The sequence below is a fragment of the Mirounga angustirostris genome, unplaced genomic scaffold (genome assembly GCF_029215605.1).
Source record: "Mirounga angustirostris isolate CCGP_5_RB_7025 unplaced genomic scaffold, mMirAng1.0.hap1 SCAF_6, whole genome shotgun sequence".
Lineage (NCBI taxonomy): Eukaryota > Metazoa > Chordata > Mammalia > Carnivora > Phocidae > Mirounga > Mirounga angustirostris.
In genome coordinates this window covers 35,341,514-35,401,709 of record NW_026991714.1, presented here as the reverse complement: position 1 = coordinate 35,401,709, position 60,196 = coordinate 35,341,514, and the positions used below count along the sequence as shown (strand labels likewise).

Genomic DNA, 60,196 nt, shown 5'->3' with positions numbered 1-60,196 from the left:
CTTAATCCTACTCCATAAACACAAATTAGTTTCATATTTTTCACATTCCCTTCTAGTTTTTGTCTATATGCACTCTTTTTTTTATTTACATATTTCAAGTGTAGTGAACCTACAATTATGTGTTTGTTTTTCCACTTACTACCATAATTTTTTTTCAGATTTTTACTTTTTCTCGTATTTTTACCTTTTAGTGTTGTCATGACTTTTCATAATGTTAATGTACCACAATCTGTTTAATAATTTCCTTATTATTGAATAGTAGCCATGTCTAGCCTGACATTGCTCAGGATAATTATTAACCCCTGGTAGATACAATTTAATAGCCGTAAGAAAAATGAGTCTGACTTATCATAATTCTCTCTAGTTGCAATCATTAATTCAGAGCTGTGATAACTTTCAACCTTATACCAGGATTACTTTGTATATCACATCTGTCGCCTGCTCTGAAGCATACTGCCTGAGCTGCAGCCTGGGGTGGTAGATCAGCAGGAGCACTCAGAAGGAGGGCGGCCTGGATTGGAAGCCTGGCTTTACCATTCACTTCCTGTTTCAGTTTCGTGAATTACTTAATGTCTTTGCATCTCTGGTTCCTCCTCTGTAAGGCGGCAATGATGATCATACCTACTCGACGTGATTATTTTAGGATTCGTGGCATAACACTCGTGACGTGCTCGAAAATTCTAGCTGTACTACTGTCATAGTAACATCTGCAATTTGGAGCATCTGCCCTTGTGACTTATTAGTGGTTATAACCAAACAGACCCTCGATCGGACCTACTGTTGCATGAAAATGAAGTAGTTTCGGTGCAACAGTGTGTTTTATCCGATACCATTTCATAAGTATATCCAGAGGCCAAAAAACATTTAAAATCATCACTTTGAAAAATTAATAAACATAAGGAACTTCCCCATGCATGGAATGATGGGAAAAGTTAAAATATGTAAGTTTTTAAACTCACCCAACTCAAGTCAACTGACCATGCTCTTTTACAAATAGGTATCACACAACTGTATATGGGAGAAAAACATTTGACATGGTTTTCCTTCAAATAAGTGTCTTATAGGCCATTTAACTTTTATTTTATGTCAGACCGAAGCAAGTGTGTTCTGAAATAAATAATGGGAACACACAATAGCACCTACCTCGTAGGGCTGTCTTGGGGATATAAATGAGTTCATATTCATGCAATAGAATAGTGCCTGAACATAGTAAGTCCTATGTTTGCTGATAAAGTGAAGTGAAAAAACAAATTGTCACAATGTGGTGAGACTCTTCTTAGTTTCTGCATGATGTAATTGATTATTTGATTCATATGGAGATTATAGGGAGGGATTTATTTTTATTTATATGGAGATTTTTGTCATTTCTGATTTTTATACATTTACAAATAATACTGCAAATGAGCATCTTCAGGCAGGCAATTCTGTGTTTTTCTTCCTTTCAACTATTTCCTTGAGGATAAAATCCAGGTGTGGGTATGCTGGAGTAGTTTATGAAGAAGCAGTCTAGTTCTGATGAGGACGTTTTGCAGGAAGTGGGCAGGAAGGAACAGAGCTGGGGTTTAGGGCAATGCTGGAGATGGCAAGGTCCAGGGAACTGCTGGGAGGTGAGGGGCTCTCCCACCTGCTGCAGAGCTGCGGGCTGTTTGTAGACAGGCAAAAACAGGGTGGTGTGGGGAAAGGAATAATGGGCTGGAATCTGATGAAATGACTTTTAGATCCATCTACACCTTTTCCTTGAAATGAAGTTGTTTTGTCCCCATATTAAGCCTTTTCCAGTATCAGGGTCTAGGAGTCCTTTATTTCTCAAACATTAATCAAATACCTTATAGATACTAAGATCTGTGTTCAGTATTAGGGATACAACACTGAGTAAAAGAAAATAAATACCTTCAAGTAATTACATAAGACGATTTTAAAGGTAAATTTAAAGCCTAGTGAACTAAAGTGATTGACGGATACAGAAAATTATGGAGGCATGGGGTAGGGGTGGGAGAGCACCCATCCCAGCATTGAGGATAGGCCTTGGTGGAAGGGAAGACACTTGTCCCAGAGGAGGTCATGGTGGAGCTGAGTCTTAAAGGACAGGTAGGAGTTAAGCAGACAATAGGAGAGTGAAGAGCATTCAGGGCAGAGGAGATAGCATGGGCAAAGGCCCAATGGGAACAGAAGGGTGCCTTCAGAGGACCAGCAGTTCCTTGTCCTTGGGGAATCAAAAGCAGGACTGGTGGCCTGAGATGTGGCTATGGAGGTAGCCAAGGTCCTTGGACATCATTTTAAAAAATTTGGGTTTTCTTTGTACTATTTCCTCAGGGATGGCTTTGGATATATGCTAGCCTCCAGTGGCAGACAAGAATCTGCCTTGATTTCCCCATTTCACCTTGACAGTTCTTTCTCTGGGAGGCTCACAACACCTTGCTTTTAAGGGTGACCACTAGCTGTCGCTATTGAGCAGATCTAGCTAAAAACCAATGGTTTAGGGCCTAGCCTGCCTGCTAGGACCAGGCGGCCCCACCAGATGCCTGAGTCCCGCCCCGCCTCCAGTAAGGTCTGTTCATCCGCCCTAATTGGTGACTCATGAGAAGGCGCTCAGTGCCGAGCTGGTGGTAGCTCTCGCAGGATGTGGGCGCGACCGGGGCCGGTGGGAAGAAATTGTGAAGTGCCGTACACCACCAACAGTCAGCCACTGGGTGGCGCTGCCCCCCTCGACGGCAAAAACGGAGGCTTGTGAAAAGCAGTCTTTGGTTAGGATGGCCTGGCTCTCTGGTCTTGGGGTGGGGTAGCTTTTTGTGCCCTCCGTTACCCGGAGTTCAGGGTGCCACAGGACTGTTCGAGGACAGTGTGAGGTCCCGAAGCACGCCAACCCAACAGTCCCAGGGCAGCCAATCACAGCACAGAGAGAGACCCTGACACCACTGACCTCAGCTCTCACCCGTGTGGGTCTTTTGAAACCCTCTGGTTCCGGGTCATGCGACATGCCAGTGTGCCCTCCCCTTTGGCTGCTGTTTCTTTATCCTCCTCCCAGAAACTCCAATCTCCAAAGCCTCCGCAACTCAAGCTGGTTGTTTATCTGGCGCTTTCCTATTTTTTAAAGAATTCATTTCCCAGCCCCCACCCCCCCTCCTGTGGCTTTACCTTTTGCTCTAGGTTCCTGTCCTTACCCCATGTGTTCTTGATCTCTGCAGACTTAATTCTGCTTCTCCTGGCTTTTATGCCTGTGGGCATTGGCATCCTCAGTCCTGTTGGACCTTTTTTGAAAATTCTCTTTTCTCATCTGCCTTTTCTTTTCACATTGGCTCAGTTCCCATCCCTGTTCCCCCTCCCTCTCCTTAAAAACTAGAGAATTTAGACACATTCTAACTAGAAAACTTCTAAATCTAACAACTAAGAGAAGTTAGGTTGAGAATTGCTGAGGGGGGAGGATCTAGCATGTACGGGATATCCTGATTTTCCTGAACATTCTCCATGACCTGGTGACCCTCTGGCGTGGGATGGAGATCTAAGAGTGCTGAGATGCTGACAGCGAAGCAGAGTTGCTGGAGACATCGTGAGACAGTATGAGCCCTGTATCAAGGCGGGCAATGTGTTTTTTCTGTTCCCTTAATACTGCAAATTAGTTTGGTTTACATACTTCCCTGGAGAAATTAAGGGATGCGTCTGGGACTTGATTAGCATATGTTCCCTAGTGCTGGAGACTAGGCACTAATGGAGAAGACTGTGGGTCCTTGGCAAATTCCTTGGACAGAGGCAATGCGGGGCGGGGGAGGGGGGAGAACGTTATCCTACATGTGGCGCCCCTAGAGAGGGCAATGGGGGCTCACCCTGAACCCCTGGGTGCCTGCTGACGCTCTCACCAAGGGCTGGCTGGAAGCATCACACGTGCTGACTTCTTCCTCTGACACAGCTTCAGAGCTGTGCTTGGTGCTTGGCGGCATGTCAGAGGAACCACTGGATGTGGGCAGAAGATGTTGCAATTTCTATTTATCTTATCTTCTGTTTTTGTCTATGCTTTATGTTAGTAAGTATTACGTGCATATATTATATAAATAGTAACTGTATATCTGTTAGAAATCTATACGCCTAATCATTTTTTTTAATAATGAAGTATGTGATCCAAAGTTTTGGCAGCCACTACTCTAGAGAATCTTTGAAGCTTGCCATGGACTCTGGGGGTGGGTTTGCGACACTGTCCTAGCACAGTCCAGCCAAGGAGAAGGGCCCAACCTGTGTGAACAGATGTGGTGGCGAGGTGAGAATTAACTGTCCCTGAGAGGGGCCTCTCCAGGAACAGCAGGTGGGGGGAGTCACTGCTGCTGAGGACACCTCGGGGCTTCCTGCTACCTCTTATCTAGGGTCTCCCATTACACTCTTAACTGAGGAGAGGGAATCATAATTTCTCAGAGGGAAGTTTGGAGAGGCGGGAGCCTTGGATGTTCTTCAGCATGGGCGGGAGCTGGGACTAAATTAGACCTTGCAGATGGTCAGTGGGACTGGATTCTGTCACCTTGGTCAGGAAGCTGGCATCTTAGGAACGGAGTCCTTCTGCTCTGACTGTGTATTTCTTTGTTTCTGTCGTGATTTACATTTGTGACAAACACTTCTGGTCGCCTGGGGTTAGCATGGGCTCAGCTGAAATCTCCATTTCTCAACCTCTCTTGAAGGGAGGGGTGGTCACACAACATGACTCTAGCCCTCAGGATGTGAGCTGAAGTCCTTGGATGGGGCTTCCCAGTTTGCTCTTTATCAGGGGGCAGATTCAGCTGGTGTGCATCCTTTGCCCTTCACCTTCCCCTTTGCCTTCCCTGAAACGCAGGACGATGCTGAGTTAGAGCCACTATCTTGTGACTCCACAGTGACATGGAGGAGGATGGGTAGTTGAGTGGAAAAACAGAAGGAGCCTGGCTTCCTGAGGCCCCGGTCTGCCCCTCCTAGACTTTTTGTTAGGGGAGGAAAAGTAATTTCTACTTGATTGAGCCACCGTCAGTGGATTTTTCTGTTACTCCCAGGGGAATACAGTACTAGTGAACATGAAGGTCAATTTCGGGACTCGCACACAGTTAAGGCTGTTGACTTCATGCAAAATACTGATGCCCTGAGAGTCCAAGAATGTGAGCACCCTGTCTTTGGGAGCCCTTGTTCCCCCAACCTCCCCAGTAGAAAGAAGCTCTTACTTTCAAGTCCTTGGAGGAGGGGAGAGGCATTGAGCTGGGCCTTTAAGAATAACTAATTCTGTCAAGAATGTGGAATGGGAAAGTCAGGGCGGTGTGCTGGAGCAGGCTATACAGGTTTGAGAGAGCTGATGGTGCATTTCTCTTCTATTACACATTCAGCAATGTGACCCGGTGGCCTGAAATCAACCAGGGTGAGAGTATTTACACCATGTAATACTAAATTTACATTTACAAATGGGGGCATGTTTCTTTTTCTCTCTCTCTCTTTTTTCCGGAGAGCCAGTTGTTAAACATTTACCAACACACCCTTGGAAAGACCAAAGGTTTAGTTTATTAGTTACATAAAAATTGTTACATACCCTCTCTTGCTTTCCCCTGGAAGTGAACAGAATCAGGGAGCAGCTGATTTATACTAAACATAGGCTGAAGTCTTAATGTGTCTTTAAGCCTAAAGAAAACCCTAAAAGTTCAGGTTGAAGGCAAAACTAATTTGAAGCTGACTCTGACTGTAAATTTGTCATCTGATCATGCTCCTCTCTTAGCATTTACCTCCTTTCCTCCTGGTCAGCCTCATGCCCTCATCCTGTTGCAAACCTGGCTTCTTGCCCCATTTGTGATGCATGCACACAGACTAGCACAACAGTTTATCACCTGCACCCAGACACTTAGTGATCTTCTCTGATTTTGCACTGGTGTGCCTGTGTGTTGTGCTGTATGGTCAGAAATCTGACTTCACATCTCGGATCTATTTTCTTGCACACAGGTGCAGTCAGATCTTTCCCGCTCCCTTGCACTGAGCAGGCTGGGAAGAATCTCTTTCTAAGAAAAGCCCAGTCATAGTCACCCTCAGATCTAGCTCCTTGTCTGGGTGGTCGGCAGGCTCAATGGATTCCAGTCTGTTCTGCTGCCTGGTCACTTAGATTAAGTGATGGGAAAAGGAAATTTCCCTTGTGTGTCCAAGCCCATGTCTCGTGTCCTAGTATCTCTTACCATGAAAGCCCTGCATTTGGGGATGTTGAGTTCATGCTGGATATATCCCATCTGTCCCTCCAGAACACTCTCCATTCTTTCCTATGCTTCTGTCCATGAGGAAGCTGACGTGTGTGGTTTATATCAGTCTGCTCCCCTGCCCCTCTGGTTAGCTAATATAAAATATTAGCAAGAAGTTGGAGGGAGGGAAGAGAGTGAGGCTGGGGTGTTTATTTCCCCAGATCCCTCCTGCATGGTCCTAGCTGGGCTGGTGGCATCCCATAACTGAATGTCATAGTTCCTGTTCTGTGATGCTCTCCAAACAGTTTCTATCTCTGGATTCTCATAATCGTTCTTTTTGTCCCTAAGGTGGGACTAGCCCCAAGATACTTCCTTACCCCTTGTGATTGCCCTATGACCTTGTCCACACTTTTGTAAACAACCCCCTTTTTATTAAAGCCTAACCTGTTGGGGACCTAACCAATACAGGGCTTTGCTGAGTTGTTAATATAGCTGATTTCTGTTTCCTGTTTGGTTGTAGTCAGGTGATGCCTGGCAACTGTTTGATAAATGTTTGTTGAATGAATAAATGACAGAATGTGTAAGTGGCAGGATGGAACTCCATTCCCTTCTCTCCAGGCTTCTAACACACAGTTGAGAGTTCACACATAAAGTGGAGACACCTGATGCAGTCTGAGGGTGATAAACATGTGTCCATTCTGTGGCTCAAGTTCCCAGGGACTTCCACGTACATGGTGATTTATACCCACCCAGGTATCCTCCTTCCCAGAGGAGCAATATAAAATAATATAAAGAGTATCTGAAATATACAATATGGTATGGACATGATGACCATTAAATGAAGAGTAGGGTGATTTCTTCAACTCAAGAAGAGAGAAAAGGTTCAGACCACAAAATACGAAATGAACACTGAAAATTTTCACTCATATAGGTTATGGTTTTAAAGGACCATACTGAATGAACTGAACTTAGAGCTACTAACCATGAATTTACAACATTGATATGACCTTTATTATAATTAATATTGTATTACTCATAATATTATATATGAGGTAAATTTGATAGAACTACCTTTTAATTATACCTATGGTTACTATCAATTTCACAACTGCAGGTTGCAGTGGTTCATGACATTCATTATAATTACGTTTCCACTGTGCAAGTGTTAGAGGAACTCCTTCAAATTGTGAGATGTGATGTGTGACTTAAAACTCTCTGGGGACACCCATTTGTCTCTCCTTGGAGATGCCTTCAGGGATGGAGCTCAGATAAATATCAGGAAGAACAGTCCCAAAGCTCCCTTACCATGCCCCACCTTAAGGAAGTGCTTAGTTGTTTATAAATTTGTCCAAACTATAACTTCTTAAGGACAAGAATTCCAGGATCTTCCTCCCTGGATTTCCCAGCAGGAGATCTGTCCAGACTGAGTTGTCATAGTACACTTCCTCTTGACGCAGAGCTCCCCCTTTGATGATCTCCAGGGCACATTCTTCCTTCGGAGATGCATCGATGTTGAGTATCCCAGAAACGGCCTTAATGGCTGTGTCTGTAGAATCATAAGAGAAAAAGAGTGGGGTTATCCAAGACCAGTAGAGTCTACAAGGTGGAAAGTCTGCAGACAGTAACAGCTTAGCTGTTAGGGGCTGTTTTCCAGTGCTTGCTCTACAAGGCCCATGGGCTCTCTCAGAAGACTGGGTACATTTAGGGCTTGCTGTGCAAAGAGAGGCTTAGAGTTCATGTGGGCCCTGTCTTCCTGGATGAAGATTTGGGGCTGGGGGGAGGCAGTTAGAGGTGATTGAGAGATTTAAATCATGCTTCTCTCTTGAGTATTTTGGTGGGGGTGAGGGAGTCATATGGGGGAGCAGAATGAGGATAGAAGTTATATCAAGACCCAGTAGCTAATGGAAAGTGTCAGTGGGCAAAGCCAAATGCTGTATGATAACAATTTACTAATTTGTAAAGGAAGAAATGGACAAGAATCCAGGCCTTTGCTGTCAACACGAACCACTTTGATTTTGGAAGGGAAGTTACTTTATCTCTTCCAAATTTCCACGTCCTTCTGGCACAGCTTCTTTTTCTCTTTCTGTCTTTCTTTCTCTCTTGTTCTGTAACTACTACTCAATTTACTCAATTACTCTCTCAATAAAGTTTTCTTCTTGTACCTATTCTAGATAAACTTGCATTTGGACTTACAGAAAAGTCGTAAAACTTGTGCAGAATATTCCCTTATAGCCTTCACCCTGCTTCCCCTAATTATAACATCACATATAACCACTGTACAATTGTCAAGGTACACTATAATTAGGGCAATTTTACTAACTAAAACACAGACCTTATTTTTTTCACTAACATCCTTTTTATGTTCCAGGATCTTAGCCAGGATTATACTTAGCAGTCATTTCTTCTTATTTTCTCTCCAATCTGTGACAGTTCTTCGTTCTTTCCTTGTCCCTCATGGCCTTAACACTTTTGAAGAGTATTGATCAACTGTTTTGTAGAATGTCAGTTTGGGTTTGTCCATTTTTCTCTCTTTTTAAAAAAAAAAAAAAGATTTTATTTTTAAGTAATGTCTGCACCCAATGTGGGACTCAAACTTACAACCCCAAGATCAAGAGTCTTCATGCTCTACTGACTGAGCCAGCCAGGTGCCCCCGTCCATTTTTTTTCTGATGGTTGGAGTGAGGTCTTGCATTTTTGGCAAGAATATCACAAAAATGATGTTGTGTCCTCAGTGCATCATATCAAAGAGTTTATGAGGGGCACCTGACTGGCTCAGTCAATAGAGCGTGCAACCCTTTTTTTTTTTTTTTTAAAGATTTTATTTATTTATTTGACAGAGAGAGAGACAGCTAGAGAGGGAACACAAGCAGGGGGAGTGGGAGAGGGAGAAGCAGGCTTTCCGCCGAGCAGGGAGCCCGATGCGGGCTCGATCCCAGGACCCTGGGGTCGTGACCTGAGCCGAAGGCAGACGTATAACAACTGAGCCACCCAGGTGCCCCAGAGCACGCAACTCTTGATCTTGGGGTTGTACATTTGAACCCCATATTGGATATGGAGATTACTTATGAAAAAAAAGAAGGTTCATGAGATCAATAGTTCTTATTACTGGTGATGGTATTAAGAGTAACAAACTTGTACTTGATAAGCCTCAAAGAGGAAAGTAATGGCCATTGAGTGTTCCTGAGGATGTGAAGGGTTCAGAATAGGGTTAAGTGATGAGTCTGGTGTCACTCGGCACCGTTGGTGGTCAGAATAAAAAGAAGTGTCAAAGGATAGTCAGAGGCTCTCCTAGTGACAGAAGTGCTTCATTAAGTGGAGACTGGTGTTCTCACTGGCTTTTAGTGCATTGCACATGAGTCAAGGAGTTCAACGCCTTCTTTACCCACAATGGTAAGGCAGGCAATCATCTGCAGGCTGTTTATTCCACTCTCTCCACCTTACCTGTGTTTATGAGGCCGAGGATACAGAGAGTGATCGAGACATTGACCTTGGTCACTGAATGTTCCATCCTGATAGAGGAGAAAAACCCATCCAGAGCAAACTTGCTTGCAGAATAGGGTGCAACAAGTGGACTAGCCATTTTCCCTAAATAATAAAGAAATGGGTTAAGAAGGTGACCCATTTTAGCTTCTACAGAGATGATCTTTGCTTTATCTGTAGTAGGATTTGTAACCCCTTTTACCCTTTGAGGCATAGTTTCTCTTTACTCTTACAGAGATTATCATGCTATGTTGAATTTCTGAAAGAAAAAAAGACTATTAAGGTATCAAAGAAATTTTCCTTGAAGAGACTGGGGTGGGAGGTGCGGTGGGCTGCAGGAAAGGCTTCACTGAGGAAAGATTAGTTAGATTTTAGTAAGGGTGGTAAATAAGTGGGACTACAAAAGAGCCATGTAATCCCACAGCTGCTAACTCTGTTACCTCTGACCCAAGACAGCGGAGAGCTGAGGGTTTGGCAAGAGCTCTCTGCCAACACAGCAACCTATTATTGATTGTCTTTCTATACAAGGGAAATGAAAATCCTTGTCTTTGCTTTTCTGCTTAAAACTGCTTTTCTTACTTTTATCATTCTGGTTAATTCTCAGCCAGTTTGGGGGAGGACATGTGGACATATGCCTAATAGGGTGACCTATTCATTATAACCTTTCCAAGACGAGGGATTAGAATGGGCCTGAGACCTTAGACTCTTTGCTGAGCAAAGAGTTATAATAGCTACTTTAAAATTCTTTTTTTTTTTTTTTTAAGATTTTATTTATTTATTTATTTGAGAGTGAGAGAGAGAGAAAGAAACAACATGAGAGGGGAGAGAGTCAGAGAGAGAAGCAGGCTCCCTGCTGAGCTGGGAGCATGATGTGGGACTTGATCCCAGGACTCTGGGATCATGACCTGAGCCGAAGGCAGTCACTTAACCAACTGAGCCACCCAGGTGCCCGCTACTTTAAAATTCTTGTCAGCTAATTCTAAAATATGGGTCATTTAAAGATTGATCTCCATTGATTGCCTTTCCTCCTGAGTATCAGTCATATTTCCTATTCTTGTATGTGGAATAATTTTGCAATGTATTCTTGATATTGTGAATGATACATTGTAGAGTCTCTGGATTCTGTCATATTCCTCCAAAGAGTATTGATTTTTGTTTTTGTTTTTGTTTTTGTTTTTCAGGTGAGCATTTAACTTGGCTAAAACACTGTGTCTTCGCAGTAGGTTCCAGCTAAAATCACTGTTGAATTATTTAATCCTAATTGACTTCTTGGTATCTACATTACCCATGAGTAATTCGAGGGAAAAACAGATTCTGGAAGAGTTTATATATAAAATTTGGTACTCTTCCATTGTGGCTCTTGCCTTTCCAGGATGTTCCCCCTCCACTTTCTGGCTGCTACAGAAACCTAAACTCTTCTTTCTGGTTCTTTAAGTTAGTAAGACGGCAGATGTCTATCCCAGATATGGTGTTGATTGTGGACTGCCCCTAGGCATAAGCTATAAAACTGGGAAACTCACCTAGTGTCAGTTCCCCTTTTCCCCTTTTCAAGTGTCAACAACTCTCCAGTTTTTGTCAGCTTTTGCTTTTTCTCTCCAGTGCTTTCAATGGTTTCTTTCTATATTTTGTCCAAAGTTTGATCTGGGGCAGGCTGATCTGTTAGGTGCCACTCTGCCATTAATGGAATTGGAAACTCTGTAAGTTCTTAAATGAAGTTGCTTGCCAAATCAATGAAAAAAAATGACTTATTCAATAAAGATGCTGGGAAAGTTGGTTAACTCATTGGAAAAAATTATTAGCTCCTTGTTCTATATCATATATCCAAAAAATTCTAGATGGAAAGTATGGCAGATGTTATTGTCTACCCAATATCCATTTCCCACTTTTTAATAATAGAATATGATTTTTTTCTCAGGACATCAGCGTGTTCAGATAAAAATATTTATTTCCTCAAGATTCCCTCGCTCTTTTGTGTGGCCAAGTGATCTAGTTCCAGCTAATGAGAAATCTAACAGAGGGGGTCTCCAGGAAAGTTATTAATTTCCTGATGAAATAGGTGGATTCAGGTGGCATGCAGTTTTTACATTTTGCCTCTCTTCTTTCATCCTAAATGTACTCCAGATGTGATGCCTAGAATTGCAGTGGTCATTTGTGAACTGGAGGAAAAGCTACATATTAAGGATTATAGCACAGAAATGTGGAATGAGCTTGGATTCTTGAAGATATAATAAGTCCACCAAACCAACCCTGAACTTATTCCCTGAGAAAAAGGAAGCCCTATTTAATGTTAAGCGATTTTAAGTGGAGTTTTTGTTATATGTGCAGCAGAATGCATCTTCTGACTGATAAAAAATAATTCAACAGGAAAGAAGATAATACAGGTGAATATTTATCAGATCCTTGGTTATGAAAGATCATTCTAACAGAAAAGTAAAAAAAAAAATATGTCAAGGCACAGAATATTTGATGATATAAAATGTAAAACTTCTGTATGTGAAAGCAATAGCTATAATAATATCACTATAAAGGTGTAGAGGGTATGGGGTGCCTGGGTGGCTCAGTCGTTAAGCGTCTGCCTTCGGCTCAGGTTGTGATCCCAGGGTCCTGGGATCGAGCCCTGCATCAGGCTCCCTGCTCCGCGGGAGGCCTGCTTCTCCCTCTCCCACTCCCCCTGCTTGTGTTCCCTCTCTTGCTGTGTGTCTCTCTGTCAAATAAATAAATAAAATCTTTAAAAAAATAAAAAATAGGGCGCCTGGGTGGATCAGTTGGTTAAGCGACTGCCTTCGGCTCAGGTCATGAGCCTGGACTCCCTGGATCGAGTCCCGCATCGGGCTCTGTGCTCGGCAGGGAGTCTGCTTCTCCCTCTGACCCTCCCCCCTCTCATGTGCTCTCTCTCTCTCATTCTCTGTCTCAAATAAATAAATAAAATCTTTAAAAAAATAAAATAAAATAATTTAAAATTAAAAAAAAGGTAAAGGGTAAATGATAAACTAGAAAACAATTTGTATCTTTTTTTTTTTTTTAAGATTTTATTTATTTATTTGAGAGAGAGAGTACAAGAAGGGGGAGCGGGAGAGGGAGAAGCAGGCTCCCTGCCAAGCAGGGAGCCTGATGCGGGACTCGATCCAGGGACTCCAGGATCATGACCTGAGCCGAAGGCAATCGCTTAACCAACTGAGCCACCCAGGCGCCCTTTTTTTTTTTTTAAAGATTTTATTTATTTGACAGGAAGAGACACAGCAAGAGAGGGAACACAAGCAGAGGGAGTGGGAGAGGGAGAAGCAGGCTTCCCGCCAAGCAGGGAGCCCGATGCGGGGCTCGATCCCAGGACCCTGGGACCGTGACCCGAGCCGAAGGCAGACGCCTAACGACTGAGCCACCTAGGCGCCCCTAGAAAACAATTTGTAACAAAAGCTTAATATCTTCAATCTGAACTTCAATTCTTAATGTATTAACTCTTCAAGAAAAATACAAACAAATCTCTTTAGGGAACCACTCCAACTCCATTCTCAATCATGAGTTTTGGCTTGGAATGACTCTACAGTCGTTGAGCGTCTGCCTTCGGCTCAGGTCATGATCCCAGGGTCCTGGGATCGAGCCCCACATCGGGCTCCCTGCTCAGTGGGGAGCCTGCTTCTCCCTCTCCCACTCCCCGCTTGTGTTCCCTCTCTCGCTGTGTCTCTCTCTGTCAAATGAATAAATAAAATTAAAAAAAAAAAAAAAAGTATGAGTTCTACAATTAGATGACCTGAGTGTGAATCCCAAGTGTGCCATTTCTTAGCTGTCATATGTGGATAGTAATACTACTAAGCTGAAATAATCCATGTAATACACTTAGTGCAAACTCTGGCACATAGAAAGTATTTAGTAAGTGCAATCGTTATTAGTATTCATGTTTCTAATTGGTGAGAATAGTATGAGCTATTCAAAAGGTTATGTTGGGACAAAGAGGCTACTTGGAGAAAAGTGCCCTTCTAATAAGAAAATTCAAATTAGGGACGCCTGGGTGGCTCAGTCGATTAAGCGTCTGCCTTCGGCTCAGGTCATGATCCCAGGGTCCTGGGATCGAGTCCCGCATCGGGCTCCCTGCTCAGCGGGGAGTCTGCTTCTCCCTCTCTCTCTGCCTGCCACTCTCCCTGCTTGTGCTCTCTCCCTCTCTCTCTCTGACAAATAAATAAATAAAATCTTAAAAAAAAATTCAGATTATATTAGATAGTATATGTGGAAAGTAAAGTAAAAAAATGAGGGTCAACATATGATCTCAAGGTAAGAGATACTTTTTAAAGCATGAAATCAAAGGCATAGATTATGAAAGAATATGTAAGTAGGTTCAAATATATAAAATTTAAAAGGCTTCAGAGTTCTGGAAATGCTCACCATTGCCTTCCTACACACATACCCTTCAAAAAGATTTTGCCTTCCCAGCCATAGAAGGTCAGGCTAGTGATAGCTAATATGCACAATGGCTTGAACATACATCGTGGTCTCTCTCAAGATATTGAAATAAGTGATGCAAGGATTCTAATTAGCTGCTGTTGGATTTTGAACTAAAAAGTCATGTAAGGTTGGGACTGGGGTAGACATTTCCAGCCATGGAAAAGGATAAGAAACAGAAAAGCAGCCATATGGAGCAAACAAAATAATCACAAAAATTGGAGCTAAATAGGAGCTAACATTTACTTAGCTCTGATGTGCTAGTCTCAAGGCTAAGTAATTGCCTAAAGTTGCATAGTTAATGAGTAGGAGAACCAGGAGTCAAATCAGGATTCAAATTTAACTCTAGTGGCCCACAATTTCAAACAGTAGGGGTATTTTCTCAATAGAAGCTACTGTTTGTTTGTTTTTTTAAAGATTTTATTTATTTATTTGACAGAGAGAGACAGTGAGAGAGGGAACACAAGCAGGGGGAGTGGGAGAGGGAGAAGCAGGCTCCCCGCTGAGCAGGGAGCCTGATGCAGGACTCGATCCCAGGACCCTGGGATCATGAACTGAGCCGAAGGCAGACGCTTAACGACTGAGCCACTCAGGCGCCCCAGAAGCCACTGTTCTTTATTTTATTTTATTTTATTTTAATTCTAGTATAGCTAACGTACAGTGTTATATTAGTTTCAGGTGTCCAATATAGTGATTCAACAATTGTATACATCACTCAGTCAGAAGCCACTCTTCTTTGAGTATTTTTCAGAAGCCATGTATTAAATCCAGCCATTCCTGAGTTGGTGAAGATTCTCTCTGCTTGACAATTAAGCCCCCAAATAGGCAAAACTTATGAATAGTGTTATTATTTTCACTTCTAAGCTGACAGATGAGGCTACCCATAGGGCTACTCACTACTAGTCCCTTTGTGTTAGTTTCCTAGGGCTGCCATACAAAATTACCATAAACTTGGTGGCTTGAGGAGACAAAAATTTATTGTCTCGTAGTTCTGGAGACTATAAGTTCAAAACCAAGGTATCAGCAGGACCATGTTCTCTCCAAAGGCTCAAGTGGAGAATCCTTCCTTGTTTCTGCAAGCTTCTGATGGCTGCTCCCAGTCTTAGGCATTCCTTGGCTTATCGATGCATCACTCCAATCTCTGCCTCCATCTTCACATGGCCTTCTCCAATTTTGTCTGTGTCTTACTTTTCTTATTAGGATGCTTGCCATTGGATTTAGGCCCACCTATATAACCTGGGATGATCTCATCTTGAGATCCTTACCTTTATTACATCTGTAAAGACCTTTTTTCATATAAGGTCATATTCACAGGTTCCATGTTGACATATCAGCTCACTATGCCCTTCCAGATGATAATAAAGATATTGTTTGTGGTATTTTATGTATCTGTCCAGGTAGCAACAGGGATGCAGAAGCAAGAGACCATGTTAACCTATAGTCTGAATGTTTGTCCCACTATGGGAACTTAGTGTATCCCACTTTCTGTCTTTAATTATGCCTTAGGTTATCTCAAAGCACAAAAAAGATCTTGAATTGTTTTGCACAAGAAGAGGAGAGATTTTTGTTGGTGGTGGTGTTTTGTTTGTTTTTTGTTCCAGAGAGGAGGGTGAGAGAAGAGGGAAAGGGAAAGAGGAAGAGAGGAGAGAGGTAGAGAAACAGCAGGACATGGCAGAAAATTTCCTGAAAAATTCACCAGATAGATGCATGGTTTAAAAAAATATTTTTTAAAGATTTTATTTATTTATTTGAGAGAGAGAGAGAAAGAGAGAGAGAGAGCACGAGTGGGTAGAGGGGCAAAGGGAGAGGGAGAAGCAGACTCCCTACTGAGCAGAGAGCCTGATGCAGGGCTCCATCCCAGGACTCCAGGATCATGACCTGAGCTGAAGGTAGACACTGAACCGACTGAGCCACCCAGGCGCCCCTAAAAAAATATTTTTAAATGGTGAAGAAAAATACTGAATTATTGGACAAGGGTCAAGACTGGACAAAGACTGTTGAAAACTCTTTAACCTTTACTATGAAAACTATGCATGAGGTACACTGCAACTGTCATTGACATTCATTATAACCAAATTTTATCTCTTAGATTTTGTGACCTGCCACTGATCTGCAAACCTTTAAACCAGTAATTCTCATATTTAAATATGGAGAGATGGGGCACCTGGCCTGCTCAGTTGGTAGAGCACGCAATTCTTGATCTCAGGGTTGTAAGTTCAAGCTCCAGGCTGGGTATAGAGATTACTTAAAAATAATAAAATCTTAAAAAACCCAAACAAACCCAAATATGGAAAGAACCTGCAGATTTGAGTCTATTCCCCTCCCCGAGTCTTCTAGTCTGTATTCTGGGGTGAGGACTGCGTTGAAGGTCTTTATCCATAAAGCATATTTATGGTGGGCTTTGAGGGTGGATGTGGGAGCAGGAGATGCATGGTGACATAAACTCATTGAACCTGATCTAGGAACTTCCAGAGGAAAGGGGGAGGGAAGGTCTTTGGAAGGGGCTGAAGTCTTGTGATAGCAGCTGGGTGAGCTATCATTAAATTATGAGTTATTGTGTCTCTTTAAAGCCCAAACTAGTGTGACCTGGGAAACCATGTGTCCCAAATCTAAACTGGATATTTAGGTGAAGAAAGATATTGGACTAGCCAGGAAACTTCAGACTTCACCTTCAGGAGGTAGGTTGTGAACTCTGCTTTGACGACAGAAGGTACAGAAGGGCCAGGGAAGTGGGGATGGCTTGTACAAAGACTAGAGGTGGGGATGAGTTAGTTCCAATGAGAAGCTAGTAGAACAATAAAGATAATAACACAGTTCATTATATTTTCTCCTCTTTGAAAGTATAGGCTAATAAGCACTTGTCCAAAAGCCATAGGGCCTGATTTGTTAAGGAATTCAGAATTATTTTTGGATTTTAGGAGGTGATATGGGGTTTATACAGTATATTACATAACACTCCTAGTAGAGTCTGGGGAGGCATGCTGTAAGCAAACACATTATTATTTCTGCACTAAAATATTTGAAAGTTCACACTGAGATAAAAGCTTTAAGTAGCTTCCCTTCAGTTCAAGTTAAATTAACTATAGAGAATTAATTATGGGTAAAAAATCCTTAGTGTTCCGAGCTCCCTCCGCCACCAACCCTGACCCCCAGCCCATAGCTTTTTGGATTTTGGAGTTGCAGATAAAGGATTTTGCAAACCAGTCTAGGCTCACTAAAGAAAAGCTGAAACATATCAAAAAGTAGAAAAAAGAGATAAGAAGGGAGAAACACTCCTAGGTGCTTGCTCTTCCAAAAACAACCCTGGCGCATTTCATTCAAGTCTGTTTTCTATTCACGGAGCTGTTCTTAAACATTTCCCCACATTATGCTGATTCGCTTGTGTGAGGGAACCTCTGCATTCTGCTATATGTAAAATATAATTAGAAGTTTCAGAAAACAGAAAAGGGCAAGGCCCCTCTAAAAACCCAGATTTTTATTTTTTGGAAAGGTTCTGTGAGTTAAGGGGCCCTGGCCAAGATGGAATAAATAACATGTAACAGGATGTTAAAAATTGACTTCTCCTGCTCTAGTTTTAGCAGACGTTCAAAGGCTGAGAGCAAACTGGCAAATGCCTCCATCTTCTGGAGGGAGCTTCCAGACTGCCTGCGCACTTACACAGTAGGTGGTAACACAGAGAAGCAAAAACCTGAAAAACCCCAAAACCAAAAATGTGTTTGCAGCATGTAGACCCTCAACCACCCCAAGGGAAGAAAGGGCCTGAAGGCGCAGAGGCCAGAGGGAATGGAGTAGGGAGAGGAAATGAGCCGCGTCTCAGTGACCTTCCAAGGAGAAAGGGTGGGCCTTCCCCTCCTGTCCATGCCTGTGAGAGAAGCTCCAAGGGCACCTCATGGAGAGCTTGTCCCGAGGAGTTTGAGGGGCACCAAGGACTGGGGTTTGACCCAACCCGAGAGGCAAGGCCACTACAGAGCGGGTGCCAAACGGTGTCATACAGAAGGGAAGGAAGGCTTCCACCGGGCCCATGACTCGGCTTGCCACCACCCTAGGGGCTTTGTCCTAGCGCTCGTCCCTTCTTCCCCAGAGTCATTTCCAATCCTGTCCCAAAGGACAGCCCCAAATGGTGAGTGTATCCCCCTGTATTCCCACTGAACTCCCAGGGCCTCTGAGGGAAAGATATCACATAAGCACCTGCTGCCCAAATCACAAGAGGACTAGCAGTGTTCCAGCAGAGGGTTCCCTAAAGAACCCACAAAAACACCCCATGCAAGAGTTGGGTTCAGAGAGCGTGAGCTTTGGACATTTGCTGTGGTCAGAGCTCAGTGGTAGATGAGCCGGGTGCCAGCCAAGTAAGGCCTTACCTATCCTGAACCTCCCTTCTTCCCTGTGCCCCCCTCTTTTCTTTCAAACAAGAGGGGCTAGAGGGAGCTTGGTAAGTGAGGAGGAGATAGGGAACGGGAGGAAAAGCTGAACCCATCTCTTTCCTAGAGGCAGGCTCAAGCTTGATCAGGGGAGAAGCTTTAGTGAAATTACTTGTGACTGGACATTTTAATTACTGAAGTGAGACCTTTCTTGAGACTAGAGGCAGCCAGAGGATCTTTTATGATCCTAGAGCACTGCCATCTGCCTGCCATCACATCCAGGTTCAGGGATGAGCTAACCCATAAATGGTCTGCGGAAAAGAATAAAGTTGTTTTCCGATTGCAGCCCACAAGATTCACTTGTTCAAATACCAGTTAGAAAACATGCCAGAGTATGAGCTTAATGAAATCAAATGAACAAGTAAATAAATGTACTAATTTGCATGAAACTGTCATGAAAGTGAGGGGGTAGAAGCCTGAGTGCTTCTGCCCAAGGTTAAGTTTTATTTGCGGGGGGGTGGGGGTGGGGGGAAATGGAGTCATCACGGCAGAACAGATCTATGTCAGCTCCATTTCTCTCCTAGGAAGTTTTAGACCACAGAGAAACAGAGCTCTGGCTATCATATTTTCTGAAGCAAAATATGGGACATGGAGTCTGACAAGTAAGAGTGCAGACTTGGTGATGAATGGGACATACTGTTTGCAATTAGCTCTGTCCCAGAAACGCTGGGACTTCGCCACTATAGGAACAGCAAGAGCCAGAGGGCTGGCAGCTTAGCTGTGTGCTGGAGCTTGTTAGCTGAGAAGAAGAGGTCAAAAGCAGGCCTCAGTGCTTTTGTTCATCCACTCCACACCCTCCATCCCCAACTGCCCCGCTGAGATTTTGAAATTACAGTATTTCCATTTCAAAGGCAGATTTTAAACTGCTTGAATTGAGAGCTCCAAAGAAAGTGTGCAGGATGGAAAAGCTTCATTTCTGCCTGCCTTCAGACTTTCAGAGTGACCCCAGGCAAATGTGCCACATCTTCTACTGAGTGGGCCCCAAATTGGGGTTCACCATGCCCTGGTGACTTCGAGGCTGGGAGCTCATCCTGGATTTGGCCGCTTTTATCCAGCTCTTCCTAAAAAAATGTCCTGAGCTTGGCCCCTCAGGGTCTAACCTCTTCAGTTGTTTGGGTTGAATCGGGTTCTAAAGATAAATCCATCTTTCTACTCCAGGCTTTGGAGAACCTGGGGTGTCATTGTAAGTAGTGAGACAACCCACAGCCCAGTGGTAATTGAAGCAATGGGAATGAATGGCGATGCCCAGAGAGAGTATGTTGAGTGAGAAGGAAAGAGGATTCAGGATGGAAAGAATCTTAAGGAAACCCACAGTAAGACTTTGGGATGAAGAACTGAGACAAGGCATTCAGGGTGGCCAGAGGACATGACACCCGGTGCCAGGGGTGGGGGAGGAGGTGGGGGGCTGTGGGGGGTGGGGGGGTTGGCAGAACACAAAAGAGGAGTGTATGGTGTTGAAACAGTGCAAAATGCAGCAGAGATAAGTAAGATAAAACCTGTTAACTAGGTTTTGCAAGACAAAAGCTTTTCTGTGCAGGTACAAGGCCATGAAATGTGGTTCCTCCTATTGTCCTGAGCATGAACACATCTCCCAAGATGAGAATAAAAGAGTAGATTTCAAGAGCCCCCACAGTTGAAGGGGGCCCTACTAGTTCCACTAGCATTACCTAATCACCCACATCCAGCCTAAATAGTTGTGCTTGGAGAAAGGAGAGTGTGTGTTCATCCACTGGGGGTGGATGTGTTCACGTGTGTTCATCCACTGGGGGTCAGGGAGGCATTTGCATTCCCATCACAGAAGAGCCTTTAAGATTATTTGGAGACCTTTGCAAGTGTCCACTGGAGTTTGGGAACTCGTTGAGTGCATTGTGGGATCAAGTATATTGATAAGCATCAGGCTTCTCAGAAACCAAATGTGGAGCCCGTGGAGAGGAGCTGGCCTGGGGTCACTTGCCCAGGGATGGCGGGGTGGACTGGGCCAAGCGGGATGGGCTGACCAAAGCCTTGGAGCTGAGGAAGAGGCCAAAGGGAGTGAGCTGGAGGAAGTATTAGCACATCTCCTACAGGAGATCTCCAAGGACCCCATGAGAAAGCCCACAAAATCCACCCTCATACCTCTTCCAAGTCACTAGATCCCAGGATTTTTTTTTTTCTTTTGAAATAATTTCAAACTTAAAGAGTTGCAAGAATAGTACAAAGGACCTCTCCCTTCACCTCTCTGAACCATTTGGGAGTAATTGCTGTAATTGAGGTAATTGCTGACCCAATGTCCTATGGCCCTCAATATGTTAGCGTGCATTTCCTACATGGAGGGACATTCTCAGACAAAACCACAACGCAACTATCAAAATGTGGAACGTAATTTGTTGGTTTCCTAGACCTGCCGTAACAAATTACTACAAGCTGGCTGCCTTAAGAGAACACAAATTTATTCTTTCACAGTTCTGGAGACCAGAAGTCTGAAATCAAGGTGTTGGCAGGGCTTCATGCCCTCCAAAGGTTCTAGGGGAGAGAGAATCCTCCCTTGCTTCCTCTAGCTTCTAGTGGCTGTCAGCATTCCTCATGGCTATATCACTCCAAACTCTGCCTCTCTCTTCACACAGCTCTCTCCTTCTGTCCATGTCTTCTCTTCTGTCTAAGGACACTTACCATTGGATTTAGAGCCCACCCAGGTCATCCAGGATGACCTCATCTCAAAATCCTTAACTTAATTACAGCTGCAAAGACCATTTTTCCGAATAACGTCACATACATAGGTTCAGGGAGTTAGGACATAGACGCATCTTTTTGAGGGTCACCATTCAACCTACTACAATATTTTGTAGGGTGGTAGGGTGTTTTGGTTTTTATTTAGTTTAGTTTAGTTTTGTTTTTATTTTTGATAATGACCACCCCAACAGTTGTTAGGTGCTATCTCATTGTGGTTTGGATCTACATTTCTCGGATAATTAGTGATGTCTAGCATCTTTTCATATACCCATTGGCCATTTGTATGTCTTCTTTGGAGAAATGTCTATTCAAGTCCTTTGTTCATTTTTGAATCATTGTTTTTCTGTTGTTGAGTAGAGTGGCACTTAAGACTGTATAAATACTGTGTTCTTATTAAACTTTTACCTACTAGTTTTGGCATCCACTGATGCTTTCTGGCTGAATTATTACTAATTTTTTAAATTATTACTAATTATTTTGAATTTCATCACTCCTATATTTCTCATTTAGCTTTCCATTATATGGAAATGCCTTCTCCACTCCCCATTTGTTCATGTATTTATTCATCTCATCATGGATTTTTATTGTATCTTACAGGTTATAATCTGTTATTGTCATTATTTATTTGAATGTTCCAATGGTTCCAGGTTGCAGATTGACTTATAATATTCAGCTGAGCCAATTAGATACCTCTTCTTTTGGAGGGGGTGGATTTGGAGGTGGGAGATTGAGAGACCAGAAGGGCTGGCCCTGTAGCAGAAGTTCAAAGCATAACAAGAGCCGTTAGGCTGAGAAAAGGGCTGTGGCAGCCAGGTGGAAGCAGGTGCCAAATGAAGCAGAGGCTAATGGCGGGAGAAGAAAGGGGAGCAGGTGTGCTGAGACAAGCAGGTATGGCAGAGCCATGCTATCTCTGGGAGAGCCTGGCCTGGCCGGATTGCCTGGCAGTGTCTCAGCTACAGTTGCCATACGGCCAGCTACCTCCCCAGGGATGGGCTGAGACAGGTGTATGTCCAATGTGGGCCAGTGATCTGGCCCCCCTTCAAAATAATATTCTTTAAATATTGTTTAACCTTTATTTAATGTTACTTGCTTTTCTAATGCTAGAAATAAAGGATTTATTATATGCACCTATTACATGGGAGTTCCTGAACCAGACAACTTTGTGGGGAAATAGCAAATAATTTAAAACCTGTATAATAAAATGGACTATGCATTCATTGGATCCTGAACTTTCAGTTGGCTGTGATGGCCGATTTCAGGCACACATCAGTGGGCTGTTTTCAGTGTTGGTAGCTTTGCTCGCAGATTGGTAGACAACCTGGAAAAAATCCTCCAGGGAATGTTTTCCTACATACATCTGTGACTGGATTGATGGTTATATCTTGATAGATTCTCAACATTATGTCTGCTGAATGAAATGATGGAAGCACTTCAGAGGCTATTGATACATATTGCCAAATTGCTTTAGACAAAATGAACAACGAGGGACTAGACTTTTAAAGATCAGTGGTGGAAACCATTTAAAACAAAACAAAACAAAACATACTCTTCCCCACCAGGAGTATATGAGAATGTCCAGCTCACAGCTACTCTGTGGAGGGAACACAGTTCTCAGCAATTGACAATTTTGTAGGCAAACAAACACCCAAACAAAACAACAAAAATCAACACTCCACTCCCACCATGGCATTTAGTAGTTTGAATTTGGTAATGCAGTAGTTTCAGTCACTTGAATTTGCTTGTTTACTTGTGAGATGGAGCACAATCTCTGTCTCCCCTCCCCCCCAAGTCCACCATTATGGGAGGAGAAATATTTTGGTTCCAGTTACCATATAGAGCCCAATCCCTTACTTTTTGTTTTAAAAAATTATTCTAATTTTTCTAATTATCCCAAGCTCACTGTGTAATAAACAGCTCTGAAGTCTATAAAATGAAAGGTAAAAGCCCTTTTCTTTAAACACACTTGGGTTCATACTATATATACTGTTCTCTAAATTACTTTTCTTTCAAACATTATTTTTATAGTCAGTATGTGTAAAAACTTACATAGTATTTCACTTCTAAAGTAATTTAGAAACCTATCGCTAGTGGTGGATATTCAGATTTCTTTCAGTTTTTTTTTTTTTTTTTTATTCATGAGAGACAGAGAGAGAGACAGAGGCAGAGGGAGAAGCAGGCTCCCCGCGGAGCAGGGAGCCCGATGCGGGACTTGATCCCAGGACCCCAGGATCATGACCTGAGCTGAAGGCAGACGCTTAACCAACTGAGCCACCCAGGCGTCCCCAGTTTTTTAATAACTATAAGCAATGGAACGATCATTTACACTGGAATGGGGCTCCACAATGATGCCCCTTGCCTTGCCTTCCTTGTTCCCTGCCATAGCCTTGGCATCTGGCACTGTGTGCGGCTCAGAGTGGACCCGCGATTCATATTTTTTTGAATAAATGAATGACTATATTTCGCGAACGCTTTTGCAAGTTTATGCAGAGAATAAATTTCTCAGATGTAAAGTTATGCTCTCTCTCCCCAGGGCTTCCTCATCTTGAAATATCTTAAATGGACCTCTACTTACTTAAATCAATACTTATTTCAACAGGAATTCCCCTTGGTTCAAACCAACTGTCTAAAGGTCTATATTCATACCATGTCAAATTCACTTTTCACTTTATTAATTTTATACTTAGCTGAGTTTAAAAGATATGCCTTTGTCAACATTTGCAACAAGAAGCTGCATATGAAATCAATTAGGTGTATTTATTATTAGAAAAGTTTTGCTAACATCTCAATGGGCAGGGGCATGGGAAAACAATTCACAGAATAGAAAATATTAATATCCCATAAACACATGAAAATGTAATTAATTCACTATTGGCCTGACTTTTATTAAATATCCACTATAGGCCATGTGCTGCTTGTAGGAAATAAGATATAATGGAATAAAAAATAGAACACCACTGCTCTCAAAGGGACAGGGACCTCACATTCCATGTCACAAATAAAAAAAATAAAATTATGACTACTAAACACCTTTTTCTTGTACCTACAAACTTGTCAATTGCCGAAAACTTTGTGAATTCTGCAAAGTAGGTGTGAAAGGAACACTCATGTCTATACTTAGGGTGGGAACGGGGCATGATGCTCATATTCATCTAAATTTGTTTTTATTTTTGCATATTTAAAAAGTCTAGTCTTTTTGGGGCACCTGGGTGTCTCAGTCCTTAAGCATCTGCCTTCAAAGTCTAGTCTTTTTGGGGCACCTGGGTGTCTCAGTCGTTAAGTGTCTGCCTTCGGCTCAGTTCATGATCCCAGGGTCCTGGGATCGATCCCCTCATCGGGCTCCCTGCTCAGTGGGGAGTCTGCTTCTCCCTCTCCCACTCCCCCTGCTTGTGTTCCCTCTCTCGCTGTGTGTCTCTCTGTCGAATAAATAAATAAATAAAATCTTAAAAAAAATAGCCTAGTCTTTTATTTTTCCTTTTATCTAAGGCAGTTTGGAAATATGTACCAAAAGCCTTCAAAACGTTTCTATCGGGGCGCCTGGGTGGCTCAGTTGGTTAAGCGACTGCCTTCGGCTCAGGTCATGATCCTGGAGTCCTGGGATCGAGTCCCACATTGGGCTCCCTGCTCAGCAGGGAGTCTGCTTCTCCCTCTGACCCTCCTCCCTCTCATGCTCTCTGTCTCTCATTCTCTCTCGCAAATAAATAAAATCAAAAAACAAAACAAAACAAAAAACGTTTCTATCATTTCACCCAGTAAATCTAGTACTAATAATTTATCAAGGAAATAATCATCATCTCAGCCACACATTTACATAGAAGACATTTATTACAGGATTTCTAAAATAGCAAAACATTGAAAGGAACCTAAATGTCTGGCAATAGGAAAATAATTGTTTTATATCTCTATCTCTATCTGGAAAGAAATTCTCCAAAATATTGGCGTGGTTATGGATGATTTTTACTTTCAGTTTTATACTTTTCTTCTTTTTTCAGATATTCATAGAGAGTGTGTGTGTGTGTGTGTGTGTGAATTTTCAACTTATGGAAACATTTAAGAAAGTTGTTGGGGGCATTGCTCTTCTCATTACTTTGTGCATGTACTTCACAGTCTTTTATGAGAAATTTATTTCAGATATTATTTGCTTCCTATAGTACCTCCCTCTTTTGAATAGACTCTTATCTGTATACTGACCCTCTTCTTCTTTTTTTTTTTTTTTTTGTTAAGAAAGTTCAAGAGGTATGGGGCACCTGGGTAGTTCAGTTGGTTAAGCATCTACCTTTAGCTCAGGTCATGATCCCCGGGGTCCTGGGAGCGAGTCCTGCATTGGGTTCCCTGCTCAGCGGGGAGTCTGCTTTGCTTTTCCCTCTTCCTCTGCCCCCACCTGACTCGTGCTCTCTTTCTCTCTGTCAAATAAATAAAATCTTTAAAAAAAAATTCAAGAGGCGGGGTGCCTGGGTGGCTCAGTCGTTAAGTGTCTGCCTTCGGTTCAGGTCATGATCCCAGGGTCCTGGGATCGAGCCCCGCATCAGGCTCCCTGCTCAGCGAGAAGCCTGCTTCTCCCTCTCCCACTCCCCCTGCTTGTGTTCCCTCTCTCACTGTCTCTCTCTCTATCAAATAAATAAATAAAATCTTCAAAAAAAAAAAAATTCAAGAGGCAAATTTGGAAACTTAAGCACAGCATCTACGTAGAGTCTAATTTTGGCATTTTTAAATACTTTTTTTTTTGTTTTTTGGGTTTATTGTAGTTGACACAAAACGTTACATTAGTTTCAGGTGTACAACATAGTGATTCAGCAGGTCTTATATTCTTCTTTTCTTAAGATCTAGTTTTCTATTTGTATATTGCAAATAGAGTGTATTTGTTCTCAGCCTTCTCAAACTCCTCAGTAAGTAAATGTAAAGACATGATGGTAGAACCCTCCTATTTTCTTTTTTTTTTTTTAAGATTTTTATTTATTTGCGAGAGAGAGAATGAGAGACAGAGAGCATGAGAGGGAGGAGGGTCAGAGGGAGAAGCAGACTCCCTGCCGAGCAGGGAGCCCGATGCGGGACTAGATCCCGGGACTCCAGGATCATGACCTGAGCCGAAGGCAGTCGCTTAACCAACTGAGCCACCCAGGCGCCCGAACCCTCCTATTTTCACCAAGAAATGCACTGGAACAAAATCAATAGTCTAGCGGGGTTAAGTAGACATGATGACTTAAGCTCTAACCAGCCTTTCAAGGGGAAAAGGTGGACCAATGGTTGTCATGGATAGCATTATCTTGTTCTCAACCTGTACTAAATTGTTACTGTCTTCAGTAAGGAGTCATCTTTCCCCCTTGCAAATCTCCACTTGCCCCTTTGCAGGGCTGGTACAACAATGAACCTGAAGATGAGTCCAACAGGTTCTGTCTCAATCCTTTAGGTTTGCCTAAACATAACCTCTTGAATTTAGGCAACCATGGCTCCTGAAATTTTTATGTACAGGTTGTTGATTCTTCCTTGAATCTCTTTTTTGGCCTTCTTCCAGACCCTGTAGGTGACATATCTATAAATGCACATACCTATCTCCCCCTGTCTCCCCCCCCCCCCCCCCGTTCTCCCCAAAATAGTCCAAGTCTGCAGCAGCACCTGCGTCCTGCCCACGTAAATACCTCTATTCACATGTATAAACATTTCCACTCACCTTGGAAAGTGTGGTTCCTGAAAATTACTTCTGAGGTTATTGGATTTAAGGACAAAGATTCATCTTAGAAAAATATAAAACGATTGGGTGAGGGGATAAATCACCCCTTCCTACTCTCCCAGGCCCCTTTGCATCCAAGACCTTGACCTTGACCCCTCCTCTCCCCACCGCACTCCAAGGCATATCCATACATTGAGGCATTGTCTGCCTTTCAGGAAAAAGTGGGTATGCAGAGCTGAAGGCAGGGATGAGATTAACATCTGTTTATTCTTGTCTTGATGCAAAACACCATTATGGGTATTCCAAATCCTTTGGAATTTAGTTGATATGTGTAGTTGAGAAACCTGTTTTATTCCCTCCCCCACCCCCACCCCCCCGCCGCCTCTTTGTAATGTTGAATTCTTGAAGTAGGTTTAGACCACACAGGCAGCCCGTAACCCACAAACAGGTTAAGGTCCAACAAGTGACTTCATACACTGGTTTGAGTTTTCCCACGAAAGCATTGTCTTATGAGGTATTTGCCCCTGGCTAGTCATCTCATAATACGCCTGAAATATTATACAACTACGTAAAAAAATGTATGAAGCAATGCTGGAAATGAGTAAACCAGAAAAGGAATACATTTGAATAAGACTTTAAAGTGCATACAGAAAGTTGATCTTTTCAGAAGAGGATTTACTTGGAAAATAATGAATAGGTAACCGGAGACACTTATGGAGCTCAGAAAGAGAGCTCTGGGCATTCCGAGGCGACTGGCAAGGTTCTCTTATTCCTTTAGTTTTTCATTTTGAATATTTAAAGAAACCCAGGATTTTATTATGTGCAGTTGCACTTCAAAATATGTCTTAAGTTTTTCTTGATACAGAAGAATCAGTATCCCTACACTTAATGCTGGCCCGGTTCGGTTAGCCTTTGTATTATAATTGTTGTTAGTAGTATCTGTATCACCAATAAAGCTAAAAAAGGGAGAGGGGGAGGAAGTAGAATTTTAAAGGTAATTTTCCAAAATGTATTGGATAAGAGGAAAAGGAAAGGGTCTGGCGAGAACTGACAAGGACTTCACGTGAGGTGAGGTCCCAGAGAGGAGAAGGGGGCGAGAGGATTGCAGGCTTTGTCCAGGAGCCCCGAGGGGTAGAGAAGCAGCCTTAGAAGTTGGATTCTGGCTGTCATGCATGTGACTGATGTGATGGCCCCCGGTTACAGGGTTCACAGAGCCAAGGGGTATGAAAATGCAGTGACCTTTACTTTTTGAAAATTGAACCTAAGTCAAGATGACCCATTTTGATTAATGGCCGATAAACTTTTTCCAGATGTTTTCAACTGTTCTTTGCCCAATTCAAAGTGATTTCTTTTCCAGTCACATTGGAGTAGTAATATCTCTGTCTCCGTTTGTTTCACAAATACCATCTAGGCATCCTCTTTTTGTACTTCCCCTCGCCCCACTGTGTACCGCACTGCTGACTGATGGAAGGGGTTTTGTTTGTATGACGGACCTTGAATCTGGAAAGATCAAGTCTGGAGTGTGAGTGTAGGGTGTGCAGAAGGCACATGCGGTGACCTGGAGGGAGACACCCCTAGTTGTTTATCAACATCGGTGTCTTTCGCAGAACTAGAACCCCTGGTTTTCAGCTGGACACAAATCCACTTTGAATAAAGACCACGACAGCCACCAGCTGTGGCAGAAGAGGAGTCTACAGCTTTCAGGTTGTATCCTTCTTTCTCCATTTTCTGTAGCTAGAATTCTGATTCGTGCTAATAATGAACCATCCTGGACATACAGGTGAGGATAACGCCCCAGGGATGGCGAGTCTGAGACAGAGAGGTTCCTGGACAACTTCCTGGGACAGAACTACCATTATCAGTCTTGGACTGCTTACTCCAGGCTGCTTTATGAGAGAAAAATAGATTTTTATTTGTGTAAGCCAGTGTAAATGTGGGTGTTTGTTAGAGTAGCTCAACTCATAGCCAAACTAGCACATGGTGGAAGGAGGGGAGACTAATCAATGTAACTAGATATTATATATACATAGAAACTTGATCAGTAGGTGCCCTAAACATGGGTGGATGTGTACGGTAAGGAAACTCCCAGAGGCAGCAATAGTGTCTCAATGCTGAAGCATATTTAAAGCTGAGGCTTTAAAGAATGTATTAAAAATATAGGATTTCTATGTAATGCAATGCCTGGAAATGCACTGGGGATAAAAAACAATTGCTTATCGCCATAATTCAATAAACGACTTAATGCATTCCCTGGAAGGAATGACTAAAAATCCATCCCAATACTCTCTGGCTGACCTTAGGATCAATTTGAGGATTAGCATCCTGCATTTGTGGAATTCAGATTTTAAGGATGAAGGATTAACGAATGTGCTTACTGAATGTTTAAAAAATATAGCATAGAACAGAAGACTTCATCAGCTAGGGAGAGAAAGCAGTGTCTGTACCTTGCAAGTTCACAGACATGTTTCAAAGCAAACCGGCTGAACTCTTTGGGCTCTACAAATAGCAGATGTGAAGGATAGTCGTTGAACTAGATTTCCATCTCTGAGTCCACACACATTATGAAGCGACTTTTGGTAGGTGTAGAAGATGTGTGGAAGCAGGGGTTATCAGACTTTCCATCAGGCCCTTGGACTTCTACAGTAATTCTTGTTCCTTCTGAAACCATTAAGACACCGTGTACATTATAGAAAGTTACGTTTCTCTAGCCAAAGATGAAGCACACTCTTTGCCTAGAGTGGATATATTATTTAATCAACTTAAATCATTAAAGCCACCTACACCATGACTGATGTGAGGGTTTTGGCCAATGCCTAGGATGGATTGGGGATGTGCCCAGCACCCTCCCACTCAGTATGCATCCGGAAGCTCTCCCTTCCTTTCAGCCTGGAGAGAGGCTGTGTCTGGGGAGGGGTGGGGAGTCTGTGTTGTCTGGGAAGCACAGGGATGCATATCAATCACTCTGTTTGGCGGGTAGCACAGACACACTGCCCTTTTATCCCATCACTATGCAGGCCTTTCCTGTCCAGGAAATAGAATTCTTTACAACATAGATGGTGTTCTTAGTTACAGTAATAGCTCGTAACAGTTTGCCAAATACTTAAGAGTTACAAAGTCTTCAGGTTATTTGTTTTTACATTGCCAAGAGCCACATGTAGATTGCAGATTTTAATCCCAGTGTTTGCCACATCCTTCTGACTAATCAACAAATAGGTGTGGGACGTCTCTCTGGACCCATGACAAAACGAATCCCCCGTTTTAGCTGGAAACTCTGTAGCTCTTTATTGGTGATAACTTCTGATACTACCACCATCCAAAGAGTCAACGACCTTTCTTGGTCACACAGTGTTCTCTTCATGAATCTAACTCTGTACACACTCTCTCCCTACCCCATTGGTGTTTCAATAGGACTTTAAGGTAATAAGTTCAGGTTTTGGAGAACACTCCCAATTTAGGCAGGTCTGCTAATACGGTGTATTTATTTCTGTTCTTCATTTCATTTTGCCTTAGCCTAATGCACGTATCAGACACTTGGTATGTTAAAATATTCCACTTCTGGGGCGCCTGGGTAGCTCAGTCGTTAAGTGTCTGCCTTCGGCTCAGGTCGTGATCCCAGGGTCCTGGGATCGAGCCCCGCATTGGGCTCCCTGCTCCACGGGAAGCCTGCTTCTCCCTCTCCCATTCCCCCTGCTTGTATTCCCTCTCTCGCTGTGTCTCTCTGTCAAATAAATAAATAAAATCTTTAAAAAAAAAAAAATTCCACTTCTCAGTTCTACCTTTGCATCAGCTAACTTCATCAGCCTATAGCTTTTGGTCATGGCAGAAGCAATATCATTTTTATCCATCGTGACCAGGTCTCTCCCTTAGAATCAGGATGAGCTGTATCTCCACAATCTCTCCATGTCCCTTTAGACGTCCATTTGTAGATCACAAACCACCAAGTTTCTCGTGGGTACTCTGAATTACTGCTCTTTCTCTGTTACTTCCAGGGATCTTGCAGCCCATCTACGTTGAACAGCCCCTTATTTCTTATGGTCCCACTTGTTCTTAACAGGGTCTCTTTCACTCAGCATGCATGCTTCTCATTGAGTTGACAAACCCAAGCTGCACATTCCTACGCCTGCCTCTTCATGCACAGGGGCAAGCTGTGAATCAGTTTTTGCTTAATGTCACTGGGAAGATTGACTGGTTGATTTTTCACTGTGAATATTTAAAATGCTGGTTTATATTGCATTACTTCTCTGCATGGAACTGATAAAAATTCACATTCACTGCAGAGCCCCCAACACCATCCCTGGCATGTCTCCCACTCCTGCCTTCCATACTGCTCCCTGCCCCACTCACCAGCCTTCGAGGAGACGACAACAATGCTCCCGTTGCTCTGCTTCAGCATGGGCAAGGCGGCAACGCTCAGGACCACGTAACTGAGGAAGTTGACTTCCATGCTCCTGCGCACAAGGTGGATATCACCACTAAATAGATTCATAGAAGTGTTGGTGATGTGGTTGAGAATGAGCATGTCTAGTCCCCCTGCAAGAGATGGCTATGTTGAGAGAAACCATCTGGGGGGCTACCTCTCCTCTCATTCTCCCCCTCCCCAAAGCTCCCTTAGAGCAGAGTCCAGAAGAGGAGGCAGGAGAAACGGCCTCACCCATGAGCTTTCCAGCTTGGGCAACAAATTGCTCTGCGAAGGTCACATTCTCCATGGAGCCAGCAATGTAGTGCGCTGAGGCTGCCCCAAGCTCCAGGCAGTGGGATACCACCTGCAGGGACATAGCAGAAATGGCGTCAGCATCGGCTGCAGAATTTGGGGGCAATCTCAGAAGTAATGGGGGTTTAAATGAGAACTTGCTCACAACCCTGTTTTGAGAAAAACGGTGGGATATGTGTGCGTGAGCGTGAGTTCAGTGAATGTGTGTGTGTGTGTGTGTGTTGCTAAATGCAACCTGACACGATCTTTGTCCTCTGTCTGAAGTATTTCAGGTAAGGTGTAAATAAAGAAATCGTCACTGTGCTGGGGTTTAAGTTCATGACTCATGCTTATGAGTTTCTGTGAATAGATGTATCTGAATTCATTATTGGTATGGATGCTAGCTTCTGTGTGAGTAGCCCTAAGTTTGTGAATGTTTGCATCCTTCGGTTTGTAAGTCTGAGTATATGAGAAAGCATGTCTGAGAGTCTGAATGGGGATGAGAATATGAATTCATGAGTAGGTACCGGAATTTTGGTATCCAAGCACATATCTATATATCCATGATTCCATGTGTAAATGTGTGTACATAGGCATGTCTATGAGTATGGATAGATATAGATATATAGATATAGATATATAGTGTGTGTGCATAGGAATGAATGCTTAAATGCCGTACTTTTATATGCTTGTGGGTGTTTGAACCTGTGTGTGTGTGTGTGTGTTTGCATCTGTGTATGGATGTGCCAGCTTCCGTGTGTTGGTGTGTGTATGTGACATAAGGGGGTACAAGTGTCTGTGGGCACAGAACCCTTACCTTCTTTAGAGTTTCTTTAGACCTTGCCGTCACCACCACATGGGCTCCCATTTTCGCCAGATGATAGGCCATCTGTTCTCCGATCCCCTTGCTGGCCCCTGTGACAATCACTTTCTTTCCTTGGAGCATCTCTGTGAAACCCAAAAGGCAGTGAGGACCACACCCAACTCAGCAGTAGTCTTCCTTCCACTCTGGATGTGGACAAACTTATCTCAATGTCTAAAGGTTATGAGCCCAGATCAACTATTCTCAAACTGCATAAATCAATGAAGGAATGGTTCAAGTCTTTCATAAACATGCTCTGAAAGGGAGGCTTAGCTTGACTGCTCAAAACAAGCCTTCTTGCTGTCCTTCGTAAAAATGTCCATAGACAGAGGCTTCAGCTAAGACACTGGAGTTCCAGACATTTCTGGACTATCCAATTTTACTCAATTGAAATAAAACTCAAAAGGCATCAAAACACATGTGCTCATAGCGATTCCAGAGATTTTCCCTCACTTCTATTTAGTCATCAACTCCAGAGTCCTTTCTTGTCTCCCACTTATCAGTCTCTCCTTAGAGCCCGATTATCTGGCTGTGCTGTAAATTTTGGAATTATCCTCATTTTTGTAGGGAATCTGAAATTGCTTTCCATTGAGGGTGCCAAATAAAGCATGGACTATTTGGCAATCCGCTGGCTACATGATTACCCCTCCCCACACCGCTATTATCCGTAGCCCATGTCTGGAAGACACAGAAATACAGTCCCACCTCAGGGTTCCTCTTGTTCAGCAACTTTGGGGATCAGGAACTCATCTGGATACTCAGAAATACTCCAGCCACCCCTGTGTTTTTGATCTATTCCTCAAAAATTAGATACATTGGTACTTACCTGGTCTGAATTCCTCATTTGCAGAATAGTAGTAGTAGGCCAAGAAGAACACCAGAATGGGTGGGAGATATTTTTTCATAAAAGCCATCAGACAGAGACCTGGCCCGAGGAGCCCTGTAGGACACACAGAGAGAACCTACAGAGCCTTCTACAACCTCCTAGGCAGGCAGCAGCCCCTGAATTGTGACATCAGGGACGGGGGAGGCTGGAGTAGTCTCAGGCAGTGCTAGCCAATTTCCCTGTCAGAGCGGCAATTGGCTTTGGGTGGGATCCCATTCGTCCCTGGCAGCCTGTGTGGTGGATTTCATAATGGACAATGTTTACTCCATTTCATTGAGCAAGAAGAGACTTCCAGATGGCCAAGCTCATGACTGTACAGGACTGGATTCCTGAACATCCCTACCCAGAGCCCATCTTCCTCTTAACACCACTTATGCCAAGAATCAATGGCCTTTCAAAAGTGGTATGTCAAAGGCAGACAGAAAGTGTGCGCGGGGCTTCTGGGGAAATGTAATAGCAAATTCAAGCCAAATTCAAGCCAAATCTCACTCTTGGCCCCACCTCCCAGTCGGAAGCAATTAAAAATAACAGCACAAAACAGAAAAATAAGCTGAAGGAAAAAATGTGCACATTTTTGGGGGGGAAAAAAGCAAACAAGCCCTATAAGCCCCACACTCAAGTTCAATGAACAAGTATTACAACATCAAAGGGGAATGCAAGCCAGCCAGAACCCAGATGGCGGGAAACCCAAGACCGGTTCAAGACTCTCAGGCAAGTGCAATGGAACATACACTTATTACTTTAACAGCAAATAAAGAAGAAATAGTGAGTGCCAAAAAAAAAAAAAAAAAAAAAGGCACTAAGCTATTAAACTGGGTCTTGTAAATGTTATAGAGGAACAAGACACATGAAGATGGAAGGAAGAGGAGATCTGGTCCAGAAGCAAAAAGAACTAACACCATTGAAGCAAATTAGCCCCCAAAGCCCACATCCAGCTAAAGATTGATTAACAATCAAAGGGCCAGAGGGGGAAACCCCTAGTAATTTAGAATGTATCACAGAAATACAGAAATAACCACTTCGGTATGTTTGTAGCAAGAATTCAGTAAGGAACAGTCCTCAAAAAAAGAATTTAAGATACATTATTGTTAAGTTTTTCAACTTCAAGCCAACTAACCAACCATAAAAATTCCCACATCACAGAGCAAATACAGAATTCTGCAAATTATCAGTAGAATTGAGGAAAACCATTGAAATGTTAGGATAAGAATGGATACCCGTGTTTTGGGAGGAGGAATGTGGGTTGAGGGTGGGGGTTAGGGGGTTCACAGAAGATTAAGAGAAATTGAGTTATGACCCCAAGTACAGTATATGGAAACACTCACTGAGTTTTCACTTCAGAGTAAGGGGAAAATAATTTAAGACCCAGAGGAGATGAAATAATTTGTCAACAAAGGCTCACAGCTGTGAAGTTCACTTCCAGGAAACAATGGAGATTTGACAACAGTTGAGGGCTAGCTAGAGCTCAAGGTTTATGGAGGACAAAATAGAAGAAAAAAAAAAAGAAAGAAAATTCAAGTGGGAAATGACACTACATCCTGACAGAACTACAGAAGATATATATGCAAAATCTTATAAGGGGCTTTATGCTGCTAAGACATGTTACAGACTAGACCCCATTTTCATCTCCAGAGGGAAGGAAATTTAAAGTTTTATTTTCTTAGTACTATCCTATTCATAGCAAAATTATAGAAAACAATGAAAAGTTGCTTTAAAATATGATGCTGCTGAAATGGAGAAAGATGGACAGAGGAGGGAAGTTTATTATCTGATTTAAAAAGACTTTAGGGAAAAAAAAGACTTTAGGGTACCTGGGTGTCTCAGTCGTTAAGCGTCTGCCTTCAGCTCAGGTCATGATCCCGGGGTCCTGGGATAGAGCCCCGAATCAGGCTCCCGGCTCAGCGGGAAGCCTGCTTCTCCCTCTCCCACTCCCCCTGCTTGTGTTCCCTCTCTCGCTGTCTCTCTCTCTGTCAAATAAATAAATAAAATCTTAAAAAAAAAAAAAAGACTTTAAGGTGCACTACAGAAAGCATAGATTTAAAGAAGCAAAAATAACAACGAGTAAGACAAACCGCAGGTGATAGAACATAAAACAAATGCATCAACTATTGCTGATTGTTGGCTGAACTAAAAAATGAAGTCCACATTGTGCTGCTCAAAAGACCCATTTAGACACAAACAGGCACATAAAAAAACACAGACATTTTAATAATTAGTTATTGTGCTAGAAAATAAGGATAGAGAAAGCATTCAATAAGAAATTTAATGAAATAGATGAAATAATTTTTAACCAGTAAAATGCATTTATGAGAAATGAGAATACCAGGTAATGGTAGATGATATATTAAGTCTTAGCAGTTCTCAAAATTTTTGGTCTCAGGGTTCCTTTACAATCTTAAAAATTATTGAGGCTCTCCATTTTTGCCTAGAGGCATACTTTGGAGATATTGCGGGTTCAGTTCCAGATCCCCACCATAAAGCAAATATTACAATAAAGTTGAGTCCAGTGAAGTTTTTGGTTTCCCAGTGCATGTAAAAGCTAGGTTCACACTATACTATAATCTTTTTAGTGTGCAATAGCATTATGTCTTTAAAATATCTATACTTTAATTTAAAAATACTTTATTGCTAAAAAATGCTAACCACTCTCTGTGTTTTTAGCTAGTTTTCATCTTTTTGCTGGTGGAGGGTCTTCCCTCAATGCTGATGGCTGCTGACAGATCAGGGTGGTGGTTGCTGATGGTTGGGTGGCTGTGGCAATTTCTTAAAATAAGACAAGAGTAAAGTTTGTCACATTGATTGATTCCCTGTCTGATGGCATTTTCCCCACAGTAGAACTTCTTTCAAAAATTGGAGTCAAGCCTCTCAAACCCTGATGCTGTTTTATCAACTAAGTTTATGCAATATTCTAAATCTTCTGTTGTTATTTCAAAAATCTTCACAGCATCTTCACCAGTAATAAATTACTTCTTAGGAAACCACTTTCTTTGCTCACCCATAACAAGCAACTCCTCATCCATTAAGTATTCTCATGAGATTGAAGCAATTCACCCATATCTTCAGGCTCCACCGCTAATTCTGGTTCTCTTGCTATGTCCACCACATCTGCTGTTACTTCCTCCACTAAAGCCTTGAATCCCTCAAAGTCATCCATGAGGGTCAGAATCACCATCTTCCAAATTCCTGTTAATGTTAATATTTGAACCTCTTTCCATGAATCATGAATGTTCTTAATGGCACTAGAATGTTGAGTTCTTTCCAGGAGGCTTTCAATTTACTTTGCCCAGATTCATCGGAGGAATCACTATCTATGGCAGCTATAACTTTATGAAATGTATTTCTTTTTTTAAAAAAAAGATTTTATTTATTTATTTAAGGCGGGGGGGGAGAGAGAGAGACAGCACAGGCGGGGGAAGGGGCGGGGCAGAGGGAGAAGCAGGCTTCCCCCTGAGCAGGGAGCCCAATGTGGGGCTTGATTCCAGGACCCTGGGATCATCACCTGAGCCAAAGGCAGATGCTTAACCGACTGAGCCACCCAGGTGCCCCCAAAATGTATTTCTTAAGTAAAAACACTTGAAAGTCAAAATTACTCCTTGATCCATGGGCTGCAGAATGGATGTTGTGTTAGCAAACATGAAAACAACATTAATCTAATTACACACCTCCATAAGAGCCCCTTGGGTGACCAGGTGCACTGTCAATGAACAGTAATATCTTGAAAATAATTTTTTGCTGAGCAGTAGTTTTCAACAGTGGACTTAAGATATTCTGTAAATGGCTGTGCTGTCATCCAGGCTTTGTTGTTCCAATGCTAGAGCACAGGGAGAGTAGATTTAGCATAATTCTTAAAGACCCTAGGGTTTTCAGGATGGTAAATGAGCACTGGCTTCAACTTAAAGTCCCCAGCAGCATTAGCCCTGAACAAGAGAGTTAGCTTGTCCTTTGAAGCTTTGAAGCTGGGCATGGACTTTTCCTCTTGAGCTGTGAAAGTCCTAGATGGCATCTTCTTCCAATAGAAAGCTGTTTTGTCTACATAGAAAATCTGTTGTTTAGTGTAGCCACCTTCAATAATTATCTTAGCTAGATCTTCGGGGTAACTTGCTGCTTCCCCTTGAAGTTTTAGGTTATAGAGACGGCTTCTTAAACTTTATCAACTAACCTCTGCTCCTTCTGCAGCTTCCTCACCTCTCAGCCTTCATAGAATTGAAGAGACTTAGGGCCTTGCTCTAGATCAGGCTTTAGCTTAAGGGAAGGTTATGGCTGTTTGAACTTCTATCCAGACCACTCAAAGTTTCTTCATAGCAGTAATAAGGCCATTTTGCTTTCTTATCACTTGGGCGTTCACTAAAGTGGCATTGTCAATTTCTGTCAAGAACTTTTCCCTTGAATTCACATCCGGGTCAGCTGGCACACAAACACTTTCAGCCTACCTTGGCTTTCGACATGCCTTCTTCACTAAGGTTAATCATTTCTGGCTTATGATTTAGAGTGAGAGATGGGGCCTCTTCCTTTTCCTTGAACACTTAGAGGCCATTGTAGGGTGATTGGTTGGCCTAATTTCAATATTGTCGTGTCTTGGGGAATAGAGAGGCCTGAGGGGAGGGAGAGAGATGAGGCAACAGCCAGTTGGTGAGGAGTCGGAACACTATTTATTGATTAATTTTGCCATCTCACACGGGTACAGTTTGTGGGGCCCCAAAACAATTACAATAGTAACGTCAAAGATCGCTGATCACAGACCATAACAAATATAATAATGAAAAAGTTTGAAATATTGGGAGAATTACCCAAGTTTAACAGAGACCCAAAGTGAGCAACGTTGCCGATAGACTTGCTTGATGCAGGGCTGCTGTAAACCCTCCATTTATAAAAAAACACAATATCTGCAAAGCACAATAAAGCAAAATGCAATAAAATGAAGTGTGCCTATATGTGGCTTTTACTGTTGATATTGATGTATTAGAAATTGAGACTGAGGGGGCGCCTGGCTGGCTCAGTTGGTACAGCATGCGACTTTTGATCTCGGGGTCGTGAGTTCAAGCCCCAGGTTGGGTGTAGAGACTACTTAAAAAATAATTTAAAAAAATAAGTGGAGGTCCCTCTAAAAGAAATTAGGACTGAGAATTTTTTTTAAGTAAGCTCTATGCCTAATATGGGGCTTGAACTCACGACCCTGAGATCAAGTGCTCCATGCTCTACCAACTGAGCCAGCCAGTCACCCAAGAGTGAGAATTTTTTTTCAACTCAAGAATAGATAAGTATACATGTATTATGCTTTGTATTATCACAGAACCTGTAGCTTCTAGAAAACTCATGAAAGAATAAGAAAAAAGGCAAATAGGGCGCCTGGGTGGCTCAGTCGGTTAAGCGACTGCCTTCAGCTCAGGTCATGATCCTGGAGTCCCTGGATCGAGTCCCGCATCGGGCTCCCTACTCGGCAGGGAGCCTGCTTCTCCCTCTGACCCTCCCCCCTCTCATGTGCTCTCTCTCTCTCATTCTCTCTCTCTCAAATAAATAAATACAATCTTTAAAAAAAAAAAGAAAAAGAAAAAAGGCAAATAATGTCTTAGTATGATTATGAAAATAGTGGACCTTTCAAACCCCCAAGAGGGCCTCAGGGATGCGTTGGTGCCACACTTTGACCAGATTATGTAAGAAACATTGATCCATGGCATGTCCATATCTTCATGCCTGGTTCTCTCATTAGCTTATAAGCTCCTAGAGGACTGGATCTTTTTCTCTTTGTCTCTTTGCATATCCCCCTAGCCCTGCTCCAAAATAGGCATTCAGTGAACTTGGCTGTTTTATTAGTGTTTCTGAGGTGCTGCAGCAGTGAGAAAATTGCTATCTTTCTGCAGCTTGATTTAATCCAGGGAAATCACTGGGATTCAGCATTCTGGTTAGAACCTTCAGCCCCACTCCCTACTCCTCTTCTAGTGGTCCTCAACAAAGTAAAAATAAATAAATAAGACAAAAGGAAATATGAATGTTTCACCTAGCAATTGTTTTGAGTCATATTTTCGCTATTCAAGTGAAGTTCCTTTTACTGCCACGGCAACGAAGCTAGCTGTTCGCTCCACTCCTTCATGCTGGCAATCCCTTGTAATGCATCGACCATGTACACTTTAGCGTAGGCTTTCAGTGAAATACCTAAACACAACCTGGCAGTTTTCACAAACTCAGAGTGGGTCCCTTTCAGCTGGAGGCACATGTCCCAGCCCAGCCAAAAGTTCTGATTTGATCATTCTCACCTGAATAAATGGGTCAAGAAGTAGCAACGTGAGAAGAGCAGGACATTGAATGTGAAGGGGACCATGAGGGATGGGCCAGATCTGCTAGGACTAATAGTGGGTGGCAAAACCGTGAGGAGAGGTAGCCAAAGAGGAATTTCCATGCATCTGGCATAAGATGTGGATCGTGAAAGATGCCATCTGTCATTTTTGAGGCAGCAGCAGCTGTGGGGCTTTTCAGGCCTGTTTAGTAGCTTTGGTAAGTGGTCTCTTCTTTTTGAAAATTAATCCTACCAGGGGAAGAGTGGGAAGACCTCAGAGTAAAAGGTGGGTGAACCCTTTCATTTTGGAGATTCTCCCTTTCCTGGGAAAACACCGCTAACATGCTGAAACAGGAAAGGATCTTAGCATATTAGGATGCATAAAATTCTCCCTTTCTCTTTACCTTTCCCAACCATCCCAATCCAGTTTCTCAGGTCTGATTTTTTAGGAACTCAGTCTGCGCCATGGCTGCCAAGATTTGTTCCACGCTATGGACACGACCACCACTTTATATCATTTTATCCAATAACACAGATTCCTCCACATTCTCTCCTTTCTTTTACCTCTCCTGTGTTTATCTAATGAGGTGTGGGGGAGAAGTTCTTTGTCAACCCTTCTGCATGACCTCACTCCTAATGGACAGATTTTTCTCATCTTTTCTAACTAATGGAATCTCAAGATCGGGGAAAATGGACTAGGAATAGGATAAACTGCCCTGTGTATGTTGTCCTGTCCTCACCTGTCACATATGGTCTGTGGCCAGGAGACTGTTGGGGCAGACTACCTGGAATCCATTTGTGTGGGACAGCCAAGAGCTTCTTGGGAAAGAACAGGTACTTGATGAGGCCCAGAGCATGGTCTGATCCCTGTCCCTCAGTGGGAGTGGGGCAGAGACAATTCTAAACATGCTGTAGTTGCAGTTTTTCAGGTTTTTCCTTTGGCCTAACTCCCATGGATTTGCATCTGAGTATGAAGGAGAGATAGGGCCCACCTACAGTAAGTGAAAAAGTTACTCCCTGGCAACTTTGGTAAACCACAGGTAGCACACGAGGAGCAGTGGAAGAGACCCACACAGCTCAGATGGCTGACTCCAGCAAGGCCACCACATAGCTCACACATTTGGGCTTTGGCCCATCTTGTGTTTTTTCTTGGTTATTAAGTCCAGCTTTCAGGAAGCACATCAAGGTGGCATGGCAGCCTCAGCTGGGTGGGTTTCTTTAGGGTGCCCATGCCTTCAGCATTAGAGAGAAGCCACTTCCCTTTGGTGGGAAGCAGGTTTGCCAGATTAGCAAATAGAAATACAGGACACCAGGGGAGCCTGGGTGGCTTAGTCGTTAAGCGTCTGCCTTCGGCTCAGGTCATGATCCCGGGGTCCTGGGATCGAGTCCCACATCAGGCTCCTTGCTCAGCACAGAGCCTGCCTCTCCCTCTGCCTGCCTGCCACTCCCCCTGCTTATGCTCTCTCTCTCTCTCTCACTCTCTCTGTCAAATAAATAAATAAAATCTTTAAAAAAAAAATACAGGACACCCAGTTAAATTTGAATTGCAGAATACATTTTTTAGGATATATATAATCAACAAATATATATAAACCGTGGATATATATATAAACAAAAAATACATTTTGGGACTATGTATAACTCAACTATTGTGTTAGGGAGGAAAATTTTTCCTCTGCCTTTTAAGGTTCTCTAGCTGGTCTAAGAATCAAATTGACATAAGACAGATTAACAGGAGAAAGTCAAAACAAAAGTTTAATAACATGTATGCCTCCTATATACATGGGAGAGATCCAGGAAAACTAACACCGTAAAGAGGCTGAAGCTACCCCTGAAATACCGTCTCCAGCTAAAAACAAAAGATGTTGTGGGTGGGGAGTCGGGTATGAGAAGTTACCAGGAAAAGCACAGTACTCAAGTGTAAGGTTGTTACGCAGATTTAACATCTGGGGTTTCTGCTTTCTCCACTGATAACAGTTTCTAGAGAATTAGAGTCACCTCCTTCCTCCTGGTACTGAGGGATACACCCTTACAAATGGAGATTTTTCCCTCATACATGTAAATGTCTCTTACAAAAAGGTAACTGCTACTTGGTTTTCAGAGCTTCTCTTATGCCCGTGGTTTATTAAAAATAACCAACTTAGAATAATCAGTGTGCCAAAAAGACATATCTTGGGGTGGTAAAATTTCCTTCCCTACAACTAAATGGGATATACTTATACTAAAACAGTATTCATTGTTTATCTGAAATTCAGGTTTAACTGGGCATTCTCTGTTTAATCTGGCAACCCCAGAAGTGGCACAGAGCTCTGGGAACACTGGGAAACTAGGCCTTAGGTGTCGACAAAACATTCTTGACCATGGTTATTGATAGCAGAGGTCAGACTGCCTCATCCACCTTCACACAATGAAACCCAGCAGCCTGGCCACAGACAGCCCCCAAAAGGGCTAAGTAGGAAGGAGGAAAAGAGACATACATGCCATATGATGGCTGAGGGGAGATTTCACCTGCTAACATTTATTTAGTACTTACTATGGGTCAGGTCCCATGAATGAAATGCAAATAAAATGCTTTCTAAGTCCTGGAACTTCTTCAGGGGAAGTAAACAAAATGTATAAAGATCTACTAGTGATATGATAGAAGTCTATGGTGGAGGCTGTGGAGGGTGGGAAGAATTTCCTCTGCTCTTCAAAGTCATTCTAGCTGGACTAATCATCAAATTGAGAAAAGACAGATTAATGGGAGAAAATCAAGTTTAGTTTTGTACATATGGGGAATCCACACAGACATGAATTCCAAAGACAGTGAGGCAACATGAGGCTTATATGAGCTAAGGAGACAGGGTTCTGAGGATACAAAGGATGGGGGGAAACATTAGCAGGAGGGTGAAAGGAGATGTTTGGAAAACAAAGATTGTCCTATTATGCAGATAAGTTTCTTAAGTAAAGAGGAATCACATCTATAGCTCTCTTCTGGGTATAAGCAGGCAGTTGAGGGGAAGATAAAGAGCTTTACCTGAATCTGCTGGGTTTTGACAGCTTTTAATTCAAGATAATGTTCATGACATAGTGGCCCATCTTGGGGCAGTCTGCGGTTCCCTCCTCTGAAACTTCCCTGACACATTAAAAGTTGAGCTGGTAGATTATTTCAGCTCATTGAATCAGTCCTGGCAATAGGTCAGTTTAGTTAAACTCATTTCAGGAGGTGGTAATTCAGGTGTGTCCTCAAAGTTAGGCCTGTAGTTTAAACAATGAGGTATTAAATAAGAGGCATTTCTATGGAAATGAAAGAAAAACAATAGTTAATGATTAGATCAAGTTATAAACCGGTTTCTGAGCTCTGAGGGTAGACAGTAGAGAAAATTTCTAGCTGTCAAGCTTGACGTATCTTCAGATAGTGTGAAAACAGCCAGTGACAGATTTTCCTCGTTTGTGGTGTGAATGTCTTTGGTGATATTTCTGCCCACAAAGCAGCAGGCATGAAGATGGCCTATATGTGAGCTGTTGTGGTGATTTCTCTGAAGTTTACATCAGGTTGTTCATACTTAGTTTGCAGGGCTTCAGGAAAAAGGGCATTTTAGTTCTCAAATGAATCCACCTCAGGAAGTGGGAGAAAAATCAAAAACATTAGTTTGGAGGGTTGTAGTCAGGCATTGGAGGACATTAGAAGAAGTCCGGATCTAGTCTAGTTTACAGTGAACAGTATCGGAATCTAATATTTACTCAGGTCTGTTGTTGAAATCTATTTTCTCTCTATAATCACCCCCATTTCTACCAAAGATAGCCAGATTAGTATTTTGTTTGCAAAATAAGTTTAGTTTCAAAAACAAGCAAGCAGGGGCGCCTGGGTGGCTCAGTTGGTTAAACGACTGCCTTTGGCTCAGGTCATGATCCTGGGGTCCTGGGATCGAGCCCCCCATCGGGCTCCCTGCTCAGCGGGAAGCCTGCTTCTTCCTCTCCCTTTGCCTGCCACTCACCCTGCTTGTGCTCTCTCTCTGTCAAATAAAATCTTAAAAAAACCAAGCAAGCAAACAAACAAAAAACACACGGCCTGATTATTTACATAAGTGCAGCAAGAATAGCAGTTGGCCGTATAGGCTTTTCAAAAACCTGCTTTGGGGCACCTGGCTGGGTCAATCAGAAGACTGTGCAACTCTTGATCTCAGGGTCATGGGTTTGAGTCCCATGTGGGGTGTAGAGATTCTTTGATAAATAAAACTTAAAAAAAATAAAAATAAAAACCTGCTTTGCTGGAAGTTTTCATAAGGTGTATCTAGACTGAATTCTTTTTTTTTCATTTATTTATTTTTTATTTTTTATTTTTTTAAAGACTTTATTTATTTATTTGAGAGAGAGAGAATGAGAGACAGAGAGCATGAGAGGGAGGAGAGTCAGAGGGAGAAGCAGACTCCCTGCCGAGCAGGGAGCCCGATGCGGGACTCGATCCCGGGACTCCAGGATCATGACCTGAGCCGAAGGCAGTCGCTTAACCAACTGAGCCACCCAGGCGCCCCTAGACTGAATTCTTAACAGTCTCTTGAGGCCAGAGGCCAAGTTAAATACTTGCCATCAGATTTTGCCTGTAATACCTGTGGATTTGGGGTTAACTCCTCTCTTCCTGAGGTCCCCAAAATATCCTGAGATTCCTGTACCTGCCACAAAGTGACTTTCCTCACTGCATAGGCTGCTGGGAACTCTGAAAGCAAGGTACCAGGCTGGTATTTCCAAGGGACTTTGTTGGCTCCATAAAGTCAGCCTTAGTTCTTTAAAGCTGTCTGGCCATATCTGAGTCTGTGTATGTCTCCCTAAAATAGGAAATTCCAGTCAAAAGTCTTGGTAATATAACCAATGTTTCCAATTGTGTCTTGTTATAAGGAGAACAGTTTCTTATTGAACTGGGATAATAAATATATTGCCATGAAAATATAAGAATACTCACTGAGAGGTTTTTTTTTTTTTTTTTTTTTTTTAAGATTTTATTTATTTATTTGAGAGAGAGAGTGAGAGAGAGAAAGAGCACAAGAGGGGGGAGCGGGAGAGGGAGAAGCAGACTCCCTGGTGAGCAGGGAGCCCGATGTGGGACTCGATCCGGGACTCCAGGATCATGACCTGAGCCGAAGGCAGTCGCTTAACAAACTGAGCCACCCAGGCGCCCTCACTGAGAGTTTTTAAATTCTGGAGGGACAAGGTAGGGAGGAAAAGATAAATGTTCCAATTCTGCTTACAAAGGTATAATTTATCACACTGCTATAGGTCAGTCAGCTTAAGAGAAAAAGTTCCTGAAATATGGAAAAATGAAACATTTAAAAATGTCAGCAATGTTTAAAACAAAAAGTCATAAAAATGATAATTATCCTCTTCATTCAGTCCCAAGTTGTTAATTCTTTGAATCCAGTTTTTCCAGTAGTTTTGGAAATTCTTACCTAGTTCAATTTTATGATCCTAAGATTATCAGAAACCTGTACTCACAGTTTTTTCTATGAGTCTCACGTAAGGTGAAACACATTTGCAATAGCATTGAAGTAAAACAGTAACTGTAAATGACAAGACTTACAAATGACCACAGTTAAAGATCTGATTAGACTTCATTACAATGCAATTGACAAAGAAATTTGGTTATTGCTGTGACACACAACAGTCCAAGATAATAACATACCAGGACATCAGATTTCTAGGAGTTTCATACAATTTTTAGAACACTTAGTTTAATAAGATATCTGCATAGATATAACCCGAGGGCTTTAGTATCACTTACTTGACAATGCTTCCCATGTAATTTAACATGCCAAATAAGCCTACTTAATTTAATTTCTCACAAAATCTTTGAAATGTTCCAGGAGTGCTCGGGAACACATCAGTTAGAGTGTGGTCAAAAGATTTCATTTTAGAATTTCATTTTGGGATCATAAATTATTATGAAACAATATTTAATTATGTATTTAACCAAATTGACAATAAAAGATTTCAAAGGCAAATACAGGAGGTTAAATAGTTGTAAGCAAAATTTAGCCTTTTAAATATAAAGACTCAGTTTTCTTAAGTAACCAGACTTGATAAATGTAGGAAATTATTTTGGCAAAACACAGAATGCTTGTTTTCCAGGCAGATAACTTTAAAGGTGAAGAAAACTTTTGTTTGCAACTTTTTATTAAGAGCAGACCAATAGTTCAAGAAAATTTGTCCTTTTACCAAAGAGAAAGACAAAATTTTAATTTTGCCTCAGTGTATTTTTAATATTAAAACTCATTTACTTACTTAAATTGACTCTAATCTTAGCCAGTACCAACCACACATAAAATCCTTTCCAGATTCGGGGCACCTGGGTGGCTCAGTTGGTTAAGCAGCTGCCTTCAGCTCAGGTCATGATCCCAGGGTCCTGGGATCGAGGCCCGCATCGGGCTCCCTGCTCAGCGGAGAACCTGCTTCTCCCTCTCCCTCTGCCTGCCCCTCCCCCTGCTTGTGTTCTCTGTCAAATAGATAAATAAAAGATATCTTTAAAAAAAAAAAATTCTGGCGCCTGGGTGGCTCAGTTGGTTAAGCGACTGCCTTTGGCTCAGGTCATGATCCTGGAGTCCCGGGATCGAGTCCCGCATCGGGCTCCCTGCTCGGCAGGGAGTCTGCTTCTCCCTCTGACCCTCCTCCCTCTCGTGCTCTCTGTCTCTCATTCTCTCTCACAAATAAATAAATAAAATCTTTAAAAAAAAAAAATCCTTTCCAGATTCCTTTTCCATAAACCTTCTGCAACATTTTTACACTCGGATTTTGTCCTAAGTTTTCCCTCTTTAAATAACCAGCCTCACTTTAGGGCAAAATTACTTTCTTTTCCCTCAACAAAAATGTGTTCCCATTCCTCATGCTTCTCCTTCTTCTTCTTCTTTTTTTTTTATTCCCAGACACACATCTTACTTTCCTTGCATACAAAGTTATTTCCTTTATTATTTTCAGTAATCTTAATTACATTTATTAAAAATTTTCTCTTAGAAACCTTAATTTCTAATGAAAACTCTGTAGTAAGCAATTTGTGAACTGTGATACCAGTATTCTTTCGGTTGGCAAATTTATGAATACATTTTAAAATTTCCAGAAATGTATGCTTTTTCATAGTACAACCTTTCAATAAAGCACAAATCATCTTTACTAGCAGACCTGAATTTATCATTAGTTTCTCTGTAATTAAACAAAAGTAAATAAACCAATGTTCAGTACTTAATGTTTTATTATTTTATCTTATTTGGAAATGATGGAGATATTCAACAAATTTAACTTAGCAAAACTTTGTAAAGTTTCAGGTTATGAAAGATTTTGGAAGCTATTTAAAAGTTTACCTACAAACCTTTTATCTTATTTACATCTATTTAATTTACTTGTTCTTAACAATTGTGTTTAGATTACCCACAAGACATGAGGCATTAGACAAAGTCAATGATTATTTGAAGATTTTTTTTTCTTTTGGCAAATTTTGCAACTGATACAGCATGAACTTATTTGACTTTCAGTAAATATAGGCAGAATAAAAATTTTACATTTAATGCTGATAACTCTAAAGATATGTCTATTTTAATTAAACTAACAACTTCAAATTAGCTTTTTATTTTTATTTTTTTTAAAGATTTTATTTACTTATTTGACAGAGAGAGAGACAGCGAGAGAGGGAACACAAGCAGTGGGCGTGGGAGAGGGAGAAGCAGGCTTCCCGCCAAGCAGGGAGCCCAATGTGGGGCTCCATCCCAGGACCCTGGGATCATGACCTGAGCCGAAGGCAGACGCTTAACGACTGAGCCACCCAGGCGCCCCCAAATTAGCTTTTTAATACTGAATATTTTACAAGATCATGTGAACTGGAAAAACATTTGGGTTAGTTTCTCTTTCTGAGCTTAAGAAAGTCCAGGTTTTACAAATGCTTGCCTTAAAACCAACTTAAAAGAGCTCTTTGGCAAATTAATTTTAGCAATACCACCTGGAGGTAGAGAAAATACCTCATATTTACAACATATATGGACACACACTCGAGAGAAATAAAATCTTAGAGCTTTTATTTTTACTAATATTTGTGGACAAGACAGAAAGACCCAATTTTTAAATACCTCCATTTATTTATTTTGATGGAAAACTCTCAAGTTTGTATTTCAAAGAATGGCTCTTAGGTACTAGGGAAGATGGGGGTAGAAAATTTGCATCACAAGGGCTCAGAGTAAGTATCCAAGTTCTCTCCGAGGTGGAGATTGGGAACGTATCTGCCTATTATCAGAGGTGCTGGAGTCTGGGCATGAGAGCCCTTTTAGCAGTTTTTATTTTAAAAAGGCTTCCACCCTCCTTTTTCTTCCCTTCAGTCTCAGGTGATGGTGGGCTGTATTTACCTTTTAAAGACATGATAATATTTATAATTTCAAGGGACAGAGAAAGAATGCAAAATGTTTTTCCCCTTGAATTTCGGGGTAATTGCTATCAAAAATTTACTTTTTTTTTTAATACAGGGGAATTTTGTTCTGATATTGTGTTTATATCTACAAACATTTTGAGAGGAATAGGTGAGGTTTGGGGATTGATAAAGATGGGTGGGTTTTGACTTTTATTTTTAGAGTTGCATTTCTGGTTTTTTAGAGATTTGTAAGACAAAGACAGTTGTTTCTAATTCCCCCAAAGAACTGGATTACAGCCTGAATATCAAGGGACTGGCTGCTTTTTAAACTAAATTTGCTTCTTTATATCAGGAGGATTTTTAAGTAAAATGGGAATCAAAAGACTTACGCCTTTGTAAAGTCTGTATAAAGCATTTCAACAAAAGCCTTTTTTTTCTAGGTACACAATTTAACCTTGGCTTCTATTAGTCCCCGAATATTAGCCTTTTGAGATCATTTGTAGGAGGGCCTTGGAGAAATTTTGGTCCTGTATCCTCTGTGGAAGGGAGGTTATGAATAGTCATCAACCAATTTCTCTCTAAATTTGGTAGGATTTTTTTTGGGGGGGGGGGGAAGCCTTTATAATTTAAAAGATCTGCTGCTGTCCAGGCAAAAGAATTCTTCTGCAGTGGGGGATCTAGGACACACCTGTAAAGGACCTGGCAAGGAAAGCCTAGACCTGGCAGATACTGATTATAGAGCCCCGGGAGGTAGGATCAAAGCCAGCCTCACTGCCAATCTTGGGTGCTTTTACTAAGTTCATTTCCTGGCATTCAGCATTTACATAAGCAACTTGTATACTTTGAACCTAGAGAATAGGCTGGATGCTCCCCGTACATCTTGTACGGAAAGGGAAGTTAAAACAAGCAGATTTTAGGAAAATTTGCAATGGATGTGAACATTTATTTTTGTCTTAAGTCTAATTTCTGTTCTTTCATCTTGTCAAAGGAATCCCTAAGGCTATCTGTTATACTAATAAGACAATTGAGAACTCTCTATAAAGAATATTTTTCTTTTAAATATAGCCAATTTAAAGGATCCATCATCTGGCCATTGAGGAGTAGGATCTCTTAACAGCAACTCAAACTAATAAGCCTTTTAATGGCTTAACCAAAGACACAAGAGGCATTCAAGGAGGTCATAGATGATGCAGCCCCCATGATCCAAAAGTTTACTCCCAAGATTAGTCTAAGAAAGAAAAGGTCTTCACTGCACAGGCAGTAAGGATGGTGTACTGAAAATGGTGTCTCTGGTCTCCCACAAAATCATAAGACACCTCCAGTCACAGACCGCTAATCTGTGGCACTAGGCAGGTGCTATTGAAATGGAACTTTCCATCATTCATAAGCAATGAAGGTTGAGAGGACAAAGGTTCCTATGGTCTAGAACCTCTCATGACAAACACCACTGAGAGGTGGCAAGGCCCAGGATGAAAAGTTGGGGAGAGAGAGAGAGAGTCAGAGTTAGATCCCCAGTTGTTTTGACTGGCCACCAAGTTATACCCTGGTAAGTACACCCTCTAGATGATGGAGACCAAAGAGAATATTCTCATTGGTTACAAAGCGAAGCTCTTAGGACATAGAACAAGACAAAAGGAAAAAATTTATATGCACCTTAACAGCTTTAGCTAAAGCCTTGGGTCTCTTGTGATGTGGAAATATTGGGGTTCAGAGCAAATGGTCCAGAAAGAATCCTTGAGAATGTCTTCAGTGCAAAAAGGTGGTTTTATGAAAGCACAGGGACAGGACCCATGAGCACAAAGAGCTGCACTGGGGTCATGAGAAAGTGGCCAATTGTATACTTTTAAGTTGGGAGGGGGTTAGGGACAGCACAAACCTCCAAGGTGTTTTGGAAAACAAGGTTTACAGGATCCTGAGGGGGCTAGCTATTGTTTGGAAAAGGTTCTTTATTACTGTTAAGTGAAAATTCAGTCATGAGACCCTTTAGATGTATATCAGAGGGCCATATGCTTAGAGGGTGATTGCTAACATGTATCTTGGGGGGTAGACATAAAGGAAGTTTCCAAAAGAATTTCTATATGTTTAAAGTAGACTCACAGGATCCTGGGGGGCGGGGGGTGTCAGGCTAAGATTTCCTTGTGCGTTTAGCAAAGTGTCAATATTGAGGCAGCTGAGCTCCCAGAGGAAGGTCACTCTGCCTCTTCAAAAGACTTGTCAATGGGCTGTAAGTAGTAAGGAAATTTAAATTTTCTTTTGCCTTTGTTTCCTGCATCATTCCCCCCTGAATAATTTTGACCCTTAAATCTTTAAGGTTGCTGAGGGTGGAAGGTCTTATCTTCTGTAACTTCCTTCTGATGAACAGGGGCATGGAAATGTCCCTAGCTGTGGGTCAACACTGGTCAGTTGGGGGCTTATATATATAGGAGTTATGGAAGGCAGAGGCAGCTGAATTCAAGGGAGACCACACGTATGGATCTTCCGGAGTAGAAAGGAGCATCTGTTGGCTTGAGGTTATGGCAGTAAAGGAGTCTCGGCACCAGGTGGAGAGGCATGGGAGAAAACAGCAAAACATGATTAGAATAACAGAAAAAAAGAAGCCCAAATAGAAGTCCTTCGATAGTTGACAAAAATCCTCTTGAGTCCTGGAGTTGAACCAATCATTTAAGGAAAGAGAGGGATCGGATCGCTTAAAGTGCCAATTTGAGTATTCACGTCAGTTAGAAACCCAGAAATGTTTTTGTGATAATCTGGAACATAACGTACACCCAACATTCCGTTTTTATGACAGCGCACATTCCACCTTGTGCAGCAGTTAAAACATCTAATGTCATTCTAGCTTGTAAAACTGCTTTACTCATTTGTGTTACTTCAGTATTTAATAGGCAAATGCTATGTTGAGTGTCATTGAGGGCTTTGACTGCTTACTTATTAAGAGCTTCCATACGCCAAACGACATTCTCCAGTGCCAAAGAGGGAACAAAGATGGATGCTAGGTGGTCATACCAATGAAACACAGAACGTGTCCACCGTTGTTTTAAATTTGGAAGGTTGGCTGAGTTGGTAATGGTTTTAATAATGTGTCTATGCATCCAGGCAAAACCCAGAGTACAGTGGCCTATCCAGCCTGGGGAAAGCCATGGCCATGAGTCAGTGTCGCATAGCCGCTGGCTCCCGTTAGGAGTCAGCTATCTTAATTCTGGGCCTCCTTGAACTGCAGTCAGGAGTTCAAGGCTATTTGGTTTTGGAGGGCCACCTTTCCAGAGGATTGTGGATGCCAGTCCCAATGTAAATAGTAATTAATCTTTAAGGCCTGAGCTATTTGCTGGGTTATTTGTGCAATAAAAGATGGTCCCACGGGCGCCTGGGTGGCTCAGTTGGTTAAGCGACTGCCTTCGGCTCAGGTCATGATCCTGGAGTCCCTGGATCGAGTCCCGCATCGGGCTCCCTGCTTGGCAGGGAGCCTGCTTCTCCCTCTGACCCTCCCCCCTCTCATGTGCTCTCTCTCTCATTCTCTCTGTCTCAAATAAATAAATAAAACCTTAAAAAAAAAAAAAAAGATGGTCCGTTGTCACTTTGTACGGACAGAGGGAGTTCAAATCTTTGGACAATATTTCTTAGCAAAGTTTTTTGTCACCTCAGTGATCTTTTCTGTTTTATAAGGAAAGGCCTCTATCCATCCAGTAAAGGTGTCTACATAAACCAATAATTACTTATATCCTTTACAAGGTGGCATTTGTGTAAAATCTAATAGCCAGTCCTCTGCAGGATACAGCTTCCGCCTTTGGACTGGCCTTAAAAAAGGGTGGGGGTGAGTCGCACCCTCTGGATTTGCTTGTGTGCAAATAGCACATGATTGACAGACCTGTTTAATGGTCCCGGTTGAGCTAATTCCATAAATGTGTTTTTTAACCATTTGTTCCAGGGCCTTTTTACCCAAATGGGTATCCTGGTGATTACCTTCCATTAGTTATTTCTGGGTGTAAAGGTTTTCTCTCATTATCAAGAAGCCAGTCCTATGCATTTTTTTAATATCCTCATTCCTGGGCTATGTGAATTTCTTGGTCTGAACAGACTGGAGTTATGGACTTTATTGGAGGTAAGACTGGTATAAGACTTAAAATTTGTGGGGCGCCTGGGTGGCTCAGTCGTTAAGCGTCTGCCTTCGGCTCAGGTCATGATCCCAGGGTCCTGGGATGGAGCCCCACATCGGGCTTTCTGCTCAGCAGGAAGCCTACTTCTCCCTCTCCCATTCCCCCCTGCTTGTGTTCCCTCTCTTGTGGTCTCTCTGTCAAAATAAATAAATAAAATCTTTAACAACAACAACAAAAAGACTTAAAATTTGTTTATTTTGGGACGCCGGGGTGGTTCATCGGTTAAGCATCCGCCTTTGGCTCAGGTCATGATCCCAGTGTCCTGGGATGGAGGCCCACATCGGGCTCCTTGCTCAGCGGAGAGTCTGCTTCTCCCTCTGCCTGCCGCTCCCTCTGCTTGTGTTCCCTCTCATGCTCTCTCTCTCTCTCTCTGGCAAATAAATAGATAGAATCTTAAAAATATATATATAAGGACACCAATTTTAAAAAATTTGTTTATTTTGTGCTGCCTACTTAGCAGCACAGTCTGCCAAATTGTTGCCTTCAGATTCTAAGGTCATATCCTTTGCTGTCCTTTGAGCTGAATTATAGCCACCTCCTTAGTAGGTGTAGAGCCTCAAGAAGAGTCATAATTTCAGGCCCATATTTGATTGGGGAGTTATGGCTCCTCGATCCCCTTTCCTTCCAAATTGCTCCATGGGCCTATAGGACTAGGAAGGCATATTTAGAGTTAGTATAGATATTAATTTTGAGGGCTTTGCTAATTATAAAGCATGAATGAGCACTACTAACTCTTTTTGGGCAGACATATATACTGGGAGGGCTTTGGCCTCAACGGTCTGAATTAGACTGACTTATCTTTTCTTATCCCCTTTTCCATGAAACCACTGCCATCAATAAACCAACTGTCATCTGCATTTTCAGTAGGGGAATCTTTTAAATCTGGTCTGCTAGAATAAACAAGATCAATAATCTCTGAGCAGTCATGTTCTAACACGGAAATGCGATGGTCCGGCCTGGGCATAAAGGTAGCTGGGTTTAAAGTTTGACAAGTTTTAAGTATTATTTCAGGTGTATCTAAGAGCATAGCCTGGTATTTAATAAGTCAGCCTCCCATCATCCATTGGTGGCTTTCGGTCTCTAAGACACCCTGAACCTGATGCGGAGTCATCACTGTCAGGAACTGTCCCATAGCAAGGTTTGAGGCTTCTTCTACCAGGAGGGCTGTTGTATGCTTGGCTAAAGCCTCTATTTGCAATTTTACATCAATAGAGGTAGTTCCTAGGACAAATATGGCCAAGGGATAAAACCATCAAGAAGCCCTCTTTGTTTTAGGTCTAGCCTCAACAATATCCTAATTAGGAGAAATCACTGGCAAGTGGGAGAAGACTTGTCTCAGGAGATAAGGGCCCCAAGTGCATCATCTAATCCAATCATAAGGAAAGTGGGGTCATCCATTATCTCTGCAAGTCCATAGTTACCCCCATGAAGTGGGGTACACTCTGGCTTTTAGGGAATGATATTGTCATTCCAGTCATACAGAATTGGTCAAGGTGCTAGGTTACCTCAAGTTGTCTAGCTTGGGCAAACAGTGGTCAAAGACAATCAGAACTAGAACTTAACAGCCACAGAGGTGTGTTACTGAAACATAATTCTTTCTCTCTATAATCATCTCTAATTCCAGAGATAGCCAAATCAAGACTAATTTGTTTGAAAAACAAGTCCAATTTTAACAAACGTGGCCTAATTATTTACATAAGTTCAGCAACGATAGCAATTGGCCATGCAGATTTTTCAAAATCGGCTTTGCTGGAACTTTTCATAAGGAATCTAGATGGAACTTTTTGTAGTCTCTCAAGGCCAGAAGCCAGGCCAAGTAGTTGCCATCAGACATGCCTGCAATACCTGTAGATTTGGGTGAATTCCTCTTCTTGAGGTCCCCAAAGTATCCTGAGATTCCTGCACCTACCAGGAAGTGACATTCTTTACTCACCTGGTGAGGCTGCTGGGAACTCTGTAAGCAAGGTCTCAGGCCAACATTTCCAAGGGGCTTTATGGCTCCCTTTTTCATAAAGTCAAACTCAATTCCTTAAAAGCTGTCTGGCCATATCTGAGTCTATGCATGTCTCTCTCAAATATGACATTCCAGTGAAAGCCTTGGTAATAATCAATGTTTCCAAAGGTGTCCTGTTACAAGGAGCACGGATTCTTATTGAACTTATGCAAATGACTATGATTGCCATGGAAGAAAGCATACTTACTAAGACTTTGAATTTCAGAGGGTTCTGGTAGAGAGAAAAGTTAAATGCCTCAGTTTGTTCACCAAGGAAGATTTTATCATATTTTTCTAAGTCATAGATATCTTAAGAGAAAGTTTCCTCAATCTGGAAGAACATTAGAGAACCAGCAATATTTTAAACAAGAGTCACAAAAACTATAATCATATTTCACAATTCATTTAGTCCCATGTTACTAATTCTTATTTAGAGTGCAGCTTTTTAGTTCTGGAAATTCTTACCCATTTCAGTTTTATGATCTTAAAGATATCAAATACCTGTATTTGTCCTAAAAGTCCTTTTTATGAATCTCCTTGAAGATGAAACATGTTTTATAAGAGCATCAGAACACTTATAAATGACAAAAACTCAGAAATGGACATTGTTAATGATGTGATATTGATGAGGGAGCAGAAGGCTAGCTGAAGACAAAGCATCAGCTGACACCCGGCAACCTCCCCCCACCCCCCACCCCCACTCCTGGGTGGAACTCGTGTGACATTCTTCCAGGGATCTCAAAACTATCTTAATGTTAATACCTTGCTAGAGGGGAAAACAACCTTAACTTGACAATGGCAAGGCCAGCGGTATCTTGTAGGTATCTTGTAGATCCGTCCTCTTTAGCATATGAAACTTCTTTTGAAACTTCCCTTTTCCTTACTTTCCCCCAACTCCCAAGTATATAATCAGCCACCCCTCACAACCCTGGTGCAGCAGCTCTTTCTTTGCATGGGTCCTGTCCCCGTGCTTTAATAAAACCAGTTTTTCACCAAAGACATCTCAAGAATTCTTTCTTAGTTGTTGGCTCCAGACCTCACCCCACAGAACCTCACCTATATTCCAAAACCCCATCAATATGAGAGTTCATTATGGTGCAATTGACGAGCAAATAAAGTTATTTCTGTGACACAGAACACTTCAATAATAAGAATATCGAGTGATGACTTTATAACAGAATGTAACATACCAAATAAACAATCCTAATTAGTCAAAGAGACTTCATTTATGATTTAAATCTTGGGGAAGTTCGTTAAAACCTTAGCAAGTTTTAAAGCACATGCCTAAATAGGATTATAGATCATCAAAGACCTGATAAAGACAAAACATAGAAACTGGTTTTTCTGGGCAAAGAGAAAACAACTTTGTTTACATTTTCTTATCAAGAGCAGACTAAGAAAACTTGCAGAATTTCAATCTTATACCAATGTATTTTTTTGAACATTTATTTATTTATTTCAGAGGGAGAGAGTTTGAGAGTGTGGGAGGGGGGAGGCAGGGGGAAAGAATCCCAAGCAGACTCCACCCTGAGTGTGGAGCTCAATCCCACCACCCCAAGACCATGACCTGAGCCGAAACCAAGAGTCGGAAGTTTAACCTACTTAGCCACCTAGGCGCTCCACCAGTGTATTTTGAAAATCCATTCATTTCAACCTTAGCTCATCCTGACCACACTTAAAATTCCTTTCCAAAGATTTCCCTTCACAAACCTTCTACAACTTTCCTTTGCATTCAGATTTTGTCCCAAGCGATTTCTCTCAAAACAGTCTCAGGGCGCCTGGGTAGGTCAGTCGGTTAAGTGTCTGCCTTTGGCTCAGGTCATGATCCCAGAGTTCTGGGATCAAGCCCCATATGGGGCTCCTTGCTCAGCATGGAGCCTGCTACTCCCTCTCCCTCTGCCACTCCCCCTGCCTGTGCTCTCTCCGGCTGTCCCTCTCTCCCTGTCAAATAAATAAAATCTTAAAAAAAAACCCAAAACAAAACACAGTCTAGGACAAAATTACCTAATTTTACCTTCAACAAAAATGTATTCCCATTCCTTAGATCGTTCCTATACATACAGAGTGGCTTCCCTTATTTCCATCAGTCTTAATTACATTTAGCCGAATTTTAACTCTTAGAAACCTTAGTCTCCAGTGAAAACTAAATAGTAACCAATTGTGAACTGTTACACCAGAATTCTTTAGATGGCAAATTTACAGATACATTTAAGCACAAAGCAGGTTTTCCAACAGACCCAAATATCCTTAGTTTCGCTGCAATAAGAAGTCAAAAGCGGATAAGCCTTATGTTTAGTAATCAGTGCTTTAGCACTTTATCCCATTTGGAAAAGACCTAGATGTCCAATGAATTCAATCCCAATTTAACAACCAAACAAAACTTTAAAGCTTCAGGTTACCAAAGATTTTGAACGCTATTAACAATTACCCATGAAAACTTTGAGACAGACAAAATTTGCTATCATCTTAAGTCATCTTTTTGCTAACATACTGCAACAGAGAAAACGTAAGCTTATTTGACCTTTAGTAAACCTCGGTAGAATAAAAGTTTTATACTTAATGCCAATAATGCTAAAGACCTATCTTAAACCAACAAACTTAAATTAGTTTAAATACCAAATTATGTTTCACCTGGGTCCATTTAAAAGTCAATAGATTTGTTCCCCATTGTCGATTTTTACCTGAGACACCAGGTAAGTGGGATTAAGTCCAAGGGGGTGCTCTTCACTCCTTGACAGCAAGGGTAGAAGGAGGAGTCATTGGTGCCAGAGGCCCTGAGGATGGTATAGGAACCGGTTATACAGGCCATAGCCAAGGTGCTGCAGAAATGGGGCGGGGGGGGGTTAGGCAGAAGAGGCCAGGTGCTGCCGGACGGAGAAAGAGGGTTCCTGGTTCTAAACCTCATTAGCTGACAGATGAGCAGATGTCGTGTTTTTGTTTTTTTCCCACCAAAGTGGAAATATGTAGTTCATGTTGGGCTGGAGAAGAGAGGGCACTTTCCTGAAGCAAAGGGAGTTTTGGCAGCTGCTTGGGAATATTCCTTAATGTCCCCGTCCCAAGGTAGACTAACCACTGTTGGCTCCAATAATAGCCATCAACCCAGGAAATGAATGAGGGAAAAGCCCCCACATCTATTAGGAGGAGGAACAATGAGAGAGGGTCAGTGTCTCTTTCATCAGGAGTGGCCTGTTTCCTCCAGCAACCTGGGTTCTTTTTTTTTTTTTTTTAAAGATTTTATTTATTATTTGACAGAGAGAGAATGAGAGAGCAAGCACATGAGACGGGGGAGGGTCAGAGGGAGAAGCAGACTCCCTGCCGAGCAGGGAGCCCGATGCGGGACTCGATCCCGGGACTCCAGGATCATGACCTGAGCCGAAGGCAGTCGCTTAACCGACTGAGCCACCCAGGCGCCCCCAAGCAACCTGGGTTCTATCAGGAGGAGGCCTATTTAGATAATTATCATCCAAGATATCACGAGGGAGTTTACTGACCTGGTTACTGACTAAACACGTTCTGGAAGAGGGTATTAGGTCCAGGTCCTGATTTAGAGCCATCAAGGCTTGGACCTAGGGTACCTCTGTCCATTGCCCTGTTTCCTGCAGAAGAGATCTGATAGATCCTATGGAGGTCATGCAGCATTACAGGAGAGCAGTCCTTTCTTAAATTTTGCAATCTGAATCGTTTCCAGTGGGTTAAAAGGCATTCTGAGGGAGAGTCCTTGGGAACTGAAGAAGAGAGAAGGTCCATTACCAAGAAAATCCCCACCTACCCCTCACTCCCAGGTGGCATCCCAAGCAGAATAATGTCAGAGGTTCCTGGTGTCAAAGTGACCCAAGGTGTCCCTCGAATGAAATCGTTATGATCACTGTCTTGCCATTAAAGGCCCTGCAGGAAGGATGCTAGCATCCCTCTGCTTCCCCATCGCATTCTAGACTGCAAAATGGGTGCCAGTGTATGGCACAAGATACCGTGCCTTGCCTAGCTGTGAAGAACCCACCGTTTATAACCCATGGAAAAGATTATAAAAGTTTTACAAGGGGAAATTACCCAAATTTGTAATTTAAGTAGTTAGTAGAGGACATTGATGGAAAACAGTAAAGATAGAAATCCATCATGGTCTAAGTGACATTCCAACACATGTAGACTTTTACAGCCAACTTCTCTAGGAAATGGTCCCTGTTTGGGTTTTAATTCAATCAGGTACTGGTTTTGGCCAGCTCTGAATGGAGGTCTCACAGCCAGGAGTGACTAGACCAGAGATGTGGAAGGGATCACATTAGACCAATGAGGAGGAACTTCACAGGGGAGTCTAAAAGATTGGCAGCCATCCTGGTGACTTAGGTGGCTGTCCCATGCCCAAGACAGACAGCTTTGTATAAGTACAGGAATAAAGAGAGGGCATCAAGTTTCTGGGTCTTATTACCATTCCAGCCATGGAATAACTTCCATCCAAAATGCAGGCTTTCTCCTCCCCATAGAGTAGCCACAGACTAGAGGATTACAGCATGAACAATTGACATGAAAGTGTTCTAATAAGACCATACTCCTTAAAAAGCCCTTGAAATGAAGGTAAAGAAAGAGAAGAGAAAGTACTCACCAAGTTTGCACCAAAGCTCGGAGTCCAGGTGAGAAGACTCGAGCCACATGTTCGGACACCAAAATGATGTGGAAATGTTGGGGTTCAGAGCAAACAGTCAAGAGAGAATTCTTGAGAATGTCTTCAGTGCAAAAAGGTGGTTTTATGAAAGCACAGGGACAGGACCCATGGGCACAAAGAGCTGCACTGGGGTCATGAGAAAGTGGCCAATTGTATACTTTTAAGTTGGGAGGGGGTTAGGGACAGCACAAACCTCCAAGGTGTTTTGGAAAACAAGGTTTCCAGGACCCTAGGTGAGCTGGCTATTGTTTGGAAAAGGTCATTTATTACTGTTTAGTAAAAACTCAGTCATGAAACCCTTCAGATGTATATCAGTGGGCCATATGCTTAGAGGATGATTGTTAACATATGAAAATTCCAAAGGAATTTCTATATGTTTAAAGCAGACTCATAGGATCCTGGGGGGTCAGGCTAAGATTTCCTTTTGCGCTTAGCAAAGTGTCAACATTGAGGCAGCTGAGCTCCCAGAGGAAGGTCACTCTGCCTGTTTGAAGGACTCGTCAATGGGCTGTAAGTAGTAAGGAAACTTAACTTTTCTTTTGCCTTTGTTCCCTACATCCTTTCGGAGCCACACTAATACCTAGGAGGGATGTGCCACAGGGTTGGGGACTGTATGCTCTTTTACTGTGTGCTACGCCGCAGGGAAGTTGGTGGGCAACCTAGTGTCAACCCAACCCATTCCATGACAAAAGACACAAAGGATGCAGACAAAGAAAAACAAAGACCATCTCTGGAAAGAAATGGATCAGTAACCAAAGAGTAGTCTAGCATATTTAACCAGAGTTGCTAGACCCAAGGAACTAGTTCCACAAATATTTTCTCCTGCTAATCTAAATTTCGAAGGAGGGAAAAAGACTGGACTCTGCAGATAGATTCTGGGAGACTGACATGGTAAGAAATCTTACCTTCTCCCAGCTGTATGTCAGATGTCCCAGGATCTTTGAGCAGCCCTGTGTCTGGGGCGAGCCGTATCCAGTGAGTTAAAGTGTCCTGTTGACTACGTCAACTGTTGGGGAGGGAGAATTTCCTTTGCCCTTCAAGGTCCTTCTGCTGGACTAAGAATCAAATTGACAGATTAACAGGAGATAGATTAACAGGAGAATGAGACAGATTAACAGGAGACAGATTAACAGGAGAAAATCATATTTACTTTCAGACATACAGTGAATCCACACAGACACGAAATTCCAAAGACAGTGAGGCAGTATGAGGCTTATAAGAGCTAAGGAGAGGGGTAGTGGTCTGAAGATATAAAGGGGAGAAAGACCATTAGCAGGAAGGTGAAAGGAGATGTTTGGAAAACAAAGATTGCTCTGTTATGCAGATAAGGCAAAGAGGAATCTCCTTTATAGCTCTCTTTCTGGTACAAGCAGGAGTTTGGGGTGGGGGTGGGGAGCAGATAAAGTGCTTTTCCTGAATCTGCTGGGTTTGGATTGCTTTTAACTCAAAATAATGTTCAT

The 60,196-nt window shown here is 42.3% G+C and overlaps 1 protein-coding gene across 3 annotated transcripts; it reads right to left on the bottom strand.

The window, feature by feature from the left end:
• Positions 1–7,145: 7,145 nt before the first annotated feature.
• Positions 7,146–59,824, bottom strand: HSD11B1 (hydroxysteroid 11-beta dehydrogenase 1). Of its 3 annotated transcripts, none has more exons than XM_045877147.3 (7): positions 59,642–59,824; positions 33,246–33,359; positions 32,375–32,505; positions 31,519–31,630; positions 31,212–31,397; positions 9,603–9,746; positions 7,146–7,707 (listed from the first exon to the last, which is right to left on the bottom strand). In XM_045877147.3, the coding sequence occupies exons 2-7, from the start codon at positions 33,331–33,333 to the stop codon at positions 7,490–7,492; spliced, it is 879 nt and encodes a 292-aa protein (XP_045733103.1). In that variant the 5' UTR covers positions 33,334–33,359; positions 59,642–59,824; the 3' UTR covers positions 7,146–7,489. The 3 variants fall into 3 exon arrangements, 2 of the variants coding, with proteins under 2 accessions (XP_045733103.1, XP_045733105.1); XR_006791182.3 differs by lacking the exon at positions 59,642–59,824 and adding an exon at positions 8,494–8,690 and having other exon boundaries at positions 7,578–7,707; positions 33,246–33,996; XM_045877149.3 differs by lacking the exons at positions 9,603–9,746; positions 59,642–59,824 and having other exon boundaries at positions 33,246–33,996.
• Positions 59,825–60,196: the final 372 nt, after the last annotated feature.

Excerpts from the sequence above, each read along its gene's own strand:
- HSD11B1 (XM_045877147.3), bottom strand. The coding sequence starts at position 33,333 with ATGGCTTTTATGAAAAAATATCTCCCACCCATTCTGGTGTTCTTCTTG. Across the intron at positions 32,506-33,245 it reads AAATGAGGAATTCAGACCAG|AGATGCTCCAAGGAAAGAAA; the intron begins GTAAGTACCAAT and ends TGGGTTTCACAG. Across the intron at positions 9,747-31,211 it reads TGTCGTCTCCTCGAAGGCTG|GGAAAATGGCTAGTCCACTT; the intron begins GTGAGTGGGGCA and ends TTTATTATTTAG.